Source organism: Chrysochloris asiatica, unplaced genomic scaffold, assembly GCF_000296735.1.
Source record: "Chrysochloris asiatica unplaced genomic scaffold, ChrAsi1.0 scaffold00002, whole genome shotgun sequence".
In the NCBI taxonomy this organism is placed as follows: domain Eukaryota; kingdom Metazoa; phylum Chordata; class Mammalia; order Afrosoricida; family Chrysochloridae; genus Chrysochloris; species Chrysochloris asiatica.
In genome coordinates, this window is record NW_006408520.1 from 6,629,537 (window position 1) to 6,693,466 (window position 63,930).

The following is a 63,930-nucleotide window of genomic DNA, read 5'->3' on the forward strand; positions in this document are numbered from 1 at the left end:
CAGCTGTTCCATGGGAGAAAGATGAGGCTTTCTACTCCCGTCACTTAGGGTCACTAAGCATCGGAACCAACTCCACGGCACATAACAATAACAACTGTGTCAGTTGAATTCAAGGCAGAGAGGTCAGCTCAGAAGGTTATGAAGACTGCTTTTTGGGTTTAAAAGGGGTAATTTTGATAACCTCCACTCATCTGTCAGTTTGTTGTAATGTGGTAGCTTTAGTGCTGTGATTCTGGAAGCTATGCCACCGGTACACCGGTATTTTAAATACCAGCAGGGTCACTCAAGGTGGACAGGTTTCAACCGAGCTTCTAGACTAACAAGATTTTTCTGAATGTTTAGCCATTGGGAACCTTATCAACAGTAGTAGAACATTGTCAGATAGCACCAGAATATTGAAAACTGAACCATGATGAATAGCACCAGAATATTGTCAGCAATGGGCTCCAGTGAAACAATTGTGAGCATGGTGAAGGACCGGGCAGTGTTTCATTCTGTTGTGTATAAGGTTGCTAAGAGCCAGAACTTACCTGATGGCACATAACAAAAACTATCTTGCCAGATTTACTCAGAGGACACAGGATGATCACGGGAGCTTATTAAAAAGAAGCTTTAAGAAAATCGCAAACTGCACTTGTAAGAAAAAGGCCAGGAAAGTGTGCGTGCCTGAACATTCTTTAAGGTGGCAAGGGCTGTCCTAAGAGAATTTCATTTGGAATCCTTCCTTCATGCACCTGATCTTGCCCCTTCGAATTTTTTTTCCCCCAAACTGAAAGAACACTTAAACGGTGTTTTCAGTGAAAGAACACTGAAACAGTGATTTCAAGGTGTCAAAATGGCTGTTGTTTAAATAGAAGAGGACAGAATTCTTCAGGGAAGGGTCAGAGAGATGGAAACGCCACATTCAGAATCATATATATTTATTGTCGTTATTGTTACGTGCTATTGAATCAGTTCTAGCTGATACTGACATTGTACAGAATTTCTGAGTCTATAAATCTTTTTGGGGAAGCAGAAAACTTCATCTTTCTCCCATAGAGCTGCTGGTAGTCTCTAACCTCTGGCCTTGTGGCTTCCAATCCAGTGCTTATCCTACAGAGCCATAGCAGGACTCTCTATATATCTATGCTGTTGTTGTTGTTATTGTTAAGTGCCATAGACTTGGTTCTGACTCAAAGCAATCTTGTATAGGGCTTCTGAGAAGCAGTTGTGGGTTTGGATCGCCGACTTTGAGATTAGTAGTCCTGTGCTTATCCTACAGTGCCACACTAAGACTACAGCTATATCTATAGATGGTGTACATGTCAAGAAATAATAACTTCATATTTTAATATTTTTATTCAATAAAGGTTTCTATTATTTTGTAGCAATATCTTTGTAGAATTTGGATTCTACTTCACTAGGCCAAAACCTGTTTCAGTTAAACATATATTAACTAGATCTTTTTCACTACCTTATTACCTTCTCTATTTGTTTTAGTATCACTGATTTTGTGACAGGTTGAGTCTAGTTTGGCAACTTTATTTACTTCTTCCTTTCTCTCATAAGTATCTTAAAACATTAATTTTCCTTTTAAAAGTAATTTCTTTTCTTTCTTTTTTATTTTCTTTCCGGCTCCTTTTCTATCTCTTTCTTTCAAATTATATAAATTGAAAAAGTACAACTATACATAAAGATCAAACACATGCTGTACTTTAGGTCCAAGTCAATTTCCTCAGGAATTTGTTCATGGTGGCAGATGGATATTTAAATATAGTAACTCATATGCTTCTTTAAGTTAACGGAAATAAGGTATGTGTTTAATGACTAGTCCTTGATATTTAACATAAGTAATCTGAGATTCTGTGCTCTTCGGAAAAACATGCAGCAGAAAATTATCTGGACAATATTATCAGTCCCTCTTCCTTCCCATAACAATGTGAGGGCCTAAGATAAATTTCTTTTCTAGGACAACTTACCATCTGTCCTTCAAAAATGTCTAAATCTGTTTTATGCATATGAATTGAAGGTAGCACAACAGAGAGGATAGCGGTACAGCTATAGTGAGGCAAACCGTGGTCAACCATAGCTTCATTTCTTACTGATTCCAGGTCTTTGGAAAATTTACTTAAAAGCTCTAAGTTTAGTTTTCCTATTGGTCAGATAACAATACTTAGCTAGATTGTTATGAGTACTTAAAAAACAAACAAACAAAGCATTTATCCAAGACAGGCTTGCAGTATGTTCTCAATAAATATTAATAGCAATTCTTTTTAGCAGATTCCATTTAAAATGATTCAGACACATCAAATCAGAGATTTCCTCACTGACTTTGGTCAGCCTGAGGAACTATTACAACAGACACAAACCTGAGGCAGTAAGAGCACTGGCTAAAGAAAACTTTCAAGGTCTTAATTTCCCTATGCTGTTGTTGTTGTTAAGTGCCGTCGAGTCAGTTCTGACCCATAGTGACCCTGTACAGTGTTTCCAAGGCTATAAATCTTTACGGGAGCCGAAAGCCTCATCTTTCTCCCGTGGAGCGGCTGGTAGTTTCGAACTACTGACCTTAAGGTTCACAGCCCAATTCGTAACCACTACGCTACCAGAGCTCCTGTACTTTTCATAAATGCTGTCCTCAACATTTACTACTTAAAGAGAAACAAACTAATTTGTGTTGTCATTATTCTAACCTTTAAATATATATTTCTTTAAATAAGAAGTAGGAAGAGAAGATCCAGTCATTTAAAATGTCTCTGTTACTGTTAGTCACAGCTCCCCTTTCTCTTGCTGGTTGTTGTTGTTGTTAAGTGCCATTGAGCTGGTTTCAATTCATAGCAACCCTGTATAGGGCTTCCAAGGAGTGGCTGGTGAGCTTCAGCCACTGACCTTGCTGTTCAAACCAACCTTGCAATCTGGCGCATTAACCCTCAGTGCCACACCAAGGACTCTTTCTCATGCTGGTAAAGATATTAAAATACTTTCTAAAGACTTCTAAAGCTTCTTTGTCATTGGGTAATGCAAACTGTTAACCCACTTGGCTGCTAGCTAAAATATTGGGGCTCAAGTCCACCCTGAGGTACCTCAGAAGAAAGATGTGGTGATTTATTATTTTTTTTTTAGATCAGTCATTGAAAACTATGGAACACAATCTACTTTAACACACATGAGGTCACCTTTAGGTAGAATCAACCTGTCAGGAACTAGTAAAAGTTTCTTTACTTTTGTTTGGAGAGTTTGAAAAAATTAGTACATCCTTAGAAAGGGGGATGGAAAGACTTTGTCTCACATATTTGGCTATTTCATCAGATGGGACCAGTCCCTGGAAAAGGATATTATGCTGGTAATGTAGAGAATCAGTGAAAAAGAGAAAGACCTTCAACAAGGTAGATAGATACAGTAGCCTCTATAATGGACTCAAATATAGCAATAATTGTGAGGATGGTGCATGACTGGGCACTGTTTCATTTTGCTGAACATAGAGTCACCATGAGCAGTACGTGATAACAAGTTATTCAGGTAAGTCTTACAAAAGCCCAGTTGTGGTCTGTTTTCTAGGCAGAAAGGGTTGAGTAAAAGACCTGGATTAGCAAGGATGAAACTGGAAGAAACAGATAGTAGAATTATTTTCTTATATCAAAGTCAAAATTCCAGAAATAGTTGGCAAGAATTTTCAGAGCTTATCAAATGAATTAATAGATCCAGTTACTTAAATACACTGATTTAAAATAAAGATACAGCAGTTCGTGTTCTTTCCGAAGATTTACTTAAATACTTAATCTGCTTAAGTATCAGCAGATGCTCATAGTTGCAAAATATGCAAGACTGGAAAAAATAATGAACACATAATTCTTGAGTCATAAGGTCAACACTTGCATGAGGCACCAGCACTCGGCAAAGTAACTGATTAGATTGTGACGGGGCCTTGAGGTTTAAACAACCTCAATGTTTCCCTTCCATGTGGCTTTTTTACCAAGAAGTTATGGCTGATGCGTCGCCACTCCAAGACCCAGTGAGAGTGTGGAGTGATGATATGCAGGCTCTTCATGGAACTTGCCCTGTATCCAAGGCCTTATTTAGAAATTCATAGAGACAGCTCAGTGGTAAAAGACTGTTCAAGTTCTTTCCTCTCCTTTTCATTCCCTTTGAACAAACACCCAAAACTCAGAAAGCCAAAGAGCTACTTCACCCCATGTCTAGACCTTAATGTCCTGAATATTTATCTGTTTTTGAGAATTCCAATTTTCATATTCAGGTAGGATGCTAATTTTACTTGGTTGCTGTTTAAAGATTTACATGCTATGGTTAGCACATATGAGAATAACTTTTTTTCTGACTATAGTTGTAATGCATTCTCATTTGAAAAATAAAGAATAATACAAATAGGAAAATGAAAATATCCATAATACCACTCTCAATGTTAATTCTTAGGTTTTTCTTCCTCTCTCCACATATGTACGGAGTCCTGACATAGCACTGTAGGATAAGCACTGGATTGCTAACTGCAAAGTCAGTGTTTCAAACCCACCAGTCGCTCCTTGTAAACCCTATACATGGTCACTGTAAATCAGAACTAACTCAGAGGCACTTAACAACAACAACATATGTATGTAAATGCATATTCAAAGTTTCATGTTGGTTTCAGACTTTATGCACAACTTTTATTCTGCTTTTATAATTATTTTATTATTGGAACATGAGCATCTCTCCAATCAAAAAATAATTTTGGAAAACATTTTTCTAGTTGAACAACATTTCAGTGCATCTATGTGTAACATAAAGGAGCTCTGGTAGTGTAGTGGCTACGAATCAGGCTGCTAATCTCAGGGTCAGCAGTTCGAAACTACCAGCTAACTGTTCCACGGGAGAAAGATGAGATTTCTGCTCCCGTAAAGATTTACCACCTCAGAAACCCTATAAAGGTCACTATGAGTCAGAACAGACTCTATGGCACATAACAACAATGTGTAACATAAGAAAAATGTTTTCTTATTTCTTATTAACATGGAAAGCACTGTAATTAAATAACAGAAAGCTAATTACCACTAAAGGCAAGAAGCTGGGAAAAGAATCTCTGGGAGTAGCCAAATAATCGAGATAAGGAGAGTAAAGGAGGTGCTAGCCTCTTTAAGCCGTACCTGATCCTATTAATCTCTTCCATTTACTCTTCTTTCTGAGCAAAGTCCAAACTTCTACATCCAAGATTTAAAGTCTTCCACAACTTGTTACAACTCACTCTTCTATCCTTCATTCTCACTGTAGTCTTATATCCCCCCATGTTTCTGCCAAATGGACCATTACTCTTCTCTACATAGGATGTAGGATAAGCACTGCCACAATGTTGGAGGTTTAAACCCATCGGTTACTCCTCAGAAGACCTATAAAGGGTGATTAGGTTTAAACCCATCGGTTACTCCTCAGAAGCCCTATAAAGGTCAAAATCACCCTTTATAGGGCTTCTGAGGAGTAACCGATGGGTTTAAACCCGTGCTTATCCTACATCCTATGTAGAGTTAACAACAACATAGAGGTCTAAGACTTTTACCACCACCATATCTACGCAGACGCTTCCCCCCTCACTTTGAATGTCTTTACCCTTTTTATTTTTATTGTGACTTATGTGGGTTTACATGGGAGGGATTTTGTTTCATTGCAATGATAACAGTCCCCTCCATGCATCACCAAATAACCAAAGGATACACCCCACAGGCCCGTCCCCCTGGCTGTCAGCACACAGCCCCTTTCCCTCCCTGAGTCCCCTGTCCCCAGCCACTCCATCTGTCCATGTCACCATCTCCTTCTCCATGCCTGGCATCACTGCTCTCCACTCTTCTCGATTGATGGTCGCAGGGACCTCCGCTTCTGAGCTACAAAATCAATCACTCCCTCCTTTTATCAAAAAACCTCTACTTCTACATTTCCTACCCTCACAGTCAGTCTTGATGATAATTATTCACTATTGTACCACAAGAGTCTTATCCCCATTTCCTTTCGCCTGCTAGTCCCAACAGATTGGAAATCTGCTTAAATCTTATCCATTACTTCATGACACAACTGAAATAATACCTCCTTCATGGAACCAGATTTGATTCCTTTTATCTCTCCTGGTCAGAGCTAGTGTGTTTCTTCTTTTCATTCCCATCTCTTCCTAGACATCAATTATGACTTTAATTGTGGATTTGGGACATATATTTTATCATTCTTCTTAGATTATGTCTCAGTGTTTTTTGACATTTTCATGTCACAGCACCCTATTAAACATTTTCTTGACCCACACTAAGGTATTAATAGTATCTTTATGCTTACTGCTGGTACTGCAAAGCCATTTGAACTGCAAGGTAGGTGGTTCAAGCTCATCAGCTGCTCTCAGAAACCCTAAATAGGGTTGCTATGGATCAGAATCGACTCGGTGGCACTTAACAACAACAACAACAATTATGCTAGGAACATTCTGGTTGTATTTTTTTCTAGAACTCATTTGTTTGTTCTTTAGCAGTCCATGGTACATTAAATATTCTTTGTCAACACCAAAATAAGAATGTATCAATTCTTCTTCTGCCCTCTTTTTTCATTATTCAGTTTTCACATGTTTCTGAAGTCATGGGAAAGGCTAGCTTAGAAGTAAGATAGCAAGACATCAATTCATTTACTTTGGACATGTAATTAGGGAAAGGCAAGTTGCTAGTTAAAGACATTATGACTGGTGAAGTAGAAATCAACAAAAAATTAGGGAAACATTCCATTGGATTGACACAACAGCCACAACAATGAAGTCAAGCATAGCAATAATGCTATAATAAAGATGGTGGAGGACAAGACAATATTTTATTTTGTTAATCCCTAAGATTGCCATGAGTTACAGCTGACTCAATGGCAATGTAACAACAATAGAAAGTTTACGACTCACACGCCACATTATTTGAGTAGACTCATCTCTTATATATTCATCAATTTTATGTGTGTAATAATTGGTATCCAAAGATGACTTCCAATAAATCCTATTCTGCTGTTCATGCATGCTGTTGCACACATCAAGAAGTGAAACTTACTACTGTCTCTTCTTCCTCCAGATCTGGGTTGACCTTGACGTTTACAATAGAATGTATTGGAAATAGTATCCTGGGACTTCCAAATGCAGACCTTAGAAGAGCTGACACCTTCCATTTCCTATTCCTTAGAATCCAGAGCCAGGCTGTTGTGAAAAAATCCATGCCACAAGGAGAAGACACAGAACGAATAACCAATACTTGACAGCCACAGATTCCTAGCCAATAACCACTGGCTACTCTGTAGTGTAGTGGTTACTAATCGGGCTGCTAACCTCAGGGTTAGCAGTCCAAAACTACCAGCTGTTCTATGGGAGGAAGATGAGGCATTCCGCTCCCGTTAAGATTTATAGCCTTGGGAACCCTGTGCAGGGTCGCTATGAGTTGGAACTGACTCCACGGCACATAACAACAACAACTAGACATGTGGGTGAACCATTTTGAATATTCCAGTGCAGTCAAGTCTCCAGAAGACTGACTTGAAGTAACTGTATACAAAGCAGAAAAGACCCTCAGTAATTAGCCCAAGAATCATAAGACATGATAAAAATGACTGTTGTCATAAGCCAATAACTTTTGTAGTGGTTAGTTACATAGCAGAGACCCCTAACGCTAATATACAACTTAAGCCATGTGAATTGCTAATTTGGGCAGCTTTATGTAGTTTAACATAGTGCAAGTGATGGTTCTCTTCTCAGTGAGCAGCTTAGATTTCAGAGACTTCTTGTCTTCTCTCGCAACTATATTTATCCTGTTAGCCAACTCTATAAACTTTGTTCTACAATGGTCATCAGCCAGACAACCTAAAAAAACCAGACTATTTTGTTAAAGTTTATACCTCTAAAGTACCAAGTAAGCACACCCTATTTTGTATGTTGCTTTACATCTTTGTACTTTGTCATTCTGTCAAATATTTTAGGTGATTTATGTTAAAAAGTATTTAATAAACCATAAAGATAGAGAAAAACTCACTTTTGCCAGAAATACTAGTATAGAGACATAAACCAAAGGAAAAATAGTAGGCAAATAAACAAAGTAGAGTATGAAATACAACACAAATGCTATCGTAGAATTCATGATCAAATGGAATTAAAAGATAATGGGATTTTTCCATGAACTTTTTGAATCTTCCTTGTATAAATTTTGCTAATAATAGTAATTTATTGGTAATCAAAAAAGAAAGTAAAATATTGCCTTTGTATTGTTCTCATTAATCGCAACTTAAAAGGAAAGTAATTCCTTTAAGATAAGAATATTTTATTGCATGATATTCTAAAATACAATTTTCACATGTGTCTTTGTAAAATGGAAATGAGAAGGGTAGGATCTAGTGACCTTAAAAGTATTCCTACAACAAATGAAGAAATGATGCTTCTTTCTATTATTCCTTTATTAAAAAGTGAGTGAAGACTTCTACTTCCAGCCAAGATGAAGAAACAAGGACGAGATTTACTATTCCACCTGAAACAATTAAAAAACAAAAACAAAAAAACCCAAATCCAAACCAGTCAAAATATCTAAAACAATGGTTTCCAGTTATTGGAGATGAGGAAGCAAAGAACAATGATATCTGATATAGCAGAAACCAATGAAGTGAGCCTTATTATTTCCCAGGCTTGTGGCACAGAGAGTTTTCAGGATGTAACTCACTGAGAGGGAACCCAGGCAGAGTGGTGCTTTCCTGAAATCAAGGATATAATGGTAAGAGAATGTGTAAGACAGCATATCGGAAAGGAAACAGCGACACAGAGAGACTTCTTACAGACACCTCCCTCAAGTCTTCAGTTGGGGCATGATGATATGGTGTATTATGATGACACATAAGAAAACTAACTAACCAAGACTGGGGAAAGAACCACCCAATAAAAGCAAGAGAAACATTTCTTGGAGTTCCACAGGGTCAGGAATATTTTGTGTTTGTAACAGAAGGAGTGAAAAAAAAATCATAATTATTGGTATCAGATAGAGTACGCTGAAGAATATCTCTGGTAGCGTCGTGGTTACAAACGGACTGTTAACCTCAAGGCAGCAGTTCAAAACTACCAGCTGTTCCGTGGGAGAAAGAGGAGGCTTTCTGCTCCCGTAAAGTTTTACGACCTAAGAAACCCTGTACAGGCTCACTATGAGTCGGAACCGACTCCACAGTACACAACAACAATGTGCTTTAGGAGTTCTGGTATGGCGCTGTGGATTAATGTGCCAGATTGCAAAGCCGTTTGAACTGCAAGGTCGGTGGTTCAAGCTCAACAGCTGCTCCTCGGACACCCTATACAGGGTCGCTATGGATCAGAACCGACTCGATGGCATTTCACGACGACGACGAATGTTCTTTAGGATAATCTCTCAACCACAAAGTTGGTTTGAACCATAAGGTCGGTGTTCAAACTAACCAGTTGCTCCTTGGAAACCCTATACAGGGTCGCTAATGAGTCTGTACTGAAAGGCACAGAAAGTTTTAAAATTCCTATTACTAAAGATTATTTTTGTCACACATTACTGTCAGTAAATTTGAAAGCTTAGATGAAATGAATAAATTCATTGAAAGATGAAATTACCAAATCTCACTGACAAAGAAATTGATAAGCTGTATAGCACTACATAGTCCTGGTGTGGTCCTGTGGGTTAATGTGCTGGACTGCAAGGTAGGTTTGAACCATAAGGTCGGTGGTTCAAGCTCACCAGCCATCCTCGAAATCTTATACAGGGTTGCTATGAGTCGGAGCCGACTTACCAACAACAACATAGCACTATATTTATTGAAGGAACTGTAGTTGTAATCAAAGATTTTTCCAAAAGGAACCCTGATGGCACAATGGTTAAGTAATCAGCAAACTGAAAAAATGACCTTTGAATCTATCAACTAACTACTTCACAGAAGAAAGATGTAGACATTTGCTTCTGTAAAATTTTGTTGCTGTTGCTAAGTGCTTTGGAGTTGGTTCTGACTGATAACAACCCTGTATCTGGTTTCTCTGGTAGCGTAGTGATTACGAATCGGGCTGCGAACCTTAAGGTCAGCGGTTCGAAACTACCAGCTGCACCGCGGGAGAAAGATGAGGCTTTCTATTCCCGTAAAGATTTACACCCTCGGAAACCCTGTACAGGGTCGCTATGGGTCGGACCCGACTCGACGGCACTTAACAACAACAACAACAATCTGGTTTCCCAGGCTTTAAATCTTCGTGAAAACAGAAAGGTTCATCTTTCTCCACTAAAGCAACTGGCGAGCTAGAACCATGAACTTTGTGGTTCTCTGTCCAGTGCTTATCGGCCTTGGAAACGTTGTGGGGCAGTTCTACTCTATCCTGTACAGCTGCTGTGAGCTGGAATCGACACCACAGCAATGGGCTAACAGCTACTCTACCCACATAAAACTCTAGGTCCAAAGGGCTTCACTGTTGAATTGTATAAAACATTTAAGGAAGAAATATTTCTAATTCTACAAACTCTACCAGAAAATTGAAAAGGAAGCATACTCTCCACCTCATTCTATAAAATCAGCATGATGGAACAGTAAAATCAAAGACATAAGAAACTACAGATCAAAATTCTTCATGAAAATGATTACAAAAATCATTAACAAATATTGTGCAAATCAAATCCAATGACATAAAAAACTATAAGACATCTTTACCAAATGGTGTTTTTTCATAGAATGAAAGGACTGTTTAACGTTTAAAAACTAACATAATCCAATTCAATAAATGCAGAAAAAGTATTTGAAAAATTCAACATTTATTCATAGTTATGTCACTTCTCAGTGATGTAACTATGAATAAAACTATGAATTAAATTAAGTTTCATATATGTAAACATATTCTTAACACATGGTAAGAAATCAGTAATATGAACTTTTATCTTTACCTCTCAAATGTCAGTCATTTACAAACTACCTTCATTTTATTTTGCTATACACACAACAGCTGAACTACTACTTAATCTTTCCTTATTAAAACATATGTTTTTGTGTTTAAATAAGCCTCAATTTATTTTTAAAGTAATAACATGTTTTCCAAAGAATCATGGTTTTGATGTCGTTATAGTTTTCTAACACACATAAAACAAGCACATAACAATAAAAGTTGTATGCGTGTGTGACAAACACATACAATCAGATAAAGGAAGAGAAAGAGACATAACCATCATTCATCTTGTAAAAATCCTCTGGGCTATGCATATCACATTTGAGAAACAAGGACATTGGGAGAGCTTTAAGCACAGGTTTTCTAGATTGTTGCTTTCACATGAATTAAAAAATCTTTAGAGACCATCTAGAAGATTAACTTGAACATCAACCAAAAGAATGATTTAACTTTGATCTGTGACAACCCAGGGTACAGATATCTTTGAACAAATAACGGCCTGATCATTGGATCAACCGATGAAAAGATAAAAGTCCCTAAACTTTTCAGTGCAAGATAGAAGTAACACTAAACTCCATCCATGACCAGTCCATAGTATGCCTTAGGTAATCCAAGAGAAATTATTGTTCTGATCACACTGAGAGGACCGTTTTGCCAAGGTCTCACAGGACTCTTGGAATGGGTTAGACTTCCCCTAGCAAACAGCTTAGCTCCACCCTTTCCTTATCACAGAGGTACCGAAAGGTGTGAGAGATAAAGCAAGAGGACAATAGGGTCATCACCTTGAATGTGAAGAACCAAAGATTTTGTTTTGTGTTTCAGAGAATTTAAATCAATGCTCTCTGAGTTTCTGAAATACTGAAAGATCCTCTATTTGGGCAACTAGATGAAATACACATATTTCAGAAAGTGAAAAAAAATCCCCCTTCTAGTTATATTTAAAATTTTGCATCTATTATCATATATATTTAAAATAAACTGAGAATGCAAAACTGGTAGAGGAAAAACAAAGGACAAAAATCCAGATTATTAAGTGTATTGTGCTATTTTTCAGTACATTAACTGAAAAATGGTACAATGCATTTATTTATTTTTTTACTCTTTAATTTGCAGAGAATAGTGAATAACCAGCTAACTGGAACCCTGCAGCAGACTGAATTTATAATGCTTATACTGCAAAATGGACTCCTGGTGTGGCACTGTGGGCTAATCCATCAGACTGCAAAGTCATTTGAACCACAGGTCAGTGGTTCAAACTCACCAGCTGCTCCTCGGAAAACCTATACAAGATCGCTGTGGGTTGGAATCGACTTGATGGCACTTAACAACAGCAACAACAGGGCACTTAACAACAACAACGTACTGTAAAATGGGTCCTGGTGTGGTGCTGTAGGATAAGCGCTGGACTGCTAACTGAAAGGTCAGTGATTCAAACCAGTTGATTCTGGGAAACCCTATACAAACAGATTTACTATGAATCAGAACCAATTGCACAACACTTAAAAATATTATAAAACAAAGGTCCTGTTCCTCTGCTACAGAAGCTCAAAGAAACTAAATTTGTTTTAATTCTTAGATTGTAAATTAATACTCTGAGCAGTTTGTGAAATTGTGTAGTGTAGTGTATGGTGGGAAATCCAGGGTTTGGAGAAATAAGGCACTTTGTATGTGGAGGACAATCAAAGTGGGTTAGAAGTGAGCACAAGGAGACAAATAATAAAGTAATAAGTCTCATGAAGGAGTCAAGTCCTGGTGTGGTTGTGTAGGATAAGCACTGGACTGTCAAACACAAGGTCAGTGGTTCAAACCCAGTAGCGGCTCCTCAGAAACCCTATACAGGGTCACTATGAGTTGGAACCAACTCCACAACACTTAACAACAAGAAGCCTGGTGAGAAATGAGAATAAATTGAGGACCAGTAAAGACTGAGAAAAAGAGACATTCTCAAAACATTCGGAGGTATGCTACATAGAAATAAGGTTACAAAAGATGAAGACCAACCCTACAGAGGCATCACTCAAAATGGCCTTCCTTGTGCAAAAAATATTAAGCATGAGTCATATAATTGCTGAAAAACTAGTAAAACCAAGCCCAAAGTTAGTGACAAATATGTTCAAAGAAAAAGCAAGCAAAACAAGGTATTGGATTTACCAAATGTTGTCAAACCTCTAATGACATATAGTTCAGGAGAGGATTTACTTATATGTGTTAGAGATTTCTACCTTTATAAAAAGTGGGTAAAATCATCAATAAATAGAGTATAATTGATACATAATTTTGGGATAAGAGCTTAATTATATTTAGTTTTGTTTATTATTGAAAACCCATGCTACATAAAAAGAAAATTCTCATTTAGTTGATGGCATTAGTTGTGTCACAATATAGACCACAGTGTAGAAAATACATAGCAATACCTGTAGGGACAGAGAATTCCTACTGTGTTTGGAGATTTTAGAATGTAGAAAATGGTTTTTCTTACTCTATATAGTTTACCTTGCAAAAGCATTGGCTTTCCATGGATTTGCATAAATCAGGCTTGAAATTAAAACTCAACAATAATTCCTCCTTTTTCATCCATGTGTTCGCTTCCTCTCTGAAACAATGAACAAGTGACTGGGGATCTGTGAGACAAGTAGGAATTAGAAATGATTAGTAGCGAAAGTACCTAGGCTTCATACTTCAAAAGTATCTTCATTACATCAGCTAAGAGCTCAGTATTGACTCTGATAGGGGGTTCACAGGTCAGATAAGAATGACGTGCACAATGGTTGAGAAGTAGTGAACTATGTTCTACCTCTTTTAGAACAGAAAGACGACTTAAGGCTATAATTAGAAGAGGGTTGTTGTTGTTGTTATGTGCCGTGGAGTCGGTTCCTACTCATAGAGACCCTGAACAGGGTTTTCAGGGCTGTAAATCTTTACGTGAGCAGAAAGCCTCATCTTTCTCCCGCGGAACAGCTGGTAGTTTTGAATAGCTGACCATGAGGTTATGGGATTGAAATAATTTTTCCTTAGATTTTTTTAAAAGATGAAATAGATTGGAAATTTACCATATAGAAAAGCTGGTAGAGACACAAGGTTGAAGACAAGAGTGTTTGAATGATAGGCAAAAGTTCTAGAAAAGGTGAAAAGAGATGCTTGCAGATTAAAGGAGTAGCCTTGGAGAGGGGAGATGGGTACAAAATTCAAGACTCAATCAATGTCTTTTATGGATGCTAGCTCATTGAATAGTTAAATTCTTAGTTTGATTAGGATGTGGTTGTTAAGTGCCGTCGAGTCGGTTCCAACCCATAGCGACCCTGAACAGGGTTTCCGAGGCTGTAAATCTTTACGGGAGCAGAGAGTCTCATCTTTCTCCCCGGGAGCAGCTGGTAGTTTCAAACTACTGACCTTGCGGTTCGCAGCCCGATTCATAACCCCTACGCTACCAGAGCTCCTTTTGATTAGGATAGTATTTCCCAAACACAGAAATAAGAACCATTACAGATATTTATTAAATTTTTAGATTTGCTGGCCCAACCCAGAAGATTCTAATTCAGCAGGAATAGAGTCCAGGAGTCTGAATCCTCAGTAGAACCCAGGAGATTTCTCATGATCAGCGGTTTTAGAGATACTGCTAGAACACTCCTAAATAGCGGTGATACGTAATTGTATCTGTTAACTAAGCTACACTATGATTCTCAGTGGTTTGGTCAAATACTAGGCTAGTTTCTGTTCTATAATGTAATTTAATATAACTAATGCAATCACCTTCCAGAATACACTCTAACAGAATCAATCAATCAGTGAAAAAGGGAACTTCCTTAGGGTGTAGTCTGCCTCCAGATTACAAATAGACATTTTGGCAGAGTTTACTCTCTCTCTCAACACTTAATTTTTTTTCATCACCTATCTATGGATCATGGAAAGCAATCTTACAGACATCTTCAGCTTGTTGCATAGCCTAAGAATTTTAGACTTGAACAATTATGTGAGCCAATCCCTTGAAGTAAATCTCTCTATGTACAAACACACACACACAGAGGTATATATACATATATGTTTACACATATACACAATTCTGTTTAAAGGACTCCAACTAAGACAATGGTCATAGATTAGACAACTATTTAATGTTGTCAGTTTGAAACTGACTGAACCACTTAAATAAGAGGAACCCAAACAAGGAGAAGTTGGACCTTATGCAATTGTCCCAGGGAAAATGTACTCATTTGTTCAGCTGTCTGCCTGGGAGTGTGATGCTATTTTTACAATAATGAAGAGAGACACTTAATACTTAAGAAGACAATAACAGAACCTCCAATGGATAGAAATTCCTGAGTCTACTGCTTTTCAAATACACTTCACGTGTTTATTTCTAGATTTCTAGATACCAAATATGACCCCAAGGCAAATTGTTGTTTTTAAGTGCCATGGAGTCAGTTCCAACTCATAGTGATCCTATGTAGGGTTTCCAAGGAACAGCTGGTGACTTTGAACTGCCAACCTGTTGTTCACAGTCCAGTGATAATCCTACAGCACCACACCAGAAGTCCAAGCCAAATTAATGATGGTCATTTAAACACGTTTTAAATTCTATATGCTCCTTTTTAACATACAGTTAAAGCTCTGTATTTAAAAATGCTTATCTTTATCATATATAGAAGTTTTGTTGAATATTAATTATTGGGCTTTTATCATGTTACATCTCAATGTCTTGGAAGTTGAATAATTTAGTTATGTGGTGGTTATGTGCCGTTTAGTCAGTTCCAACTCATAGTGACCCTGTATAGGGTTTCTGAGGCTATAAATCTTTACGGGAGCAGAAAGCCTCATCTCTTACCCATGGAACCACTGGTAATTTTGAACTGCTGAACTTGAGGTTAGCAGCCCGACTCATAACCACTATGCTAGGGCTTTCTATTTATGACATAAAACTTAAATGCCATTTGAAAAGAAATTAATACATTTGAATATATAAATAGAAAACAATTCTTCATAAAAATTAAAATATCAATTAAGTCAAATGGAAAAAAATATTTGCAACTAATGAAAGGCTCATTTCCTTAAGTTATAAATAGTATCTAAATAAGAAAAAGTTAATTGACCTAACAGATAAAAGCCTAGTAATTTATACTAGTTGGTTGGTTGGGTGCTGTGGAGTTGGTTCTGACTCATAGAGACCCAGTAATTCTTTACTGGAGCATAAAGCTTCATCTTTTTACAGCAGAACGGCTGGTAGTTTTGAACTGCTGACCTTGAGGTTAGCAGCCCAACTCGTAACCACTCCATTACCAGAGCTCCTTATGCAAATTAAATTTCAGAAAGATGGTCAAAATATTTTTATTACAAATTGTGATAAGAAACTTCTTTGACATGGACTGAAACTTTTCACTTGAAAGTCTTTACAGTACAATTCAGATTAGGAGTGATTCACCATGCCTCCTCCTCTCCAACAAAGTCAATGTCTTCTCCTTACTCTTTTCAATGTGAAAAATTACATTTTTCATTATTGAGTCTACTTGGTTTGCTGCCCTGCAATGCCCGCAAAGTCTCTGCCAATGAATATAGAACATACAACAATAAAATACTGTCTCTCAATAGAATAGTCCTTCACAAAAAAAACTAGGTATTCAGTTCCATTTAATTCATACATTATTCTCAAATAAGTCTTACAGTTTAATTGCTTTTGAGAAACCATATTAGTGAATAGCAACAAAGCCTGAAAAGTCACTCCACACACTTTTTTAATGCATAGTTTATGCATAGTTAAAATAATTGGCATTTTACAGTGTCCCTTTCCTCTCTATAAGAAAGAATTATTATGAAACTCTTACTTGCTAATGTTGGGATTAATTTATGATTAAATGGTCTTATTTTTCTTCTCAAAACACAGTTAACATTGATTAGATAAGAGATAATAATAAAAATCCTTAGACTTTTGTTTGGCTAAACACAAAAAGATTCTCTAGAATAGTAGTCATTGTTGAGTTGATTCTGACTCATAATGACCTGTATAGAGTTTCAGAGGCTGCAAATCTTTATGGGAGCAGAAAGTTTCATCTTTCTCCTGAGGAGCAGATGGTAGATTTGAACTGCTGATCTTGCAGTTAGCAGCACAACTCATAACCCACTATGCTACCAGGGCTCCTTTCACTAAACTAAATAATAATAAAGCACTCAAGACAGATGTGCAAATTTTCATAGAACCATTGTGCTTGAGAGTTGAAAGAACCTTAACATTTCACTATTTGAAATCTTTCTGTTTATATATAAGAAAATTGAAGCACTTTAACACAAAAGATGATTGATACAAACTAGGAGGGTGAATCATTAAGTTTTTGCACTCTGGTTGTAGAATTTATTCTAATCAACTTTTAGAAAACATGAATCATTTTTTGACATAATCTCCGTGACTTTCATTACATTTTGTCCAGCTTTTGTATTTCCTTATTAAAAAATGTTTTAGGCTGAGCTGCAAGCCACAAATGCACTACTGTCTTCACTTCTTCATCAGAGGTGCATCTTTGTCTTCAAAGGGCTGCTTTCTGGTGAGCAAACAGGTGAAAGTCCAATGCAGCAAGATCGGGACTATAGGGAGGATGCTTTACCACGTAAAAAGGAAGTTTTTGCAGAATGTTAACAGTGTGGGCAGAGGTGTGCAGATGCTTACTGTTTTTCATGCAAGATCACATTGCCCTTAGATAGTATTTCTTTGAGTTTAATCCACAATTTAGGCTTCAGCTCCTCAATGACCATCTTACTGTAATGAACACTGCTGATTGCTGAACCTTTTTCCTGATAGTGTTCCAAGATCAGCCCTTGACAATCTCTGAAAACTATAAGTATAAATCTGCCAGCTGATGGTTGACTTTTGAGTTTTTTCTTGGTCAGCGATTGAGGATGTTTCCACTCCATACTCTGATGTTGACCCTCAGACTCATAGTGATGAATCCATGTCTTGTCACCAGTGACTTTTTTTTTTTTTTTAAATAAACTTTTGCCTTCCTTTGCGTGTAGGTTCAAAAAAAATTTTTGCAGTTGCCCAAATGCTTCTGTTTCTCTCTTCCATGAGTTGTTTTTATATCCATCTTGCACAAACTTTTTGAAACCCAAGTCTGTCATGGATTATTTCATAGGTGGAACCATGGTTGATTTGCCACATAATCCTGTGTCCATTTGTCTATTAAACAGAATCATTTTATGTGCACGCTCAATGTTGTCATCAGCCATGGATGTGATTGAGCATTTTAATTTAACCAGAGTGCAAATCGTTTTTGACTCACCTTCATATAACTTTGCCTAATGATGCTTGGTAGTAGCATTTCCCCAACATGTGCAATTAGCAGAGTGGAAGAGACATTTTGGGGATTTTTTGAAAAAAGACAAAAATTTTTGTTATACAATTATTTGAACCTGCATTTCACAAAGAAATTTTTGTGGACCTGTATACCTTTTATTTTATCTATAAACAAGTTTGATTTCTATTTCTTTCCCCCTACATCATTTACCCACACTGGAAATTTTGATGCTAATGATTACAAGAAGGAGAAAACCATGATTTTTTAAAAACCTATTCATTGGTTTTAGTCATTTTGAGGACTAATGTACACCTGACCCATACCATGGTATTTTCAATTGCCTCAGATGCATGTTAAAGTTGGACAATGAATAAGAAAGACCAAAGAAGAATCGATGCCTTAAAGTTATGGGTTGTTGAAGAATATTGACTATACTACACATTGCCAGAATAACAACCAATCTGCCTTTGAAGAAGTACAGTCAGAATGATTCTTTGAAGTGAAGATGGTGAGACTTCATCAAATGTGCATTGGACATATTGTCAAGTGGGGCCAGTCTCTGAAGAAGGACATCATGCTTGGTAAAATAGAAGGTCAGTTAACAAGAGGAAGAGCCTCGATGAGATGCACTAACACAGTGACTACAATGATGTGCTCAAACAAAACAATGTGAGAATAGCACAGGGTCAGACAGTGCCAACAGAACATAGTATACTATGTTTCATTCTACATAGAGTCGGAACCAACTGGACAGCATCTAACAACATGAAAGCTGGCAAACTAAATAATGCACTATTTTGGGCTATGAAGAAAAACACGGTGTAAGGATTGGAGGAAGACTCATTAACAACCTGCGATATGCAGATGATACAACCTTGCTTGCTGAAAGTGAAGAGGACTTGAAACATTTACTGATGAAGATCAAAGACCACAGCCTTCGGTATGGGTTGCATCTCAATGTCAGGAAAACAAAAATCCTTACCACTGGACCAATAAACAACATTCTTATCAATGGAGAAAAGATTGAAGTTGTCAAAGACTTCATTCTTCTTGGATCAGCTATCAACACTCATGGAAGCAGTAGTCAAGAGATCAGATGACATATTGCATTGGGCAAATCTGCTGCACAGGAACTTTTTAAAGTGTTGAAGAGCAGAGATGTCAGCTTGAGGACTAAGTTGTGCCTGACCTAAGCCATGGTATTTTCAATAACCTCTTATGGATGCGAAAGCTGGACACTGAGTAAGGAAGATCATAGCAGAATTGATGCCTTTGAGTTGTGGTGTTGTAGGAGAATACTAAAAGTGCCATTGACTGCCAAAAGAACCAATAGATCTATTTTGGAAGAAGTGCAGCCAGAGTGCTCCTTGGAGGCCAGGATGGCTAAGCTTCGTCTCTCATACTTTGGACATATTTTCAGGAGGGAACAGTCGCTGGAAAAGGATGTCATGCTGGGTAAGATGGAGGGTCAGAGAAAAAGAGGAAGACCCCTAACGAGATGTATTGGCCAGGTGGCATCATTGATGGACTCAAGTGTGGCAGCGGTAGTGAGGTTGGCCCAGGATCGGACATTGTTTTGTTCTGCTGTGCATGGGGTCGCTATGAGTCGCTTCCGACTCGATGGCACTTGACAACAACAATTAGAGCCCTAGTGGCACAATGGTTAAGTACTCGACTTTGAACTGAAAGGTGGGTGGATAGAATGTGCCTAGCTCCACGGGAGTAAACATCTGGCCATCTGCTCCCATAAAGACTACAGCCTAGGTAACCCTAGGTGGCAGTTCTGCTCTGTCATATAAGGTCACAATGAGTTGGAGTCAACTAGATGGCCCACAACAACCACCACAAATACATAAAAACTCCAAATAGGAAAAAAAGGCAATGGCCAATAAATTGGTTATTGTTCAGTGAAACGGGGGAACTGTGATCAGTGAATGGCATAGAAGAGGCTATATATATCAGTGCTATATTTCTTGGTTTGGGTGGTATGTGCATAGGTATTTGTTTATTATTTTTTTAATATGTGCAGGTTCATCTATAGTCACTGTTTTTATGTATGCTATATTGAAATTTTTTAAATTGTAGATTTGAAAAACTAAAAAAAAAAATAACCCAATTCAGTAAGTTAGGATGGCACCCAGAAATCAGGCTTTTTATCCAGTTTCCATAGTAATTCTAATTACTTTATTACTACTATTGTTTTTTTGGTGCAACAGTGCTAAAACTTGGCATTCAAAAAGTACTGCAATGTGATTAAAGGAGACAAGCAAAAAACATACACAAGTCTTTCATTTCAAAAGGTATTACTTTACTATCCAAAAATCTAAACATTTACAAAAGAAAATCAAGAGAAGTTGCATCTTTAGACTACATTAGGAAAGTTACACAGGAGTCTCATGAGCAAGCAACATCACAAAACATCTCCGTACCATGTCAGTACCACAGAGAAATCCAGCCAACCATCATACCATTATAGGTTGAGGTGTTTAGTACCTGAAAGTTAACTCAGTGCCCTCTTAGTTTAACATTTCCTATAAAAATAAAAAACTGTGACATTTTTACAAAACAGAAAGTCATTGCCAATGAACTTTACATGAATAAAATTTTGTCATTGGAAACAAAATACAAAAAAGATGACACAGGTTAGCTGCCAGTCAACATTAATATGAAATTTTTCAAAGATGCATTAAGTTATAACCACTAATTGAAGCAACACAGTTGGATTATTTGGAGACCTCGCTGCTATTCCAAGCAACGTTTCTATGGAATAGTTTTATTTTACATATTTACAGGGTATGTTATTGTATATACACATCAAGGAACTGCTACAATCATCATTTCTCAATGGCAGTGCCTAATTTTTCAGGTAGAAAGTTTTCCTTTGGCTTTCTGCTCCCAGCAAGGGGCACAGGTGGCCATTTTCTCCCACAAGTCCACTAAATTCAAGAAAGTCTGAACTCTCAGCTAGTTGTTTTTTCCATGGAATGAAGAAGAATGTTAAGGATTTGGACTGATAAATACTGTCTCAGGTTGAGCATTTCAAGCATTAGCTACACTTTTGATTTCTGTGCTTCTACCAGACTGTAGGACCCTTTCATATTGGCTTTTCTTGCAAAGTAAATGATCATTCCAATGGCTGGTACAATTAAGGAGGATGCACAATAGAGCACAAGAAGTTCAGGAGAAAAATAGTCATTATTTTCTCTTCCTGGAAAATAAGGAAATGGATACAATTAATGTCTAGTACAAAATGAAACAGTTTAATAATAATAGTGAAATGTTCTATTGTAACAGTACAACTAGTTCTCCCCAGTGAAGTGAACTGAAGCAGTGAAAAAGACCATCAGACCCAAACTGCAAATTTCTCTCAATTATCTAAATAATCACCTGGCATTTGCTTAAGGTTGTGATAGGCCTGAAAATGAGACATACTGATTTTCATGACCTTGGATTCAGTTAGATTTAGGTTCAGATGTAGAGTGAATGTAACTTTTCAGGACTCACTTACAAGCATACGAATTGGGGGAAGATATTTTGTTTTGGGAAACAGAAGTATCTACTACAGAACTGTGGTGTTTGCTGATCACCATGAATTGAAAAGACTAGCTCCAAGTAAACCTTTGTAACATTTAGAGTACAACCAGTATTAAAACAAATAACAAATATCTTCCCTTGAATGGACTGGGCCTCATGTGTTATAAAGGAGAATTGCTCCATAGCATTTTCTTGGCTGCAATCTTTATAGAAGCCGATACTGGTAAAGATGATTCAAACTGCCAATCTTTAGTTTAATAATTAAGTGCAAACTGATTTCACCACCCAGAGACATCCAAGCAGTATAGCTAAATACCACATAAGATAAAAGGAAAGACTTATTGTCTATGGCTTTTTCAGAGGTATATATATATATATCTAAAGTAGGGCATCCTACTATATGTTATTCCTCTTCATCTCTCATACCATTTCTTGATAAACTGTTCTTTGGATAGAAACCCCAGCCCACTTTCATAACCACTCTACTCTCCCTTTTTATAACCATGATCACAATTTGGAATCAAACATTTCTTTGTATGATTATTTATTAACTTTGATTTTCTCCTTTAGACTGTAGGGGCTTGTACATCTATTTTCTTTCTTTCTTTTTTTTTTTGTCCACCACTAAAAATTCAGCATCTGGGTCACTGTTTGGTATAGCTGACACCTTATGAATACTTAAAAAAATAATACATTTATCTTCTTTTTATATCCAGGCATTTGCAATTTAGTTGCAAATTGAGTACAGATGACAAAAACTTTATAATTAGTACTCTATTAAAAAGAATCTGACAGCTACAATACCATTTAATATCCTAACCTTAGTAGAAGGTTGGTACAGTAGGTTACACATTGGGCTACTAACTGCAAAGTCAGAAGTTCAAACTCACCAGCTGCTCCTTGGAAGGAAAATGAGACTATCTGTTGTCGTAAAGATTTGCAGATTCAGAAACCCTTGAGGAGCAGTTCTGCTCTGCCTTATAAGGTAGTTATGAGTTGGAATTGACTGAATGGCAGGGGGGATAGGTTTGGGGGCTTTAAACCTTGTAAGAGTATCTGAAGAAAAAACCTTGTAAGAACATGGCATTTGCTGAAGGTGCAAACTATTGTTGTTGCTATGTGCCATTGAGTCAGTTCTGACACATAGCAACCTTGTATAGAGTTTCCAAGGAGTAGCTGGTGAGCTTGAACCACCGACCTTGTGAGTCAAACTGACTTTGCAGTCCAGCGCATTAACCCACAGCGCTGCACCAGGTCTCCTAGGAGATCCACAGTATAAATAATGCTTATATATTTATGTTTACACATCATCATAGGACATCACAAGCATTACATTTCACTAAGAGTATATGATGGAGTCCAGGTGTGGTGCTGTAGGATAAGCACTGGACTGCTAACTACAGGTTGGTGGTTCAAACCCACCAGTCGCTCCTTTTACACACTATACAGGGTCACTATAAGTCGGAACTGACTCAACGACACTTAACAACAACAAGGACATACAATAAAGCCCTGGTAGTACAATGGTTAAGTGCTCAGATAGTTTGAATGCACTCAGCAGCTCAACAGAAGAGACCCAGAAATTTTTACAGAGATTACATTTAACAAGAGCCCTGGAGATGAAATAGTTAAGAGCTAACTGAAAGGTCAACAATTCAACCCACTAGTGGTTCCATAGAAGAAAAGATCTGACCATCTGCTTTGGATAAAGATTTCAACCTAGGAAACCCTATGAGGCAGTTCTACTCTATCATATAGGGTCACTGTAAGTAGGAATCAACTCAACAGCTCACCAAAACTTAGGTACCAAGGATTACAGAAAATAGGAATGAATGAGTTGTAACCTACTCATAACTGAAATCTCAATCCACCCGGAATCATCCCCAAGCTCACTGGAAATGCTGATTACATATACTCTTTTGTCATTTTGAGTGATATGGTAGAACGAACGTAAAGGTTCTATTCTTTAAATACATAGTAACTTCATTAGCCAGATCAACTCTTTCCAAGATCATCACTGCAGGTGGTTGACTAAAAGTTTTACATGTAATCGTGATAATGTCCCTTTAACGTGTCTTGATGAATGTATTGATATTATAGTTCAGGGAGGTACTATGAAGACAGAAAAATACAGCAAGGCTTGCAATCCTGAAATATTGGGACATATGAGTAAAATTTTCTCCTAGCCTCAAATTTTGTCTACATTGATAGGTGATTGTTAACTCTGATAGCCAGATACCTGAAGTTCTTAAGAGCTGGTATTTATATACAGTACTGTTAACTCCAGGGCCAAGTTGGCTTCCAATACACAATTGGAACTCATTTGTATGCAAGGATGGAGAGAGATGGATAAAGTTTGACATATTCTGCTTATTTTAATAAGATCAGCAGATCCTTTTTTCTCATCCACAGAATAGTTTAGTAAATTAAGGGACACACATGATAACAGAGTCAATTCTACAGGAATTGGCTTGTTTTTCTGCATTTTAAACTAGTTGCCATCAGTCACCTCTAACTCATGGCAACTCCGTGTGTATAAGAGTAGAACGATGTTCCATATAGGTTTTCAGTGACTGATTTTTTTTTTAAGTAGGTTACCAGGCCTTTCTTCTGAGGAACATCTGGATAGACTCAAACCTCTAGTCTTTTGGTTAGCAGCTGAACATGCTAACCATCTGTACCACTCAAGGATTTCTTCTGTCATTTATGTTGTTCAAGATCAAGAGTTCCACCCCAGATCATTTATTATCCTTAAAAAGTGTTAATCTAGAAAATAGTCACTCCATGTTCATTCCGTTCTGGAATGTCCAGATAGAATCCTTAGGGTTCTTAAAACTGTGTGACCTTTTGGAAACAGATTGACTGGCTGGTCTTTTGGTCTTCTGAGTATGTTTGAATCACCAATATTTTGACTAGTAGTCAAGGGCTTAACTGATTGCACCACCCAGGGATTCCTATTACTTCTTTCATTTCCTCATATCCTCCAGGGAAGATTTAAAAAATATGGTTAACCACTTAGCAAATTCAAGACCCCAGCAACCAATGATGCATGGTCAATTTTAAGGAAAGCAAATAGCAATTTCACATCCACCAATGATTAATGTCAACTTCCTGGCTAAACTCTGTAGGCCACAACAGATGCGCTTCATTGTTTTAGGAAACATTTAAAAGTAACCATAATCAACCTGCAATTCAGGTTTATTTTGGGGAAGTCATTCAACAAATCCTACGAATTATTTATAATTCACCAAAACGCTAAGGAAATGAACTAACCTTTAACATCAAGTGTTAAGCTTCTTAATTGAGAGCCAACCTCATTTTTAGATTCACATTCATACACCCCCGCATCCTCTAACTGAGCTCCACGTATGATGTATGTGCCATCTATAGATTTCAGTGTCTTGTCTCCTGTCTCTGCTTTCTTCTTCAGGATTATCCACGTTTCTGTAACATTTCCACATGTACAGGAAATAGTGACTGTGTCTCCTTCCTTGACACTTTCAGAAGGAAAAACTGTAAGTTGTATGTCTTTTGGTGCAGCTGTAAGAATAATTTAAAAGTCACGGCTGATTGAGTGAAATATAAACCAATTCCATATTAATTTAATGACTATAGCTGCCTAGGAGCTCATTTGTGTTTATTTATATTGTTTACATTACAAGTTTAGAAGGACACGTTCAAAAGCCAAGTATCTGTGGGACTGCTGCAGATGACAGTCTTTAACACAAGACAGATATGTCTTGTGTATCTCTCATATCTCTTCAGTCAGACTAATACAAACAAAAATTAGTGCTAAATAAATTACTATAGAAATTTAAATGTGAAGAACAAAATCAGGCTTTTTGTTACATAGTTCTGCAAAAAAAAATTTTTTTTCATTACAGTCCCAAGTCCTTTATAGACTTCTGAATTTTGAGTTAGATCCTCCCAGATGAAGAAATTAGGAAGCACAGAGATGGTTTTCTTACTGTTCTTAACAACCACAACTACTGTTTACTAACTGCCAAGCACTGGGCTAGCTCGTGATACATAACATCTCCGTTGATACTGTAGGGAAGTGCCAGGTCACCAGTCCATAGTGAGATTCCTAATATAATTATCTATCTTGTGATTTGACTTGAGACATTTTTCTCATCCAGGGTCACAGTACCATAGTATCCATCCTGAGAATTCTCTTTAAGTTTGTCCATTGCCCTTCAAAGACTCATCCTTTCAAACATGACTAGCATTGAACTAAGGTAACAAGAAACTCACTAATACCTCATTGGGAATAATACCAGGGGATATGAAAGGAAATGGCATTTCTGGTGAAGAAAATGTTTTTGATCCCCCAGATCAAGCATCATGACAAATCCAAATTGACCACTTCATGGTTTTACCCATAGGTGGCTATGGCCTCAACCTGTCAACTAGGAGATAAGTTTTACTATCATGTATGACTCTCCATCCTAGAGAGAGGGGATCTTGAGCTCAGGACTTAACTCTCTCATGGTTCTTTGTTGATGATGAACCAGGAGGTATAGCAACTGCTAACCTTATTCTAGGAGTTCTGGTGTGGCATCACAGGATAAGCACTCAACTGCAAGGTCAGTTTGAACTGCAAGGTTAGCAGATCAAACTCACCAGCTGCTCTTTGGAAACCCTATACAGGGTTGCTATGAGTTGGAACTGACTTGACAACATTTAACAACAATGAGACTTAGTCTCAGATTTTACAAAAGGTTTAAATGCCCTAGTAAGCTTCTAAGCAAACGCTATCAGAACCCTAAAGAGATTTCCACTCATAGCTACCTGAGCCAGATAAGGGATTTTATCCTAGATTATTTCTAAATACACACCTACTTCTTCTATAGTAGATATTTCAATTAACACAATCACCATGTCATAAGTGTAACTGAAACTCCTAGCATAGTTCCTGGAGCTAGGTGAAAATAATTTCAGGATAAGTGACTTGGATTGGTTCATCAAAAAGAAGGTTTAGGTGCTTTCCAAACAAAGCAAATAGCACACAGGCTCTTCAAATTCAATAGGTTTTTTTAGGTAAAAAATTTGTTTCCAAAGAGAACTTTGCTTATAACCAAAGTAATAATATCAATAATATTCATAACCATTCTCTGCTTACCCTGAATAATTAATTTGATTTCTTTTCTGCTTATTCCAGCCAGGTTAGTACCTTCACACACATAAATTCCAGAATCTTCTACCTTTGTAGACATTATGGTGAAAGTGGCACTTTCAGAAAGAGGCTGTAGATCCCCATTATTTAGCTGCCTGCTCCACCGGATCTTCGGAGCTGGAAGGCCATCACTAAAGCACGTCAAATTCACAAAACTACCTTCCTCCAGGGTGGAGGAAGGGCTAGCCAGGATGGTTGTATCTCTTGGGGCAACTGAAAAAAGTGAAGCCACCTGTTAGTTTAATGCCATAAACTCTGAGTTTCAAAGCATTTTAATAATGTTGCAAAACTTGTTTAAGGGTCAGCAGATTAGAAGAGTTTTTAAATCTTGGTAACTTTACCAAAGGAGGTTTCTGGTCCTAATTTACCATTCACATGAGTAGAATGATGGAGAGTATACACATCATGGCTGTTTTCTAATAGAAGTTACATTCTGTAGGAAACCTGCTTTGCTACCAAAGACAGTGTGTGTGTGTTGCTATTGGAGTAAGTGAAACATGGTCACAGATTATTTTAATCTCCTCTCATCAAAAGTCTATATTTCCAACCCTTGAATCTAGGTTGAAGTGCCCTAGTGGCACAGTGGGTTAGGCATTTGGTTGCCAATTAAGAAGGTGATGGTTAGAACCCACCAGTTGCTCTTCAGGAGAAAGATGAGACAGTCTGCTTCTATAAATATTTACAGCCTGATGAACAGTCTGAATTTGTCCTATAAGGTTGCTGTAAATCGGAATCAACTCAACAGCAGTGGGTTTGGTTTGATTATTGGTGAATCTGAGATGATCTTGTGACTTACTTTAATCAATAAAAGGTAGAAGTGATAATACCACAAGACCTCCAAGCTTTCAAACTAATGAAAGCTTATGAAAGAGGCAACTTACATTGTCACCCTCTTGAAACAAATACTGCACACTGGTGAACAAATTTGGGTGTGTTTCCTAGAAGATAAGACACCACACAGAGAAAGGGAGGTCCATAAATCTCAAGTTAAGGTCACAAACACATGAATAAGGGCATTTGGGACCAGCCGACCCCTAGTCAACCTGCCAGCTCACTGAAAATACATGAGTGAACTCAACTGGTACTATATCGAGCACATGAACTGTCCAGCTGGCCCTTCCTAAAGAGCCTATTCATAAATCAAAAGCAAATAAATGGTTATTATTTTAAGTTTGGGGAGTGGGTTGTTACAATCATCATTATGAAATTTCCTTTCAGCTATGTTTTTTCACAGAGGTTTTGACTATTGATTACAGCCTGGAAAACATGATAAAGAAATCCATATTAAATCGTGGACACATCACACAAGTACTTACCATTAACATAAAGCGTCTGTATACTCTGTCTTTGTTTGGGCTCAAATTCCAGTTCACTAATATTTAACTTAGCCTGACAAACAAGAACTTTTCCAGTGTCTTTGGTGGTAGGGATGAAGGTCATTTTCAAACTCTTGGTCCCTAGGGATTGTCTATCCATGTCCCCCCAAAAGCCTTCATTCTTCATAATGGTCTCCCCTTTAAGGAATTCAATCTCCAGCCGGTCAAAAGGGTACACATCAGGAACCTTGCAGCTGACAGTGACAGGGTTTCCATGCACTAAAGGACTACTCAGCTCAATTTCTGGGTCTTTAGGGAATGCTGTAAACATCAAGCAAAATCCGTGCTTAGATGTAGCATTCAAGGAAAAATGGAACCAATCTTTAATAAACATAAAAGTTTCAGAATGACAGCTTTACCTCACCTGAAATAAAATAATTCTCAATATATAAGCAGTAACATTAAATGAAATGCACATGCTACTAAATATAAATAGTGCTTGGAAACAAAAGAAATGCCTAGTTCATCAATTAATAAATGAAAACAAACAAAAGAACCCAAAACCCACTGACATAGGAATTGATCCCATAGAGTGGCATTGCTCCATAGGGTTTTCTTGGCTGGGTTTTTTACAGAAGAAGATCACCAAGTCTTTCTTTTGTAGTGTCATAGGGTGGGTTCGAACTGCCAACCTTTAGGCCAGCAGTCAAGTGCAAACCATTTGAATCACCCAAGGACCTTAGTAATAAATATACTTCTTACTTTACTCTTCTTAGTGATGCAGTCTTGCTGAGAGCTATAATCTGATCTTTTCTAAGGAATTGTCAGCTTCTACTATCCTACTTAGTAACTACATGTGTATTTTAAGTGTTTGTAAAGTTAACAGAGTATGGTTAGCAGTGCTAGTCCCTGACTATTCATCATCTCAGTCTTCAAAATAGCCTGGCAAAACTGGTATTAGTTAACTTATTTTACAGCTAGGAAAAAATGAAAATTCATAAAGGATAAAAGACTCTCATTTTGCATCACACATCATAAGTTCCTGAGCTGAGATCAGAACCCATACTTCTCTGATCTCAGAGCCCAGGTTAGCTTTCACAGAGCCACGCTGCCTCCTAATATCAGATAAGACCCACGGCAAAGTTCTCAGTTTAAACATTTTCATTTCTAATGAGCATATTTAGCCAGCATATTACAAATATTTCTCAAATGGTACTTGTGGTTTTTAAAAAAAGAGAGCTATAGAAATTTTAGTTTTTAAAGTATGATATTTATAATATACCCTATGTAAATCAAGAGATATGAGACTAACATGGTTATCAAGAACAAGCACAATGCTAAAAAAGAAATTTCCCTAAGCAAAATGCTGTTAAAATGATACTTTCTCAAATATTTTCATATTGCAGTAAGACTTCACTGCTGGCTCTCATTTCTGTTGGGAATGTGCCTACATCAGCAGATCCTAGGCTCTGGGTAATATGATAAGGCAATAAAATTTACCCTTCTTCTGAGACTTTCAAATCCCTTCACAGACATACTTTAAGTCATTCTGGACAAAATCCTGATGGGTAACATAAATTTGGGCAGAGTTTCTAGTGGAAAATCTGCATTATATGTTCTCTTGAGCTCTGTTGAATAAAAATAAGACAAAACAACCCTCTCAAAGAAATCACTCTGTGGTCACTTTGCCTGTTTTGTACCTCATCATTATAAACTGAAGAACATGAGCAATGTCAAATTCTTAGAGATTTGAGGTTGTAAAGGATTTTTATGAGAGTGACAAGAACAGCAAGGAAAAGTATGAAGAGATAGTCTCCAGTGCTTTTCACCTGCACTGTTACCTGACTACCCCACACTCCTACCTAACTCTCTATGTTCATATTTGGTTTTCTCTTGTGCCCTCTTGCCTCAATTCTTTTCATTCCTGTAGCTTTCCAAGGGTGCCTTCAGAAATCAGTAGGTTTAGGCCTTATCCCAATTCATACCCCAGCTATCTGAACAGACACTGATCCTTGATTGGAGATGTTCTTGACTTTAATGATGATGTTACTAAGTGCCACGGAGTTAGTTCTGTATAGGGTTTCAGAGAAACGGTTCATATGTTTGAACTGCCAACCTTACAGTTAGTAGTCCAGGGCTTAATTTTTAGAGCCACATTCATGGTGCACATTCATGGTGCACATTCATGGTGCACAATGGGAGCAGACCTTGTAATTCATTGGGTTTTTATTGATTGATTTTTTTTTTTGAAAGCATGCCTTTCTTCCTAGTTCATCTTAGTCTAGAAGCTCCGCTGAAGTATACTCATCATGATACCAATATGCATGTTTCCACTGACAGGTGTGTGTTGGTGGCACATGTGACTTCTTCTGAGAATTTAAAATTCTCAATGACTCAAATTATACCAGTTCTCCCAGATGTTGTTGCTGTTAGGTGCCATCAAGTCGGGACCGACTCATAACAAGCTTATGCACTGCAGAACAAAACACTGCCCAATATTCTCCTCCAACACCATAACTCAAAAGCATCAATTCTTCTATGGTCTTCCTTATTCACTGTCCAACTTGCGCATGCATATGAGTTTATTGAAAATACCATGGCTTGGGTCAGGTGCACCTTAGTCTTCAAGCTGACACCTTTGCTCTTCAACACTTTAAAAAGGTTTTGTGCAGCAGATTTGCCTAATGTAATATGTCGTTGGATTTCTTGACTGCTGCTTCCGTGAGTGCTGATAGTTGATGTAAGAAGAATGAAGTCCTTGACAACTTCAATCTTTTCTCCGTTGATAAGAATGTTGTTTAGAATTCTACCCCTATCATCTTAGGAACCACCACTACCCTCTTAAGGAAACACTGTTGTTGTTAGGTGCCATAGAGTCAGTTCTAAATCATAGCAACCCTATGCACAACAGAACTAAACACTGCCCAATCCTGCAGCATTGTCACAAAAGTTGTTACACTTGAGCCCGTTGTTGCTGCTGCTGTGCCAATCAATCTATCTCATTGGGGATCTTCCTCTTTTTCTCTGACCCTTCCTTTACCAAGAAAGATGTTCTTCTCCAGTGACTGGTCCCTCCTGATAATGTGTCTGAAGTATGAGAGACGAAATCTTGCCATCCTGGTTTCTAAGAAGGATTCTGACTGTACTTCTTCCAACACAGACTTGTTTGTTCTACTAATAGTCCATGGTACTTGTAATATTCATCTCTAACACCATAACTCACATGCATCGATTCTTCTAGGAATCATATTCAATGCTAAATGCCCTTTCTAATTACATGGATCAAACTGCATATTACAAACTCTCATTCTCTTATTTCCAGCTGAACTTAAAAATAAATAATAAATAATTCAGAAAAGTACTTACAGTAAAGCTCCACCTGGATTTCTTTCTCCAGTTTCTTACGTCCACAGGTCACTGTACACAGGTAAGAGTGCTCATTCTCAAAGCTAACAGGACTCAGGGTCAGCGTGGACTCAGTCGCCTCATTTCTCACCTTCCCACTGAGTGGGCTGTCAGTCTGGGTTCTCCAAGAGAAAGACGGGGAGTCACATCCTGTGACACTACATGTCAACATGACCGTGTCCCCAATCTGAGCAGCAATCCGGGACCCAGGGGAGATATCTACTGTAAACAGTTTCTCTGGTGGGGTGCGGGGAAAAACAAAACAAAAAGATTATTCTTTTTTTGCCATCACATTCTAATATATTATTCCTGCCCAGCCCCTGTTTCCAAATCTCCTTTTAGCTAATATATCTGCCACAAAAAAGTTATTACTTTCTACTTTCGAACCAACAAAAATAAGACTGCATCTTTTAAGAATAAACCCATGAACGTCTATTGATTCATTTATTTGAATGTAGATAAAAATTTGTTGAGATTGGCATCTTTTCATAGCAATAATCCAGTCTCTGCTCAAGGTAATTTATCAAGTCCTTGCAACAGTGGATAGCAACTAATGTAAGTGGTTCCTATGTGTCAGATACTATACAAATCACTTCACATACACAATCTCATTGAATCTTCATAATAATCATACGAATGGGTAATATTGTTTCTTCTTATCCTTCTGAAAAGTGAAGCTCAGAAATATTAACTAACTTTACACAGTTGTAAATTGCAAAATTAATATATAAAATCAGGTGAGTTTGGTTCATGACCCAAAGCTTTCTGTTGCTAGAACAACTAAACCAAGTCATTCTCATATGGAGATAAAGCAAGAGCTAAGAGAGGAACTAGGAAAGTCACAAAAAATGTCTTCTACATGGAGGCTTCAAAGAGTTTGAGGAAAAATTTCTATTGTCTTTTAATTCTATCTCTCCTGAACTTTTAGAAACTCCCTTGTATATAAAACCTGTAATAGTCCAGTGCTTAGAGCTTCCAGGTGAGCAATATAAAGTTGTATTTTGAAAGTAACAGGGAATCAAACTGAAAGCAAAGTAAAACCCAAGCATAAAGTTTGTTTGATGCAACAGGAAAATGCTTTACAATTAATTCAAGGGCTAAAAGTTGAGATGTGAGGGTGAAGTCCTAAGTTTCAAATATCCAGGAAAACTGTTTGGCTCCAGAAGGATCCCTGCTGGGTGCACAGCTTCATTTGGATTAACTGCAGTTTAAGGGGAAAATAACTCTAAATCCTGGCTCTTTGTTCCCCTAAAGAAACTGAGAATTATTGGCCAACTCTAAAAGTGACAGATGAGATTCCACAGGAAATAAGTAAAATCTTCTTTATTGTCAATATCATGCTGGGTTTAGGGGAAGGAAATTTCAATAAATAAATAATCAAAACATGCTGGATTTTGCAAGGTTCATGTCTGTGCCCGGGGAAGTTATTTTTCTCTGTTTGTTTGTCTAATTGTGAATCTTAGTATCACCCAAATGAGACTTTCCTCAAATTACCTCAATAAACAGATATGCTGTTAGATTTTGAAATAGAAAGATTATTCAGAAACAATAACCATTGCTTCCTAATTTCTTATATGCTAGCAGTTCAAACCTACCAGCTGCTCCTTGGAAACTCTATACAAGGATGCTATGAGACAGAACAACTTGAAGTCACTTAATAACATCAAGTATGAAGATGGGGATCTTTATAAGGAGATCTGCTTCCTGCTTGTGAACAGTTCTCAAATCATTCTTTACTGTAGCTCATTATTTTACAATATAAACTTGTGGCTCCTAGGGAAGCACCTCTTTTAGGTAAATGAAAAGGTGATTTGAAAGTTCAATTCTATCAATTCTATATTCAGTAGTTAAGAAGGTTAATATATTCATGATACAAAATGAAAAACAATCCTCCCCAACCCTAGTATGTATTTCCTTTCCACTAATGTTGTCCTGTGGCACTGTGGGCTAATACGTCAAACTGCAAAGTCATTTGAACTGCAAAGTCAGTGGTTCAAGCTCACCAGGTGCTCCTTGGAAACCCTATATAGGGTCACTATGGGTTGGAGTCAACTTGACGGCACTTAACAACAACAACAACAATGCTGTCCTAGTGTGGCATTGTAGGATAAGCACTGAACTAGTAACTGCAAAGTTGGTGGTTCAAACCTACCATCTGCTCCTTGGAAATCCTATTCAGGATTACTATTAGCTTCAACCGACTGGAAAGCACTCAGCAACAATAACAATGAAATGGCAGACAATGTGTTAAGGAATGCAGTTATTTCAGGGTTGATTAGCTCTACTTGCTTTTACTAGTCTAATATCTTTTCCAGTCTCTTGGGAATATTAAATTGAGTTAATTTCTAATAGTAAGCTTGAATTTCATTTTATTTTAATAGCTATCCAAGTTTAGTTCTGTGTTAAAATTTTTAAAACTTAAAACATCCATTTAAAAAAACTGTGTTGCCCATGTTTGCAATATCTTTATTCAGCAAACATTCATTCAGTGCCTAGTATGGGTCAGGCACTGGACCAGGCACCTAAACATTAACACACAGATACTGAGACAGAAATAGAAAGACAGAGATCCTGATTTTAAGGATCTTAGTGTTTAATGGAAACTACATTTATAAGAGTTACAGACAACAAAGGTAAATACTGTAACATAATCCTGCAATAACAGTAATAACAGACAATAATCTATGATTGGACACACAGGCCGGCAAGTAAACTGTAGATAGGTAGATGGGTCTATACCCATGACAATAAAGGTTTTGCAGAGGATTTGTTTGTATATGAATTTATATGTGTTGTATATATATCCATGTATACATTAGGCAAGGCAAACAGGGGGCGAAGTTATGAAAACTTTTAAGCCATGATCATATACCTTGTGGGAGTGAATCACTGAGTTTGAGTGCTTGGGGCCAAAAGCCTCAGGACACAGCTAAGTCAATGGGCATAATATAGTCGACAAAGACAATGTTCTACATCTTGCTGTGGTAAATGCAACTGAGCCTTAAAAGCTAATGAACAGTCATCTGAGAAGCAGCTAGTGTTCTCTCCCTGCCTGGGTAAAGAAGAGTGGAGAAAATCAAGACTCAAGGAAACTACTAGTCCAAAAAATGAATAGACCATTCAAACCACAGACTCCACTACCCTGAGACCAAAAGAACTAGATGGTGCCTGACTAGCACTGCTGACCACTCTAATCAGAGCCATAGAAGGTCCTGGACAGAATGGGATAAAAAATAAAGAACAAAATTTATAAAAAGATGAGGCTTACTGGTCTAATAGAGATAGGTGGAACCCCTGAGAAAGTGGCCCATAGACCTATTCAAACCAAGAAGAGAACTCACCCTTAGGAATCACTTAGCAGGGAAACAACAAACAGGACTGTAAAGTGAATAATAACCCTCAAGGGAAACATACTCCTCAGAATATTCAATGACAGGATTTGGCAACTTGGAATGCGAGTATGAATAATCATAAGATCCCCAAAAGGGCAGCATTTGTTAAAAAATAAAGCTCAGAAGGCAAGAAGGGGCAGGAAAGAAGGGTGGATAGAAACAAGGAAACTAGGGAGGCTGCAGAAAGAGTTCTGTTACATTGAGGAAATTGCAACTAATGTTATAAAACAAAATGTGTGCAAACTGTTAAATGGAAAACTAATTTGCTCAGTAAATTTTCACCCAAACCACAATTAAACAAACAAAACAGGCTATTTCTGCCACTTACTAAAATATTTCAAGTTAACTATTTATATGCCTGGCTTTCACTCCTCCCCAGAGCAGTCATTATGATTTTATTTATGATTCCCAGCACAAAGCGCACTTCTTTGATTTTTAGACAAAAACATTTAACTGTGTTGAGACAAACAGGTGTGTAGACATCTTTAAGAAGACTTGAGCGAATACCAACGGAGAAATGACTAACTTTGCCTGAGAGAGGCTGGGATTGATAGGCTAGTATGAGTTTTGTTCTATCTTGTAGCATGGGGAAGACCACCAGAAGAAGGAAGGGAAAAGGGCATTCCACACAGAAAGAACAGCATGCATTGAGGCACAGGGTCACCAGTGAAACTGATCAAATTGGGAAGACTTTATGTGACTATTTTAAGAAATGTTCATTTAAATTTATATACAATTAGTGCTTCAATCGCCGTCATATAAAATGAACACCTTTTTTTTAAAGGCCCATAATTCTGGTAGTACTATATAGGATTGATTCTTTTGGGGGATGGAATGATACAGAAGATCTGTTAATTTGAAGATGATTAGCTGGAGTTGAAATGGCATGTGGTTTTGTAATAGGCTTGTGGTGAAATCATAGTATGCTACTAATGGCTTATTTTAACCTATAAAAATTATGAACTACGCTTCTCAGTTTTTAACCACCTCATGTGGCTGTGGTGAATATTAATAAAATAAAATACATGGCAAATATTGTTATTGTTGTCAAGTGCCATCAAGTTGGTTCTGGCTCATAGTGACCTTGTATAGGGTTTCCAAGGAGTGGCTGGTGGGTTTGAAGCACTGACCTTGTGGTTCAAACCAATCGTGCAGTCCAGTGCATTATCCTGCAGTGCCTTACCAGGACTCCTGGCAAACACTATGTGTGTTGTTATTGTTAAATGCCATTGAGTCAGTTCTGACCCATATAGGGTTTCCGAGGAGCAGTTGGTGAACTTGAACCACAATCTTGCTGTTCAAACCAACTTTGCATTTCAGCACATTAACCCACAGTACCAATTCAGGACTCCAATATTAGGTATACAGTATTATTAACATCAGTATTAATCTCTCTGTGAGACACCATTCTCTTATCTATAAGATGGATATAAAATACTTATATTTAGTTATTTATTGTAGATTACAGGTAACATATGCATACATAAGTACTTGTTGTTGTTAGGTGCCTCATCTTTCTCCCAGGAACATAGTTAGTGTTCAATAAATGCCATTTAAGAATATCTTGTAAGAATCCAAGTGAGAGATGATAAATTAGGCAGTGGCAGAACTGAAGAAACAAATTTTAGGAATCATTCTGAGGTGTGATTTGACCATTTGTAATAAGAAGCTCTGGTAGCATAGAGGTTACGAATCGGGCTGTGAACCTCAAGGTCAGCAGTTGGAAACTACCAGCCATTCTGTGGGAGAAAGATGAGGCGTTCTGCTCCCGTAAAGATTTACAGCCTCAGAAATCCTGTACAAGGTCACTAGGAGTCAGAACCGACTCCACAGCACATAACAACAACAACAATAGGAGTATGAATTTGGGAGTTATAAACTGCAAGGTTGGTGTTCAAGCTTACCAGCGGCTCCTTGGAAACCCTATACAGGGTTGCTATGGGTAGGAATCAACTCAATGGCACTTAACAACAACAACAACAACAGCATACGATAGCTCAAATTGGTTTTAGGGGGTAGGGAGTTGAGAATACCAGTATAACAAGGGGCTGGCATAAGAGCATAAACCATGGTATGAGGTAGGGAAGAAATAACAGGAGATGGAAAAGAATCAGAAAAGCTGACTCATAAGGAATCTGTGTCCACATTGAAGCCATTTCACTATTGCTCTAATGCCAATGACAGTAGTTTTTCTTTTCCTTTTACACATTCTACTTACCTTGAACAATTAATTCCACTTCTTTTCTACTATTCCCAATTGGATTAACTCCTTCACACACATAAATTCCAGAATCTTCCATCCTCATGGCAATTAAAGTGAGAGTTGCATTTCCAGAAAGGCGTTGTAGATCCCCATTATCTAACTCCTTGCTCCAGAAAATCTCTGGAACTGGCAGGCCATCACTGGAACACATCATGGTCACAGAGTCACCTTCTTGCAGACTTGTGGAGGGGCTCACAGAGATAGCTGTATTCTTGGGTGAGACTGAAAGGGTAAGGCACAATGTCAGTCACCGCTAAGTAGCATTTTAATCTAATAGGGACAGTCTATTTTTTTCAAAGTCTGTCTTTATGTGCTTCCAACAATTTGATGAATTTATGCTGCCAAATTAACATAAAGAACTGCTGAATCATTAAAAACTAGTCAATTCCATTTTGGACTAACTTTATTTATGTTTTTTGATGCTTGGTGTTTTCATAGATTCAGAAATTAAGAAGGGCCTTTAAAATCGCCTAGTTCAATCTCCCATCTAAGGTACAATTCCCATGTAAGCATCCTTGCCAAGTGCTCATCCAAGTCAGCTTCAATACTGACAGAGTGACAACACAGAGCCCGAACAAGCAGACACTTTGGCATTTTAGACAGCTCTTATCCTGGTGTAGTGCTGCAGGTTAATATGCTGAAATGCCAGTTGGTTTGAATTGCAAAGCCAGAGGCTCAAGCTCACCAGCCATGTCAGAAACCCTATACAGGGTCACTATGCTTTAGAACCGACATGACGGCACTTAAAAACAAGTTATTAGAGCATTTTCTTTCCATTGAGTGAAACCTTCCTCTTTGCAACTAACTATTATACACTGATCATAGCTCAGCTCTCTGCTGTTACATGGGATAAATTAAATTCTTCTTTCATATGACTGTCTTTAAAATTCCTAATTTATAGATCTTTTGCAAGCATTGTCTTCTCTAGGGAAAAGTATCCACCCCCCTTGACTTTTCTTCTCAAAATCATGCTGTTCAAGTTGGTTCCAACTCTAGCCATCTTATAAGACAGAGTAGAACTGTTCCATAGGGTTTCTTAGGCTATAAATTTTTACAGATATAAAGACAGCTTCATCTTTCTCTGGTGGGTTTGAACCACTGGCCTTTTGGTTAGCAGCCCAATGCTTAACTCATGATATCACCAGGACTCCTTGTAGTTAGTGATACTAGTTAAAACCCCAATGCAAAGCACAGAGTTTTAGACTAGAACAGAGCACAGTGAGTTCACTTGTGGGACTACAAGACTGTCTTAAACCCCCTCGCAACCTCATGGAGCATGAGGGTACTCAAACCGTATCACCTGCCTCCTGCCCAGATACACCGTGGTCATGTGTGCACATGAGCACGTACACACACACTCACACAGAGTGAGTGCTTACCTTCTCGAAGCTCTGTAAACGTGCAGCTAATATTTCAAGGCATTTTATGAGAATTTATAAAACATGATTTAAAATGTGTTCTTGTTTGAGCCTGTTTACTCAGTCTAATCAGGTAATATTATTAGTTCTCGCTAGACTTCTAGATTGGTTTGGACTTGCACCAGCAGCTCCTTGGAAACCCTATACAGGGTCACTATGAGTCAGGACCAACTCCACGGCACACAACCACCACCTCCATAGACTGGGAAATATAGAAATTAAGCAAGTTCACTCAGTTCATGGAGCCAGAACTTAAGTTGTCTTCTCAATCCAAATCAGGTGCTTTTTTCATTGAATTACGCATATAACAAACATTATGTTCACAATGAATAAAAGTGAAGTAAAAACTATACATTTTTTCCTTGCATTTAGTTGCTAAGTTCAGGTGCTACTCACCTGAATCTAAATTCCTATCTAGTCTATATATACAAGTACTTACTGTAGACTTGCAGTTCTTTTGTGGTCTTTCTTTCTGTGAGCACAGAAACAGTTTCATCAATGTGTAATTCAGCTTGACAAACAAGGGCTTTTCCAGTATCCTCAATGACAGGAGTAAAGGTCACTTCTAAACTCTTCGTTTCCAGGGACTTCTTATCTAGGTCCTCCAGAAACTCCTGATTCTTCAGGAGATGGTTGTCCTTCATTAAAGTCATCTCCAGCCTATCATATGGGTAAACATCAGGGACAGAGCATGTAACTCTGACTGGCTTTCCCACCTCCAGTGGGCCACTCAAATGGATCTCTGGATCATTAGGGAAAGCTGCAAAAGTCAAACAAGTAAATATGAGAGGGGTCTTTTTTGCTCATGCTATATGAGATTCCTTACTGTTTTAATGTAAAACAAATTGAATCTAATACTTTGGTTACTACAATTTAAATACAGCAAAATCCACTGTTTAAATATCCTTCCATGGATTAGGATGGGCTCAAGAAACAAGTATCAAAATCAGTCATCTTTTGGAGAGCTCTATTTCTGTATGGGAGTCCTGGTGTGGTGCTGTGGGTTAATGTGCTGGACTGCAAAGTTGGTTTGATCCGCAAGGTCAGTGGTTCAAGTTCACCAGTTGCTCCTTGGAAACTCTATACAGGGTTGCTATGGGTCGGAAATGACTTGACTTAACAACAATAACAATGTTCCTGTATATATATTTATTGGTTTCCTGAGTTGCACAAATGGTCAAGCAACTGACGACTAACCAAAATATTAGTGGTTTGATCCCAATAGGTGCCTCAGAAGCAAAGCCTGGAGGTCTGCTTCTAAGAGCACAGCTCTATTCTGCAATTGGGGTTGCCATGAGTCAGCATTGACTTAACAACAGCAACTGGCTTGGCTTTTTTTATTTACTCCTGTGTGTGTTAAGGGATGTACGTTACTGGAATAAAACAAGAGACAAAATAGGAATGTTTATTAAATATTTATATAGGTCAGTCACTTTTAGCATAAATGATTTCATTTAACCCTCACAATAATCCCAAGAGATTGAAGCCACGTTTTACAGATAAGAAAACAGAAATTTAGCACATTTACGTAACTTGACTAAGGTCATGCAGCTAAGTAAAGGTGGGATTTAAATTTAGGTTTGCTATTATTTGGATTACTATTGCAGATTCATTTTATATTATTGCATTCTCTTGTTTTTATCAAAGCAGATATATTTCCATTTTACAGATAAGGATTTAGAGACTCAGAATGCCATTGCAAATAGTTATTAGGTAAGACATGCTAAGAAATGAAAAGAATGACTTCAAATAATTGGCTTCTGATACTGGTGCATCCGACAGGAATTCATCCAACAGAAAGGAACAGTTGAGCAATCTTAAATTCTAGAAGGCAGGTTTGCCTCCTGAAATGTTAATCCAATGTCCCAACCACTGATCTTTTTGAATCTTATAGTTCCTAGTCTGTTTGCGTAGTGGTTACGAATCGGGCTGCGAACCATAAGGTCAGCGGTTCGAAACTATCAGTCACTCCGCGGGAGAAAGATGAGGCTTTCTACTCCCGTAAGGATTTACACCCTCGGAAACCCTGTACAGGGTTGCTATGGGTCGGAACCGACTCAAAGGCACTTAACAACAAAGTCTGTTTTGGTCAGCCATTGCTTCCTATGCAATATGATGGTAACACAGGAGTTGGATTCAGAGCCCTTATGTACTGAGAAGAATACAAAGGCACCAGTTCTAAAGAATAAGGCAATCCAACGTGGAGTGGAAGCAGGGCTATTAAACATAATGAGAGACAGACATTCTTGGAGAAAAATTTCAGCAAGATAATTAAAACCAGAAGAGTCTTTTCCTTTTTACAACTTGAACTTTTTTTGGTATTTGTGGGCAAAGGTGAAAGAACTACAAAAGCTAATATTACTTTAAAAAAAATTTTTAACACAAAAATCCAAAACCACAGTATTTTTCATTTTTTTCACTAATAATTTCTGACCCTCATATGCTATAAGAAATGTTCCAATAATCTATATAGTTCAATGTCAGATAATATAAGTTCCCTATATTTACATAAGGGGATCTTTCCAGAAGCTTAGGAGGCTGCACAGATATAAACTGTGTGCAGCATACTTGAAGGACTAGCGTAATTGAAAGCAGCCAACGCAGAGGCAGTTTCTTGCTAACCATTAGCAACACATGGGACTTGCTGAAGAGTCATTAACTTTGGTTAACTTTGCCGAACTGAATTGGGACCAGGGTATGTTTTGGGAGCTTAAACTACCAAATTAGGTTAAACTTTGTTATTACTTTTAAATGCTATCAAGTTACTTCTGACTCATAGCAACCCTGTATAGGGTTTCCAAGGAACAACTGGCAACTTTGCAGTTCGCAATCCAGTGCTTATCCTGCAGTCCCATACCAGAACTAGGGGTATTCATTTACAAGGCAAATCTAATTCATTATATAAATATTCATGAGGTTGAACATCAAGGCTTACTGTCACCAAAAGAAAACAAAATCTGAACTTTACATCAAATTCAAATGAGTAAATTGTTTGCAGATATTTTTCTCATATCTAAGGGAAAGAGCCCTGGAGTGGTGCTGTAGATAAGCACTGGACTACTAACTATAAGATCAGTGGTTCAAACCCACCAGCCGCTCCTCAGAAATCCTATACAGGGTCACTATGAATCAGAATTGACTCAGTGGCACTTAACAATAACAACAGCAAGCAGAAAACTAATATAAATCTTCTACTTAATATTTAAACTGGTTTTAAACTCCAAATTGCATAAAAATAAATGGAAAACACCTAAAGGATGAGATTCATAATTCACTTAAAACGCATGACTGAGTATGCATGTCTGAGTATATAATCGAATTGAAATACGTTATTTTATTTATTTATTTATATATTTTAATAAAGAGAACCCTAAAAACTCTATTTCATAGATAAGAAAACTCAGAGGTTGAATCTTACTCCTGATCACCATGTTTGTGACTAAGTTGGAGCTGGAACCCAAGATTTGGGATCCTGATCTACCGGTAGCCTTAACTGTCTCGCCAAAAATCTGAACATAAATATCTCCTTTCAATAAAATATATCTTAAGCAAAATTAAGAGAAAATGAAAGATTTTCTGAAGTACTCACAGTAGATTTCCACCTTAATTCCTTTTTCCTTTTTCCCAGATCCACAGGTAGCTGTGCACAAGTAAGAATGCTCGTTTTCAAAACTAACCGGATCCATGGTCAGGGTGGACTTGGTTCCCTCATTCCTCACCTTCCCACTCAGCGGACTGTCTATCTGGGTTCTCCAAGAGAAAGCTGGGGAGTCACAGCCCTCCGTGCTACAAGTCAGTGAGATTGAGTCACCAATTTGAGCAAAAATTCTGTCTTCAGGAGAGATCTTGATCTTAAAAGCTTGAGCTACCCAGGAGAAAAAGAGAAAAAGCAAATTTACCTCTAGTTTATTTAGTATTCTGCTCCCTCTTCTCTGTCCTAGCATAATGTCCAAACTACAATCTGGCTGTTGTCGTTGCTAAAATGATTCAAACTAACTGCAAGGCAGCCAAAAGGCATTGATATCTTTGCCAGAGAAGGTGTTGGAATTATCTTTACTTAGAACTCTCAGTTCCGGTCTTGATAGCCATTTATTTGAGTTGTTTTACTATTTGCTAAATTTGATCTCACAACCAATAACAGGAAACAAACTATTTTTGTGCAAATAACACAGCCTTCTACTTCATTTACCAACAGCTCACTCTCCCCAGGAGATTTTTTATAAGCAAACTATGTTAGCTTTTTTTTACAGTAATAGGTTTAAAAAAAAGTTATCAAAAAGCAGGGATTTGCAACTCCTACTTAGACAATATAATGGTGTGTGGCAAAACTCAGTAGTAACCCATTTAAATTTAGGTTAAACTTAAGCTAATTTTTCCTACTGTTTAAAAGCCCTAGTTAGTGTATTTCTTCATTACCATAGTCCAAACCAGGACTAAAACAGACTGTTAACATTTGAAACAAATCAAGGAGAAACACTTACAAGCTGCAAACACCATCCAAAGTATATTTGTAACTCCAAAGATCACGACCATCTTCCCAAACATTTTAAATTGCTGCTCTGGTGAGAAAATAAAGATTCAAAAACTCGTCTTTCTGAAACTGCCTGGAAAGAGTCTCCAACTGCTAGCCAGTGAGGCTCAGTGAGGGGTGAAATAGAAAGTGGGCACTTTATAAAGGGTCTTGTTACAGAGGCGGAGGGAAATCCCTTCAAGGGGAAACCCGAGGCAGAGTCAGGGGAAAAAATGTTCATTGACACCCAGCCAAGTCCCAGTATTAACCCTCTCAGAACTGAAACTACTCTCTTTGCTCTCAAGGGGAGAGACACCAAGGCAATCAAATTCAGGCTTTTATATATTTATTTAATTTTAGGAGTTGATTTTCAACCCCAAAAGGATACCTTTTCTCGAATTATATAAGGTCATACTCATTGCAGAACTAGGCTTTCTGAATCCGTGGAAAAGAGGGAGGGGAATAGGAGAGACAATGGTAAATTATATGTTAGTTTTGTTGTTTTTTTAAGTGGATAAGTAATTAGTGTGTCATGTTTATTTATTTATTTTTTCATTAAGAAAATATATTTGCAATTCTAAAATAGAAACTAATGTTTTACAAGGAAAAGAGAAAGGTCCTTTCATGAGTCATTTTCAAAAAGACAGAGAACATAGTGGTTACAAATCGGGCTGTGAACCCCAAGGTCAGCAGTTCGAAACTACCAGCTGTTCAGCGGGAGAAAGATGAGACTTTCTGCTCGCATAAAGATTTACAGCCTCGGAAACCCTGTGCAGGGTCGCTATGAGTAGGAACCGACTCCACGGCACATAACAACAACAACAACAATTCATAAATACAGTTTAACAACAAACATTAACTTTCCAAAAGATATTCTTGAGTTGATAGTAAAGAAATGTAACTGAATTTTGCTGCCACATCTAAGGAAATAATATTTTCTTTTTGTTTCAGAAAAGTTGCCAGGCCAACTTTTGATTCAAGTACTGGATAATTGGAAGTCTTTTGCAGATTTGGCTGTAAATGTTTGAAATTTATCTGAAGTGGTAAATCTCTTGGGCTATGAGATTTAACTACAAACCCCATTAAAACATGGAAAATAATGTGGCTTTGCTATATGGAAAGTTATGATTACCAATTTTATTATCCCATCCCGCTTAGCTCCTAACTCCATGAAATTATTATTTTTTTTTAAACTTAATTAACTAGCTATTTTAGCACAGCACATTTATAGCCCAAGTCCTTGCAAAATGCTTGCCCATCAAAAAGAAACCGGATTAGCCACTTCCTTGTATTATACTTGCACAGGTCTTCCTCCCCAACAGATCATCAGTTCCTTACAAGGCAGGGACCAGTTCTTGTTCACTGTAGTATCTACCTCTAACTTCCCAATAGCTCTATACTGATTAACACTTTGTTGTTGTTGTTGTTCAGTGCCATTGAGTAGGTTCCGACCCATAGAGACCCTATGTAGGTTTCCAAGAATATAAAAAGATGATGCCATAATAAATATTATAAATTTGAAATTTGAAGTGAAACTTTCAAAGTACTAGCAACAATATGTAAATACTCTATGAGAAAATACTAAATTCTATAAGAAAATTCCAAAGCTCTTCATCTATTTATTAAGTATTTATTATCTACTGCTGGTGTTCTAGGATTCCTGGTGTGGTGCTGTGGGTTATGCGCCAGACTGCAAAGCTGTTTGAACTGTCAGGTCAGCTGTTCAAGCTCACCAGCTGCTCCTTGAAAACCCTATACAGGGTCCCTGTGGGTTGGAATCGACTTGACGGCACTTAACAACAACAGTAACATACACTGGTTTGGGAGTCTTGATGTGGCACTGTGGACTAATGTGCCAGACTGCAAAATCATTTGAACTGTAAGGTCGGTGGTTCAAGCTCACCAGCCCTTGGAACCTTTTTACAGGGTCGCTATGGGTCAGAATCAACTTGACGGCATGTAACAACAACAACAACACACTGGTGTGTCACTGTAGGATAAAGCACTGGACCCCAAGGTCGATTTGAACAGTAAGGTTGAGAGTTCAAACTCACCAGCTGCTCCTTGGAAACCCTATACAGGGTCGCTATGAGTTGGAACCAACTAGACCTAGACGACGGCACTTAAGAGCAAGAAGCATACCCGAATGCACTTTACTATGCAATCAAATAAGGACTCCTGGTGTGGTGTTGCAGGATTAGCTCTGGACTGTTAACCACAAGGTTAGCAATTCAAACTCACCAGCTGCTCCTCAAACAGGTTTGCTCTGAGTTGGAAAGAACTGGATAGCACTTAACAACAGCAATATAGAATAAAAAGGATCCCTGGTGATGCTGTGGGTTACACATTAGGCTGTTTACTTCCAATCACTCCAAGAGAGAAAGTGAAGTTGTCTGCTTCCATAAAGATTTGCAGTTTTGATGACTCTCTGTACATAGGGTTAGTGTAAGTCAGAATTGACTCAATGGCGGTTATGCAAAAAATGTCATAACTAACATTTGGACTCTACCACTGTCCATACTTGGCTGGAGCGGCCTCTGGACCTTCTCTTGGATACTGATATGACACAGTCCTGGTGTGGCACTGTGGGTTAATGCGCCAGACTGCAAAGCCGTGTGAATTGCAAGGTCGGTGGTTCAAACTCACCAGCTGCTCCTCAGAAACTCTAAACAGGGTCTCTATGGATCAGAACCGACTTGAAGACACTTAACAACAACAATAATCCTTAGTAAAAAGGAGGTCTGGTAGCTTAGTGGTTACGAATCAGGCTGCGAACCTCAAGGTCAGCAGTTCAAAACTACCAACTGTTCTGCAGGAGAAAGGTGAGGCTTTCTGCTCCCATAAAGACTTACAGCCAAGCCTCGGGAGCCCTGTACAGGTACTCATATATAGATATATGAGTCAGAACGACTCCACAGCACATAACCACCACCACCACCACCATCCTGGTGTGGCTCTGAGGGCTCATGCACCAGACTGCAAAGCCATTTGAACTGCAAGGTCGGTAGTTCAAGCTCACCAGCTGCTCCTCAGAAATCCTATACAGGGTCGCTATGGGTCGGAACCATCTTGAAGGCATTTAACAACAACAACAATCCTTAGTAAAAAGGAGTTCTGGTAGCATAGTGGTCACAAGTCGAGCTGCTAATCTCACGGTCAGCAATTTGAAACTACCAGCAGTTTCACAGGAGAAAGATTAGGCTTTCTGCTCTTATAAAGATTTACATCCTCAGAAACCCTATGCAGGGTCTCTGTGAGTTGGAACCGACTCCCTGGCACACCACCACCACCGTCACCACCACCATCCTTACTGAAAAAAAAAAAAGTTAAGTGAAAGCTATTCTGGAACCATGATAAATGTGGTTAGCAGTCCAGTGCTTATCCTACTGTGCCACCAGGGCTCCTTATTAAACATACAAGAATCAGAAAAGTGTTTTAATGAAAAATTAACTGGCAAACAAGCAACCTAAAGGTTCTTTATAATGTTGGCATAATGGGAGATTCTTAGCACCATTTATGTTGACTGCTTAACTTTTAAACAGATTGAAAAGGGATTATGGAGTGTTTTGGGTTTTGTTTTCACAGTTACGGGGCTTATGAGGGGGCTTCAAAAATTTTTGTGGAAGAATTCCATTATCTTTGAATTGCATTTTTCTATAAACTGTTTGAAGCCCCCTCATATTATAGGAACTAACAGGATATAATTCAGGTTCATGAGTGCTCAGGATACAGTTCTTCCATCAGGACACCCTCCTCTTAGCCATGCTCACAGGCATACCTCTCTGGCCCAGTCTCTCAGCTACATGGCCACTTGACATCTGACATGCTCTGGAAAGTGTTATGAAGTTCTTTTGTCCCTTCTGTTCAATGCTCAAAAGGCACTCCACTCTGCCTGCAAGCCTCCTGCCCAAAGCTTTCTTGTTCAATAGGCCAGGAAGCTCACCACTTTGTCTCCTACTGGTCTACTGCCTCTGCTGCCACTGCTTCTGGCCACTTCACACCGTCTCTGGGATCACATCCCTATGTTTCTTGGGGCAAGGAGATTCAGCACAGGGATCTCTGGTTGTGATCCACTCCTGACTCTTCTTTCTTTCCCCCTGTATACTCCTGGTGAGGAGTCATGGTGTGGTGCTCTGGACTAATGCATCAGACTGCAAAGTCATTTGAACTGCAAGGTCTGTGGTTCAAGCTCACCAGCTGCTCCTTGGAAACCCTATACATCGCTATGGGTCGGAATCGACTCGATGGCACTTAACAACAACAACATATTCCTGGTGTGGCCCTATAGGATATGCACTGGACCAAAAGGTTGGTTTGATATGCAAGGTCAGTGGTTCAAACTCTTCAGAAACCCTATACAGGATCTTTATGAGTCAGAATTGACTCGAAAACACTTAACAACAACAACAACATTCTCCATCACATTTATGGATATATTTGCAGTATAGGTAAATGTACATGTAGAAATATCATCTGTCAAACCTATATTTATTCATGGGTATAGTCCCACTCTTCCTCCTAGAACTGTTCAGCCTGCATCTCCTTGTAGATCATCGTTAACGCAAGATTGTGGCTATAACAATATATACCTCTACTGCCTTGAACTCTTGCACTACTCCCAGTGTCTTTTTCTGTCTCCATAATTTTTTACTGACCTCTTTCTTACTGTATATTGCCTTCCCTTTTAACCAAATTAACATATGACTACTTTCTAGCCAGTAATTTACCTTCCCTCCTCTTCAACCTGTTAACCATAAAAAAAATGTCTCTTTAGTGTGAAACACTTCTCTTGACTTTTTACAATGATCTCAATCCTTTTGTGATTGACTAATTTCACTTAGCACAATGTCCTCGAGGTTCATCTATGTTATAAGACTTTTGTAGATAACATTGTGTCAATCCATCTTGTTGGGGGGTCTCCCTATTTTTCATTGATTCTCCACTTTAACAAACATGAAGTGCTTTCACCAGTGACTGATCCCTCCTGACAACACATCCAAAGTACCAGAGACAATGTCTCATATCCTCGCTTCTAAGGAACATTCTGGATGTACTTTTTCTAAGACAAATTTATTTGTTCTCCTGGCAGTCCATGGTACTATCTATATTTATCTCCAACACCGTAACTTAAATGCATCAGTTCTTCTACAGTCTTCCTTATTCTTTGTCCAACTCTCAAATGCATATGAGGGGATTGAAAATATGACTTGGATCAGGCACACCTTAATCCGCAAACTGAAACTTTGTTCTTTAATACTTTAAATTTGGCATTAGGCAGCAGATTTGTCTAATTCAATATGTTGTTTGATTTTTTTTTTTCACTTCTGTTTTGATAAGTGTTGATAATGGACCCAAACAAAAAGAAGCCATCGATTGCTTCTATCTTTTCTACATATATTATGATGTTATTTAATGGTCCACTTGTGAGGATTTTCATTTTATTTACATTGAGGTGAAATCCATACTGAAGGCTGTAGTCTTTGATCTTCATAAGTAAATATTTTAATTCCTCTTCACTTTCAGCAAGCAAGGTTGTATAATCTGTATATCACAGTTTGTTAATGGATCTTTCTATAGTCCTGATGTCTCATTCTTATTCATATAATCCTGCTTCTCAAATTATTTGCTCAGAATACAAATTGCAAATAACTTTTAAAACCAACATACAAAGTGACTATACACATGGAGTATACACATGTATACCAGATGGAATATACAGAAATTAAATTTACTACATCTGTGGAAAGAGACTGTGGAAAAGCTCTTTATCATTAGCCAAAACAAGGTCAGTGACAGAGTGTGGAAGAGTTCATCAATTGCTCATATGCAAGTTCAGACTGAAGCTGAAGAAAATTAAGACAACTCCAAAAGTGCGAAAATAAGAACATGAACATAGTCCACCTGAATTTAGAGATTATTTCTAGAACAAATTTGATGCATTAGACACTAATTATCATCATATACTGGAGAGTTGTGGGATGACACAAAAAGCATACAAGAAGAAGGCAGAAGGTCATATGAAGAGAAGAAAGAAGAAGAAGACCAAATTGGATGTCAGAAGTAACTTTGAAATATGCTGTCCTGTATATAGATGCTAAAGCAGATTTATGAAATGAGGAAGTCAAAGAGAGGATCAGAAAATTTCAAACGGCAGCCTAGAAGACAAAGTCAAATATTATAATGAAATGTTCAAGCAATGGAGTTAAAAAAACAAAAGTAATGAACATGTTCAGCATTTCTCAAGCTTAAAGAACTGAAGAAAAATTCAAGTGTCAACTTGAAATATTGAAAGATTCTTTGTGTAGATTATTGTAAGACTGCAGAATGCATTGAAAGAAGATAGAAGGAATACACAAAGTCACTGTACCAAAAGGAAATGGTTAATGTCCAACCATTTTAAAAGGTAGAATATGATCAAGAGCTAATGTGCACTGAATGCATTGGCAAAGAAAAAGGCTCCATGAATTGATGGAATACAAACTGAAATATTTCAATAAACTGATGCGGCACTGGAGGCACTCACTCATGTATGCTAAGAAATCTGGCCAACTGATTGGAAGAGATCATTGTAAAGAGAGGTGACCCAACAGAATGTGGAAATCATTGGATAATACCATCAATATTGCATGCAAAGACGGGAGCTTCCAGAAGTTCAAGCTAGATTCAAATGAGAACATGGAACTAAGGGATATCACTGTTGACATCAGATGGATGTTTGCTGAGACCAGAGAATACCAGAAAGATATTTACCTGTGCTTTATTGACTATGGAAAGACTTTCATTAGTATGGATCATGAAAAACTATGGACAATATTGTGGAGAATGAATATTCTGGAACACTTAATTGTGCTCATGAGGAACCTGTACATAGGCCAAGAGGCAGTCATCCTAACAGAAGAAGGGTACACTGAATGGATTAAAATAAGGAGAGGTGTGTACCAGGATTGTATTCTTTCAACATGCTTGTTCAATCTGTATGCTGAGCACATAATCCGAGAAACTGGATCATATGCAGAAGAACATGGCACAGGATTAGAGAAAGATTCATAACCTGTAATATACAGGTAATACAACCTTGCTTGCTGAAAACAAAGAGGACTTAAAACATTTACTGTTGAAGATCAAAGACAACAGCCTTCAGTATGGGTTGCACCCTAATGTAAATAAAATAAAAATCCTCACCACTGGACCAATAATAACATCAAGATAAATGGAGAAAAGATTGAAGTTGTCAAAGATTTCATTTTGCTTGGATCAACCATCAACACTCACGGAAACAGCAGTTAAGATATCAAATGACATACAGCATTACGCAAATCTGCTGCACAAAACCTCTTTGACGTGTTCATATTCATGTAAAAACTGAACAGTGAATAAGGAAGACCATAGAGAATTGATGTATTTGAGTTATGATATTGGAACAAATAGATCAGTGTTGGAAGAAGTACAGCATAATGCACCTTAAAAGGCAGGACAACCAGACTTTTTCTCTTATACTTCAGACATATCAGAATGGACCAGTCCCTAGAGGACAACATACTTTGTAACATGGAGAGTCAGCAAAAAAGCTTAAGACCCCAAACGCAATGGATTGACACAGTGGCAGCACCGATGGGCTCAAGTGTAGCAATGATTGTGAGGTTGGTGCATAACTGGCAGTGTTTCATTTTGTTGTGCATAAGGTCACTATCAGTTGACTTGACGGCACCCAACAACATAAATTCCAGCCTCACAGCAACATGCAAGTAGCACAGTACGACAAACTGAAAGACGAGTGTTGGTTGTTGTTAGGTGCTATCAAGTGGATTCCAGTTCATAGTGATCCCATGTGACAGAGTACAACCGCCCGATAAGATTTTCTTGGCTGAAGCTTCACTGGAAGGAGCTCTGATAGTGTAGTGGTTACAAATTGGGCTGCGAACCTCAAGGTCGGCAGTTCGAAACTACCAGCCGTTCCATGGGAGAAAGATGAGGCTTTCTGCTCCCATAAAGATTTACAGCTTCAGAAACCCTGTACAGGGTTGCTATGAGTCAGAACCAACTCCATGGCACATAACAACAAACTTCACTGGAAGTCCTGGTGTGGTACTGTGGGTTATTGCACTGGACTACATAGTTGGTTTTAACCACAAGGTCTGTGTGGTTCAAGATCACCAGTTGCTCCTTGGAAACCCCATACAGGGTCACTATGAGCTGGAACCGACTCGATGGTACTTAACAACAACAACAAAGCTTCACTGAAACACATCTGCAGGACTTTCTCCTGCCGAGCAGCTGGATGGATCTTAACTGCCAACATTTAAAGTTAGCAACCCAGTGTTTATTAATTGTGCCACCAGAACTCTTTGTAACAATAGTTAAGAACCACATTTAATTCATTGTAAAGAAGGATTTTCTAGTTACTAAATCTGTTCAACAAGGAAAAGGAATACCTTGTGTACTCACCAGTTCCTAGACACGGCAACTTTCGAAGTGAAGGCTAGATGACATCTCTGAGTAATGTGGTAGAAGTCAAGTGAGAAGTCTTTATATGAGATTCAAACTGGATGGGCACTAAGGTGCCCCACTGCCAAATGCTAAGATTCTAATATTGTAGGTAGTGATATCTATCCTTTCTAGTCTAACTTCACCAAGTTTCTCACTGTCAATACAAAAATTCTACTCATCTTCTGACGTAGTATAATTGGATTCCAACATATTTCAGACATACTTGCAGTTTGAAAATTTCCAGGACTTCCAGCTGTCAATTTATTATAGACCTCTCTGAAGCAGACATTCTTAACCCTTTATCTGGGATGATCTAAAACATCTGAGGGAAATGACATTCACAGTAGCAACAGTGGTTCCATATTGCAGCAATTCTTACTAAGGCAACAGGACAAGACAATCCTTTGTGGAAGGCATTTAGAATAAGATGGGGGCAGTGAGAAACTACTTCAGTATATTCTACCACATCAGCTCCTCTGCTATTTTGAAAATCACCACTCTGGATTGATTCAAAGCATCTACATCTATGACTTAGTTTGGTTGTATGTAACAGAAACCTTTACAATGGTTTGGTCAAACAAGTCCAAGGGTATGTAGTTCAGAGCTGAATTAACTACTTGAGGAAAATATCAAGGACTGGAAAAGATTCTAGTTTCCTACTCTGCCATCCTTAGCATATGAATAATCCCCAAAATGGCTACTCTACCTAACAGCATTATGTCTGCTTTCCAGTGTGGAGATGCTAAAACAAATGGAAGAAGTGAGGAGGTACAATAGCTGAACAAAAAATTTCAAAGGTCAGCTCAAGAATATAAAGTCAAATATTATAATAAAATGTGTAAAGATCTGGAGGTAGAAATCCAAAAAGGAAGAACAAGCTCAGCATTTCTCAAGCTGAGGGAACTGAAGAAAAAATTCAAACCTCGACTTTTGGTATTGAAGGATTCCATGGGCAAAATACTCAATGATGCAGAAAGCATCAAAAGAAGAAGGAAGGAATACACAAAGTCACTGTACCAAAAAGAAATGGTTGATGTTTAACCATTTCAAGAGGTATCAAATGATCAAGAGCCAGTGATCCTGGAGGAAGAAGTCCAAGGTGTATTGAAGTCATTGGAAAAAAGAAGGCACCAGGAATACAAATTAAAATTGTTCAACAAAGTGATGTGGCACTGGAGGAACTCACTCATCTATGCCTAGAAATATGGAAGACAATTACCTGGCCAACTGACTGGAAGAGAGCTGTATTTGTGCCCATTCCAAAGAGAGGTGTCCTAATAGAATGCGGACACCATTGGACAATATAATTGATATCCCATGAGAGTAAAGTTTTACTAAAGGTAATACTGAAACAGCTGCAACCATACATTGACAAAAAGCTTCCAGATGTTCAAGCCACTGGCAGAAGAGGATGTAGAATGAGGGATATCATTGCTGACATCAGATGGATCTTGCCTGTAAGCAGAGAATACCAAAAAGATGTTTACCTATGCTTTATTGACACACAAAGGCTTTAGATAGTGTAGATCTTGACAAGCTATGGACAACATTGCGTTATGCAGATGATACAACCTGGCTTGCTGGATATGAAGAGGACTTAAAATACTGATGAAGATCAAAGACCACAGACTTCGGTATAAGTTGCACCTAATGTAAAGAAAACAGAAATCCTCACCACTGAATCAATAAACAACATTCTTATCAATGGAGAAAAGATTGAAGTTGTCAAAACTTCATTTTGTTTGGATCAACCATTAACACTCATGGAAGTAGCTGTCAAGAAATCAAGCAATGTATTGCATTAGGAAAATCTGCTGCACACGACCTCTTTAGTGTTGAAGACCCAAGATGTCAGTTTGAGGACAAGGATGTGCCTGACCCAAGCCATAGTATTTTCAGTATCCTCATATGCATGTGAAAGTTAGATATTGAGTAAGGAAGACCATAGAAGAATTGATGCATTTGAGTTATGGTGTTGGAGTACAATATTAAAAGTACTATCGACTCCCAAAAGAACAAATATATCTGTGTTGGATGAAGTACAACCAGAGTACTCCTTGGAAGCCAGCATGGCCAGACTTCATCTTTCATACTTTGGACATATTATCAGGAGGGACCAGTCACTGGATATCATATTTGGTTAGGTAGAGGGTTGGAGAAAAATAGGAAGACCCCTAATGAGATGGATTGGCACAGTGGCAGCATAAATGGGCTCAAACATAGCAGCAATTGTGAGGTTGGCCCAGGATCAGGCAGTATTTCATGCTGTTTTGCATAGGGGCACTATGTGTCAGAACTGATTCCATGGCACCTAACAACAACAACAAAGGTATACAAAGACAACGTTCTACATCTTACATGGGTAACATCTGGGATCATGAACGGTCATCTAAGATGCGGCTATTGGTCTCTCCAGGTGGGGGAGAAAGAAAAGTGATAAGCACTGAAAAGGTTTGGAATCAATTAGTCCAATGGACTACTGGAACATGTAAACATCAGTCTCCATGACTCTTTGTTCAGAAGAACTAAATAGTACTGGCTATCACTACCAACTGTTCTGAAAAGGATCACATTAGAGGGTCCTGGAAAGAGTGGGAGAAAATGTGGAGCAAAACTCAAAATTATTTTAAAAAGGAAAAGACCAAGTGTACTGGTCAGAAAGAGACTGGAGGAACCTGAAACTATGGCCCTCAACCATCCTTCAGGTCTGGAAAGGAACTCACCCTTCTGGCCCAATTTTCAGCCAAGCAGTAGTTAGGTACATAATGTATGGGACAACAGCACTAGCAAGGTATGCCCATCATAGAATGGTTAATCATTCAATTTTAACAGGCAACATTTACCTAAGGACAAAGTTGAGACGGGATAGGAAGGTGGACAGAATGCACGTAGGAACCACAGGGAGGAAACAGGACAACTTTGTTGCTTGGAAGGGATTGTAATCATTGAGATGAAACAAAGGGTATGATTTGTTGACTGTAAAACTGATGATCTTATCGATAAACCTTCACTCAATTCACAATAAGAAGTTTTAAAAAAAGAAAAGAAAGAGGGAAGAATGGGTGATGTATAAGTAAATAGCAGTGTCTGCCATAGTTTTCTAATTCAGTTCAGTTCACAAAATGTTTATGGAAAAATTTTACTTGCCATTTTAGCCCTTGAGATATTCAAATGAAAGCATGGACAAAATTTCCATATCAGAATGGCAAAGAATCCCACAGTGTCAGTGATTCAAAAGATAAGACTATTTATTTTCAATCTATAATCAGAAAATGAAATGTAGCAAGCTAATGTAAGTTTGAGATTTTTCTAGAAAGAAAACCATATGAAAATATTGTCTAATTTTTAAAAAGTTTACTTCATCATGGATTTATTGTGACTTTCTGAAATTTTGAGGCAAACACTACTTATCATTAAGGATAGCAAATGTTTAATAAAGCACACATAACGAGTGACTTGTTGCATTTTTTATATAGCACTGAACTGTTACATAAAATTATAATAGGAATAATTGATAATATGAAAATTCTTTCTCCTTTCCCTTTTGTAAATTGATGTAACAAAATTATGAATTTACTCATGTATACTTTGATGATACCATCTGTTTAAGTTCAGCAATTCTTATGAACAATGGTTCCTTCATGTGTCCCAGTTCTCCTGTATGGAATGATCTTCCCTCCTCTCTGTGGATTTCCATCTCTGGCCTTCTTAAAAGACACCTTGTCTTGAAATTGATGTACAACTTACTATTTCCAATATGTGTTTTTCATTCTCAACAGATTTAAACTCTTTGGGCATAAGACCCGTCCCCTTTATGATATGGCACAGGCTTTGATGGTCTGTCAGCCCCAAGTGCCTATTAAAGGCCATTTGCTATTGAGTTGATTCCAACTTATGGGGATCCCATGGTTTTCAGAGTAAAACTATATATATATAGGATTTTCAATGGCTGAGTTTTTGGAAGTAGATCACCAGTAAGACCTTTCTTTCAAGGTGCTCTGGGTTGACTTGAACCTCTAATCTTTCAAGTAACAGCCACATACATGAACTGTTTGCACTCCAGGAACTCCAAGAGCCTATTAGGTGGCATGAACTAAGCACATGCATACTTTCTGACCTGCTGGATGCTATCACTTCAATAGCTAAGTACCGAGGCAATAATTAAGTAATTTAAAAATGATTATTAATATAACACTTCATATTTATGTAACTCGTATCTAAATAATTTCCAAAGTGTCTTATATTATCCCCTGTGAGCCTCACAGCAACCCTAGGAGAAAGGTAAGGTATTTTCAAGCTTCATATTGTTGATTGAGAAACCGAGCTCAGAAAAATTAAGTTATTTGATTAAGCTCACATAGATAGTAAAAGCAAGAATTAAGACTTAAACCTAGTTCTTTTAACTCCCAGTTCACTACTCTTTACACTACACCAAGTTGCCTCAATATTTGCTATAGATATGTGTTTTCCATTCAAGTATCAACGTTGTCACTCAGAAAACCCAAAAACCCATATGCTCCAATACCAATTAGCTCTATGAATATGACAGATAAGTTGGGAGACAACATTCCCCTCTGCTCAAGTTGATGACTATAAGCTTCTCAACATCACCTTCAGGGCCATTTTTGAATTTTAAATATTGGAGCAGATTACATTCAGCATTCAGAATCTGTTGCAAGGGTCCAAGAAAGAAAGGAGTAGACGGTATGGGAACACCTTTCTGAGGTTCACTCTTCAGGGTTTGACTAAAATTATAGCTCTGAAAAGAGAATTATCTTTCCCCTGTTGGAGCTTAGAATGAAAATTAATAAAGTTCATGAGTATCAAAACATACCTCTTATCCATGATCCTGTAGCTGCCTCCAGTCAGCCCAAAGTGGGATTTCCTTGGAAATCCTAAGACTTTCTCACCATACTTCTTAGCCTCCAATGAATCTAATTCCATTTAAAAAAAAAAAATGTTTTCTTTTTAATTATGTGATAGTTTACATGGGAGAACATTAGTTTTACATTTATCCTATCATATATCATTTCATTGCCATGGTTACAATCCCCTTGATGCATCATCAGCCAACCAAAGGGTATACCCTGCAAGGCTGCCCTCCCTCCCCACCCCCCAAATCGTCAGCACACAGCCCTTCTCCCTCTCTGGGTCTAAAGTCCCCAGTTGCTCCATCTCTCCGCGTCATCATCTCTGCCTCCATCTCTGGCGTCACTGCTTCTCTGGGTAGGGTCCCGCTCTCAGCTCTTCTCCCTTGGTGGTCCTAGGGACCTCTGCTCCTAGACTGCAAAGTTAATCACTCTTCTCCTTACTACAAAATGTCCACCTTTAAATTTCCAACCCTCACAATCTGTCCTGATAACAATTATTCACTATTGTATCACAAGAGACCTAGCCGCATTTCTTTACATCAGCCCCGCCTAGACAGTGAATCTAATTCCATTTTTCATTTGCAATATTAACAAACCTAAAGCATGAAGAAATGAAATTATTCAGATCCCCTCCGATTGAAAAAATTATTGTAAAACATCCTTTTACATTTGTAAGGAAAGATTTGGAGAGGGCATTTCATGAGCTTGCAATAAATGTTGTTGTTAAGTGCCATTGAGTTGGTTCCAACTCATAGTGACACTATCTATATAGGGTTTCTGAGGAGTGGCTGGTGAATTTGAACTGCTGACCTTGCAGTTCAAATCAACCTTGCACTTGAGAACTTAGCCTATAGAGGCACACCAAGACAAATAAATAAATAAGAAAGACAAAAGGAAAACTATGAGAGAAAATCACTCTAATCAAAGTGTATTGTATCTATTAATAAATTACTCATAAAATTTAGGTATAATCCCATAATATACAATGATCTGAATTTTGTATAGAAATCAAACTTTAAAAGCAAAAACAATTTTTTTCTGCTATTTAACTTCAACATGGACTTTTTTTTTAATCCATAAAATCTTTAGAAATCTCTTTCAGAAATTTGATGATTTCATATACAGGCTAAATTAAAATTCCAGCTTTTATACACAATGCATAAGATTGTTATTTTGAGACCTAGAGGAATTTCCAGAGCAGTAACTCACCATTCCATTATTAAGCTGTTTAAGAAAACATTAATTCTGATGTTTCCAGGGTACCATGCAAAAAATGAAACAGTCAGGAGTAAGGAAACCAAAACCAGTGCTCTTATCTCCAATATGTAAATACAAGGTTCACTCTCTTCATGTCTAGGTTCCAAATTCTCTCTACTGCAGAATGAAAGGAGACCAATTAAACAGTTTCTAAATTCCTTCTCTTCCATTTTTATAGCATAGTGGTTATGAATCAGTCTGCTAACCTCAGGGTCAGCAGTTTGAAACTACCATCTGTTCCATGGGAGAAAGATGAGGCCTTCTGCTCCCATAAAGATTTACAGCATCAGAAATCCTGTACAGGGTCGCTATGAGTCAGAAACGACTCCATGGCACATAACAACAACAACAACAACAACAACAACAATGAGCACCCATAGAGCCACAAGCAAATTGGCATTCTGATTGAAACATACTAGCATAAGTTCACATTCCTTTGTAGGGACTCCATGAATATCCTGTTTCATGTCTTTAGTTCATTACAGTGAGTGTTTTTATGCTTTAGATAGCTTTCCATTCTTGGCTACAGGCTCTGGATTTGTGGTATTATTCTGTTTTAATGTTTCAATTTGATAAGGAGGTTCTGAGTCTCTTGTCATGGACATGTTTGGCTCCTGTCCAGTTGGGCCACACTGCCCAAGTTGGTGACATGATGATTATTTTTTTTTTAACCAAGTATGGGATAAATGCTGGGGATATAATAGTAGCAAAACAAACAATAGCCCTGATTTCATGGCGTTTACATTTTACTGCAATTGAATAAGGAAATGTGAAGAACAGGTGGTCTATCAGAGGGAAGGTAAACTAAAAAACACAGGGGAGCAAAGCAAACACAAGATGGGAGTACAAAGTATTTGAACAAGAGGAGATTTCAGAAGTTCTTTCTCCCTTTACCCCCATCTAGTATATTAGAATAAATGTTAGTGGATGAATATGTAGAATGTAGTATGGAAGAAATAGCTTAAGAAGTCACATACCTAAATATTTGCTGGTTTTTCTCTAGCCAGGTTTAGTTACAAGAGTGTAGGTTTAAGTGAGCTGTAAAATCAGATTTACCAAATTTGGGAGCTCACTAGGTGAAGATATGAGAAAAGGGGTGGGAGACACAGGAGTTGAATATAATGCTGGACCATTCATTATATTTATGGATATTTAAAGGTAGTAAGATAGAACAATACAGTAGACAGGATACTATAGTGGTTAGTGGTTATGTGCCGTGGAGTCGGTTCCTACTCAAAGCGACCCTGTACAGGGTTTCTGAGGCTTTAAATCTTTATGGGAGCAGAAAGCCTCATCTTTCTCCCATGGAACAGCTGGTAGTTTTGAACTGCTAACCTTGCGGTTTGCAGCCCAATGCATAACCACTACGCTACCCGAGCTCTTATACTATAAGATACTATAGTAACTGAATTTAAAAAATTGAGGAAGTGGTGACCAGAAAATGGGATTCTTGAGGTCAAAATTTCAGATTTAGGGATATCATTAATGAAGACAAGGTTTAAGTAATGACCATGGCAGGTAGGCCCTGATTAAAATTGAGTGGAGGCAATGACTTTTAGAAATAAAAAGATCAAGAAACTCAGAAACTGTGGACAAGAATATCCAAGTTACCAAGAATAATGTTAGGAATGATGGAGAGGAAAAGATACAACATGTGCCCAAATCACTAATGAAAAAGGAGAGATGATCACTTGGAGATGGACTTTGGGCAGTAGTGGGGAGGAGAAATGTTTTGGAAGTGGTGCCATCTGAGGGGGTGTCTGTGCTAAGAGTGTTATTAAACCAAGCCTGAGTCCATCAGAATAAAAAGATGAAATGAAAAAGCTTTGTGAAGGGGTAGGATTTTGCTGATGGATAATCTTTCATTCTAGAGAGTACAGGGAAGAAGGGGTTGGAAGGTCCTGAATCAGTTGAGACCAGGAAATGTAGAGATACTGACAATTAACCTAGAAGCTTGGACTTGTCAAGAAGGATGTACGGAAAGACAAGGTTAGTCCAGGTGGTCTATTTGAGGAAGGTTTGAGATTAGATCCAATTAACCCCATTTCTAGATCTTTATGGGCAATTTGTGTTGGTAAGACAGGCAAAGTTGGTGCAGTCTTTCAGGAGCCTATGGTTGCTTTACTGGAGTCCTGGTGTGGCACTGTAGGCTAAGCACTGGACTGCTAACTGAAAGGTCAGCAGTTCAAACCCACTAGCCACTTTTTGGAAACCCCATACAGGTTTGAGTTGGAACCAGTAGCATTGAACAACATGGGAGTTTTGGACACACAGCAGAGTAGAAGAGAGGGTTCTTAACTAGAATAATAGGAACTTGGTTGATTTCCCTTAAATCCTACAGCAGAATCATTAATATTGATTGAACTTGTTCAAAAGAGATAGCTGGATAAACCTACAAGAGTATAAACAAATGGACACTAAAATGGACCAATCAACAGCGTCACCTCTTCCAAGGTAAACATTGTATGTTCAAAAATTCGGTGAATTATAGAAAGATGGCATTTAAAAAGATGTAAGGTACTTGTAATTTTCTTAAATGTTTAAATATATTTTATCTTATGGGAACTTGTTAACAATCCTAGGAAGTACGCAGGTTGAATATTTTTATTTAGAAGAAGGAGGAAACTGTGGGTCAGAGAGGTTAACTGACTGCTCAAAGGCACACAGGTAGATGATAAGAATACTAAGACTAGAAGTTAAATTTCCTCATTTCCTATTTAGTATTTTTTCCTAGCACACTGTCCACTTCCAAAACAGTCTCAATTCAGCTCAACCACAATCAGTTTTGGTCATCCTTTTCTGGTCCAAGAAAGCCTTGCAGATAATTTAAGCATCTTCTTTTTCTGGAATCAGTTATCATCAGATGCAAACTTTTTTTTTTTCCATTTTTCCTCCTGGGTTCTCAAAAATCAAATTTTCATTTCCAAATCATACTTAAATTTCATTCTTGATTTAAGCAAGTATGTCAGCAAAAGGTAATATTATGAAGTAAATCAACTGAATTCAAAATTTCCCTGCTTTCCATCTCTGTATATTTTTGTTGGCTCAAAAGGTCATGTTGGAAATTCCAAGACTTCCATATAAATCATTAGAAAACCTTTTTTGTGTGATTTGCCACATTAAATCTAAAATGGGACTTAAGGAGAATTTCCTGTTTTTGAAACCTTTGTGCCAGGATAAATAGGATAAACACTAAATGATTCAAATGTTTAAAAAGGAAAATATAACACAAAGATTGCATTATTCTTAAGAAAATTACAAATATTTTCCAAAAATTCCCTAGGCAATCTTAATAATCCCAAAGGGAGATAATAAGTAAATAAACAGAGATAAACACTAAATGAAAATGAAAGTGGATAGCTTTGATCTAAAGGGTTTCTTCATTTAAGGGCTTTGGCACCTAAGAATCAGTGGGCTCTAGTCTCCACTCCTTTCCAGGGCAGCAGCATCTTTATTTCCTATGACAATGACTTCAAATCAGTGACCACTGCACAGTCAGATGTTCTTCATGCTTCTCAGATTTCTGGAAGGCAGATGATAGAGTCTGTTTTTCTTTTTTTTTGTTATTCTTCTCAGGGCTGTTTTTCAAGGAATTAATTACAGTATTCCTTGCCTTTTTTAAAAGATAAGCAAGTCTGAAAAAAATTTAGAAGAATTGTGTAGTATAATTCCTGTTTAAATCAATGAATCCAGAAAAACCATCTTGGAGGTCCAGAAGAAAAAAATTCCAAGATGATAAATGCGACATTTATGTTGAAGAAATTCTGAAAAATCATTTATCCAGATGGTTCTCAACCATAAAATGGTAACCAGATAGGAGAAGTATCACCAGTAACTTAGTTTTAATAACTTAGTATTAAAAATCATTTCACCTGCCACTTGGAAATGATTTACTTAAAAAAAAAAATTAGATTAGAATCCAGTAATTCCCATGACTTTCTTAACTAGCAGTAAAGAGGTGGAGTTATGACCAACTTGCAGGGAATTGCTCATACCTCTCAGTCTACCTTACCTATGACACGGAGAGAAAGCTAACCAGCATTTTCTTGATCATGATGTTGTTGTTGCTGTTGGCTGTTATCAAAGCAACTCTTGACTCATGGTGACTCCATGCACAGCAGAAGGAAACACTGCCTGGTCCTGTGCCATCCCAATGATCACTTGAAAAATTTGCTCCCTAAGTGTCCATTGGCTGATTTTTGGAAGCAAACCTCCAGAGCTTTCATACTAGTTCATCTTACTCAGAAAGCTCCACTGAGATCTGTTTAGCAGCAAAACAAAATGCAAACCACTACTGGCAGACAGGTGGTAGTTGTGCATTAGATATATCAGCTGGGACTTGAAACTGAGGCTCCCACATGGAAGATGAGAATTCTACCACTGAACCATTAATGCCTTGTTAATTATGATAGTTGAAATTAGGAAAAAAGGAGTCCTGGTGTGGTGCTGTGGCTTAATGCGCTAGACTGCAATGTCAGTTTAAACCACAAAGTCAGCAGTTCAAGCTCACTAGCCACTCCTTGGAAACCCTATACAGGGTTGCTATGAGTCGGAAATGACTCTACTATACCTAGCAACAACAACAATTAGGAAAAAAAGGTCTGTATGGATATTTTCTTTACATCCCTGAAGATATTTACAGGTAAAATCCAAAATCTGTTTTGTGAATTTCAAAATCATCCGCCCTATACTCTGGTGGAGAAAAAGAGCATCTGATTAAATTAGACTCCATCAGGTACAAATGCAGCAACCAATTGTCATCTGGAGCCAATGAGCAGTAGAGTCTGAACTTGAACTCAACTCTCATCCCAAAGTAGCTCTCTTTCCATTAATGTCTACTGACCCTGGAATATTTAAGGGTTACAGGTTTAAAAAAAGAATTTGTTTTGGAGCATTTATTTGGGTTTATTTTTCCTTCTTTTTCAATTGAATGTAACAATATATATTTTAAATTGGAGTATGCAAAAAATATAAGGCACTAACCATTCCTTAACCATGGCCCTCTCTATACAGCTCAGTTTGATAATCCATTGCCATGGCCACATAACTCAGACACTGTGTTCAGTTATGGGATTTAATAGGGACATTAACAACATGTTGTTGTTAGGTAGTCTAGTTAATACCAACTCATAGTGACCTCATGCACAACAGAAAGAAACACTGCCAGTCCTGCGCCAATCTCACAATCATTGCTACAGTTGAGCCCATGATGCTTCTTCTACTGTGCCAGTCCATCTCATTGGGAGTCTTCATCTTTTTCACTGTCTGTCCATTTTGCTAATCGTGATGTCCTTCTACAGGGACTGGTTTTCTGATACCATGTCTGAAGAATGAGAGATGAAGTCTGGCCATCCTAGCTTCTAAGGAACATTCTGGCTGTACTTCGTCCAACACAGATTGGTTTATTTCTTGTCAGTCAATGATACTTTTAATACTCTTCTCCAACACCATAACTCACATGTATCAATTCTTCTACAGTCTACTATGGTCACTGTCCAACATAAACATGCAGATGAGGCTATTGAAAGTAGCACGCACCTTATTCCTCAAACTAACATCTTTGCTCTTGAATACTTTAAAGAGGTCTTGTGCAGCAGACTTGCCTAAGGCATTATGTCTTGATTTCTTTTTTTCTTTCTTTCTCTTTTTTTAAATTTTTATTCTGAGTTGAGTGATATTTTATATGGGAGAATATCGATTTTACACTCATCATTTCATTGCAATGATCACAATCTCCTGCACGCATCATCATTCAATAGTATTTGCTTCTATTCCCTCTGGGTTTTTTTGTTTTGTTTTGTTGCTTGTTTCTTTTGTTTTTTGGGGGGAGATGTACACAAAAACACTCAGAAATATATAATCATTTAAACAACCGAAGGGCACATTCTGCAAGCCTGCCTCCTGACTGCTAGCACAGAGCCTTTCTCTTTCATTGAGTCTAGAGTCCTCAGCTGCTCTATTTCTCCATGTCCTCATCTCTTTCTCCATCTCTGGTGTTGCTGCTTCTCTGGATAGGGTCCCACATTCCCCTTGTGTGCTTCTCCCTTGATGGTCATAGGGTCCTCTGTTCCTGAACTGTAAGATTAACTACACCCCTTTTTTGTTACAAAATTTCTAACTTTACAGTTGTGACAGT

At 37.9% G+C, this 63,930-nt stretch overlaps 1 protein-coding gene across 3 annotated transcripts; it reads right to left on the reverse strand.

The window, feature by feature from the left end:
- Positions 1–21,215: 21,215 nt before the first annotated feature.
- VCAM1 (vascular cell adhesion molecule 1) lies at positions 21,216–43,214 on the reverse strand. 3 transcript variants are annotated; one of them, XM_006830911.1, is made up of 9 exons: positions 43,151–43,214; positions 42,445–42,534; positions 39,109–39,429; positions 37,207–37,473; positions 31,558–31,833; positions 28,192–28,512; positions 26,822–27,088; positions 24,973–25,239; positions 21,216–21,373 (listed from the first exon to the last, which is right to left on the reverse strand). In XM_006830911.1, exons 1-9 carry the CDS (start codon positions 43,212–43,214, stop codon positions 21,216–21,218), a joined length of 2,031 nt encoding a protein of 676 aa, XP_006830974.1. The 3 variants fall into 3 exon arrangements, with proteins under 3 accessions (XP_006830974.1, XP_006830973.1, XP_006830975.1); XM_006830910.1 differs by having other exon boundaries at positions 42,259–42,534; XM_006830912.1 differs by lacking the exon at positions 31,558–31,833 and having other exon boundaries at positions 42,259–42,534.
- Between the last annotated feature and the right edge of the window lie 20,716 nt (positions 43,215–63,930).

Excerpts from the sequence above, each read along its gene's own strand:
- VCAM1 (XM_006830910.1), bottom strand. The coding sequence starts at position 43,214 with ATGTTTGGGAAGATGGTCGTGATCTTTGGAGTTACAAATATACTTTGG. Across the intron at positions 37,474-39,108 it reads AAAAGAACTGCAAGTCTACA|TCTCACCCAAGAATACAGCT; the intron begins GTAAGTACTTGT and ends TTACCCTTTCAG. Across the intron at positions 25,240-26,821 it reads AATCAAATTAATTATTCAGG|CTGCACCAAAAGACATACAA; the intron begins GTAAGCAGAGAA and ends TTATTCTTACAG.